General features: G+C 36.1%; 2 protein-coding genes and 1 pseudogene across 2 annotated transcripts; 1 reads left to right on the forward strand and 2 right to left on the reverse strand.

Moving 5' to 3' along the window:
- Positions 1-28987: 28987 nt before the first annotated feature.
- Positions 28988-37871, reverse strand: LOC142632687 (kinesin-like protein KIN-14C). Its single transcript, XM_075807053.1, has 21 exons — positions 37757-37871; positions 37508-37665; positions 37298-37408; positions 36622-36823; positions 36220-36347; positions 36016-36114; positions 35754-35831; positions 35575-35667; positions 35354-35383; positions 34795-35136; positions 34636-34717; positions 34458-34553; positions 34193-34372; positions 33889-33995; positions 33623-33801; positions 33314-33478; positions 32971-33224; positions 32661-32824; positions 30187-30674; positions 29204-29313; positions 28988-29120 (listed from the first exon to the last, which is right to left on the reverse strand). Exons 1-21 carry the CDS (start codon positions 37869-37871, stop codon positions 29080-29082), a joined length of 3222 nt encoding a protein of 1073 aa, XP_075663168.1. The 3' UTR covers positions 28988-29079.
- Positions 37872-46804: 8933 nt separating this feature from the next.
- LOC142631867 (LOB domain-containing protein 40-like) lies at positions 46805-48575 on the forward strand. Its single transcript, XM_075806192.1, has 2 exons — positions 46805-47176; positions 47798-48575. Exons 1-2 carry the CDS (start codon positions 46987-46989, stop codon positions 48370-48372), a joined length of 765 nt encoding a protein of 254 aa, XP_075662307.1. The 5' UTR covers positions 46805-46986; the 3' UTR covers positions 48373-48575.
- Positions 48576-53899: 5324 nt separating this feature from the next.
- LOC142632689 (zinc finger BED domain-containing protein RICESLEEPER 2-like) lies at positions 53900-57179 on the reverse strand (annotated as a pseudogene).
- Positions 57180-60948: the final 3769 nt, after the last annotated feature.

The following is a 60948-nucleotide window of genomic DNA, read 5'->3' on the forward strand; positions in this document are numbered from 1 at the left end:
AATAAGCTACTAGAAAAAAGACACTTAATTTTCCTTCAATTCAAAAGTGTTAGGAGCATTAGCATCTGAGATTGTAAAAATCCCAAAATGCTTTTTTTAGCACCTTAAACACCTAAAACCTTAGAGCCTTGGCATCAGGTGTGCCAAATGCTAAGTTATTAGCATTTGGCACACCAAATACCCTAATCCATACTTCATGAGGTATGCAAAATGCTAAAAAAAATAGCATGGTGCTACATTACCCTTTTACTATTTTAGAAGGAACTGTAACACCATGCTTTTTTTTTTTACTTAGTTTTTTTTTTTTTTTTAATATTATATTTACTCTCTTCTCTCCTCATCAGCCACTCTTCCTTGACTCTCTCTCTCTCTCTCTCTCTCCTTTGCCTCTATCTCTCTCATAGTCACAACTATCCCTCTCTCACTCTCAGCCTCTCGCCATGCCGCCGATGCCTTTAGAACCCGCCACACTATTGACGCTGCCCACCTTACTCTTTGGATTTTGAGTTTATTTTGGTTGTTTTTTTGTGTGTGGTGATTTTGAGTTAGGTTTTTGGTGGTTTTGGGTTGATCTGATTTTGGGCCTTTTGGGTTGATGATGGTTGTTTGATTTTGTGTTATTTTTACAATGGCTAGTGGTGGTTGGGTGAATTTTGGGTGATTTTAGTTGCTATTGGTGGTGGTGGGTTTGCATTTTTGCGGTAGTGGTGGGTTGTGAGGGTGGTGGTGGCTAAGTTTTGTATTTTTTTTTTTTTAATATCAATGGATTGTTCTTAAAGGATATTTTAGGTGGCGTTTGGTATGTGGGGGAATCTACATTACTTCTTGCATCTAGATTTCTAGGAATGTGATGCCTTGCAATCTGGATGCCTAGGAATGTAACTATTCCTATGTTTGATTTAATTGGGAATCTAATAAGATTCCTAAGAATGTGAGATTATAATGTTTGATTTATCCCTAGAAATCTTAACTGAATTATTTATTTTTCTCATTCTATCCTTAGATTTGTAAATCCAATATAAGTTTAAAAAAAAAAAAAAGATAATAATATTCCTTTAAATAAATAATGAAAACAAAATATAAACTATAAGTTATGAAAAATTCATTAAAACTACCATCTAAAAGAAGAAAAGATGAATATATCAACAGAGTTGTCTATTCTATTTATGTTGTTTTGGTGGGAAGACATAAAGATAAATGAAAAGATATTGATGATTTATTTTATATTTTATGTCAATTGCTTAAATGATAAGAAAAAAAAGTTAAATTTTTTAATTTATAAAAAATACAATTTTTTTTAAGCTTGGGAATTTGAATACTCACTTGTTTTAAAGAGAATCCACATTCCTACTGAAAGGGGGTTAAAGGGGGAATCCAAATTCCCCTGACATCTGATTCTCTAGTGTGATTTGCAACAAAATATGAGAATCTTTAAATATTCTTGGGAATTCTAAAACATTACCCTGTACCATGCCATATTAATGTGCTGTAATGAAAAAATAGAAGGTGTGATGTAAGATGTATTGTAAAATAGTGTGTTAAAATAATAAAGTAGTTGTTTGATATGTTAAAATGGTGTATTTTTAAAATAGTTGTTGCTGGTGTGCTTACAGCATCTATGACTTTATACCTAAATGTAAAGTTGTAATTTACAACTATTTTGTGTTGGCTTTATTTCCGTGCCAAATTTGATTGTAATTTTGTTCATTTTATGTGGGATTTATTTGTAAGGGTTGTGTATGAGAGAGAGTGTGTGAAGACTTAAGGCATCTATTGAAGACAAAATGAGTTTTCGCGGGTAGCTCGCTACTAGCCATCTCGTGAAGTGATGCATGTGCCCAACACATTACTGGAATGCGAAGAGTCAGGATAGGATGGAGACAGCTGGTTTTTGCGAGTGTCTTGCGAATAAGGCCTTCCCGCGAGATTCCCGCGAAATAGTCTGTTTTGCTATTTTGTCTTATTTGCTCCACTACATCCTCATACACACTATATATGTCATCATTACCCACATATTGAGTAGAGAGCTTTTCAGAGAGAAAACCCTAGCCACAAACCCTTGAGAGTGTGACATTGTCATACCCACAATTCTCTACACTATCCATTGTGGTTTTCCTTTACTCCTACCTCTCTATTTCCAAATCCTTGAGAGATTGATAGCCAAAACACTTACCACACCCATACTGAGTGTCTAGTGAGTTTTTGGTGCTGCTAGGAAGCATTGGAAGAAGCCAAGCATTGAAAGAAGCCAAGCTTTGGCAGATGCAATCGGGCGCATTGTGGGATCCGGAAAGCTAGACAAGACACGATTCCGAGAAGTCTTGTTAGAGTAGGAGCTTGGAGGGCTTAGGTGCATTGCGTAGATTAGGCTTGGAGGGTCTTTTGCTATTCGTGTATCCTAATTTATTGTCTAGTGGATCAATTTACTGCTTGGAAGGCGGCGGAGAGGTTTTTCGCCGAGTTCTTCGGTTTCCTTTTCAATAACACATCAGCGTGTTATCTTGTGTTTGCATCTCTCTTCTCTACTCTTTTAGCTTTCATTTTACTGCTATGATTTGTTGAATATGGCTTAGAGTAGTTGTATTGCTTGTTCGCTCGTATTTACTATATTCCGCATTTAGTTTAAGTTAGAGTAAAATCAACCAAGCCGTAATTTTTAATTTGGGGTCTAAACAGCTCTTGTATTTTTAACACAAATCCGAGCATTCACTAAACAATTTAGAAGTCAACTACACTGAGCTTTTATTAGTAGAAGTTCACTGTAATATTTTTTACTCCTTTTTTTTATTCTTTTTTCTTCTCTTGCCTCTCTCTTTCTCTTTCTGTCTCTTACACTCTCTCTCATCCTTCTCTATATCCCGTCCTTTTGACTTCTCTCGGTCATACTTCTCTCTCTTAGACCTTAAAGTCAATGCCTTCAAGGTGGAGATAGATGTGGGCTTTTCGTGGGTTAAGAGTTTTGTGGATCATGTTGGAGATTGGCATTTGGTGGGATGCTAGGTTTTGTGGGTTGTTTGGCAGTGATGATGGTGGGTTGCTGGTTTTGAGAGAAGTGGTGGTGGTGGTGGGTCATTGTGGGCGCAAAGGGAGTATGCCTCAGCCTTGGAGTGGACTATATCGAAGGGTGGAAGATGGAGTTGGGCTACTCATTTACATACATAGGTCTGCATATAAGATTATGGATCTGGAGTTTGGGTATGGTTTGGGAACATGTTAGGCACCCAAGATCGCACAGCTTGTGGGTTGGCCTCCATTATGTGTTATTAGGCTATATTTAAATAAAGAAGTTATTAAAAGAGCTTTAATGTTTAACCTAAACATACATCATGCACTTAAATGAAATAACACACACAACATGTTAAAGATCACATCACAATATAAAAGGAAACATATAAAGCACAATCAAACAAATATATTAAAAAAAGGAAAAGATAACAAATAAACAAACACAAAAGGAAAAATATCACAAATAAACCAAACATGACAAAAAGACTTAAACAAACATGGAAAACAACTAAACACAAGTAACTAATCTAAACAGAGTCAAACAAAATCAAAGAACAAGTGAAAAATTAATAAAACAATATTTTTGTCAAATATGAGTTCAGGGTGCATACGCATGGTCAAAACCAAACGCATGCATATTCAATGATGTGTACGCATCTTTTAGCATAGAAACGATAAATCACATTTTTATAGATTTAATCAAACTAAGATATAGCATGTGAGATCAAATAAGCATGTTAGAAGCCCTAAACACTAAACTAACATGAAGCAAATAAAACAAACATTAATATAAACAAATAAACATGAAACAAAATCAAATAAGTATATTAAACTAACATAAAATAAATAAACATGTTAAACTTTACATAAAACCAAAATAACAAAACAAGAACAACAAAAACAGATTATAAACAATCTAAAATCAAATTAAAACATATCAAACATAATTAAAATCAACAAGCAAATAAAATATAATAACTAGAGAAATTATATTAAGAACTCATGTGAATCATATTAAGCATTAGAGGAGTTCATGGGAAGAACACTCACCTTGCTTAAGATTATGAGTTTGGAGTTTGTTTAACCGACTCCTATGCCTACAACACAAAGATTAGATTGATAGAACAAAGGATTGAAGAACACAATAGTTTTTAGGAATCACAACTCAAGAACAAAAGGTTTTGAGAAATCAAATTAGAACATTAGTTTCTACCTTAGAACTAACTAAAGAGAGGTTTCAAATGTTTAAAAAATGTGCTCAGGTCTGTGTGGGAGTCTAGAAAAGATGAACTAGGGTTTTATAGAAGATGGGGGCAAAAAATAGACTCTCTTTTGTTAGGGTTTTGATTGGAGACATAAGGTGAGTATTTATAAGTTAAAATTAGGATTTTCGGGTTTTTTAGAGGTCTTTGGACATTCCCAAGGGTCTAGGAGCCAGCCCACATCAAAATATGATATTTTGAGCCCGTAAAAATGAAGTTTTTTAAAACCCAAAAATCAAGTGTGTGTACACATCTTTTGTGTGTGTGCTCGCACACTTGATTCATGCGTACACATACCCAAATTCTTGATAACTCTAATGACTAGACTTCAAATGGTCATACATCACTCAATATAAATCTAAATTAGGAAATATTTGTGTTCAAATTAAAGTCCAGGATTTCTACTTTCCAATGAAACAAACCTCACTCAAAAATTATTTGTGGATCAAAATTTATGGTTAAAACAATGAGCAAAGGTCATTGTTCAGTATCGATTTTAAAGCGATTTGAAAATTATTGAGTTGTGATTACTTTCAAATTATTGTGAACTCTTTAATTACCTTTAGTTGACATATGTCAAGCTTATCATTGGGTCCAGGGACCAAAATTTATTAACCAGATACAAAATGAGGTGTCTATAGTCGTTTTGTTGGGTGGTGGATTGCTTTATCTGGTGGCAATTGTGGCTAGTGGTTTTTGTGGTTGGTGGTGGCGATGGAGATCAGTGGTTATGGTGGTGTGTGAGGGAGACTAAGAGAGGGGTAGACTGGAAGAGAGGAAGAGAGAGAAGATAGACATGGGTGAGAAGGAAGAAAGATGAGTTGTTTATATTATTTTAATGTGTTGTATGTTAAAATGGGAGATGAGATGTAGGGTGTATTGTTAAATACTTAAATGGAGTGTTAAAATATATAAAGTAACTTTTTGGGTTGTGAAATAAAATTTCTTTTAGAAGCCTGAATGTGAATGCTCAAATACGTGAGTCCTCTTCAAAATTTGAAAACTATCTTCTTTATTTACAAAGAGAAACTTTTTCCACCCAAAAAAAAAAAAAAATTTATTTTTACTTTTCTCTTACTTGTGTAAATTATCATCTCCCTCACAAGAAGTAAAATATTTCTGAAAACTGGAGTTCTATTTATTTATTTTTGGGAGGGAGGGGGTGGGGGGCTCAAGAATTTGAGTTTGATTGTATCAGAATAGAAAACTAACTAAACCTCAAACTAAATGAGGTGCAATAGATATGTGAAGAAATAAGTCAAAGTAGTTGAATTGATTTTGATGAGATCCATCACAATCTCTTAACAAATCAAGCCCCCAACATTTTGGATGATCTCAATTAATTGCATTACTCATCATTCTTTTTCATTTCTTATCAACTAAATATTTACCTAGTAGGATTGGTTTAGAATCAAAGATTGGAATTCTGTAGAGAGACAAAGTTTTCTCAATGAATTTTTATTTAAGAATAGACTTGCATATATTTATGTGGTTGATCATGAATGATTTAAGTACACACGTAAGGCACCCCTCTCAGAGTTAGTTTAATTGCTGACCATGGTGCCTTCATAACCCAAGAGGCCTTCTAACCCTTTGCTTGGATATTTATCTCACTATTAATGAAATATTTCATTCATTCTTGAACCAGAGATTGAAACCTTAACCTCGGAAAAGGACAATGGACTAGACAAAGACGATAGCTAGGTGGTATCTTACTATTATCTTCCTTGACATGAGTTATCATGTCAACTTGATCTTGGACAGGGATTAGGGCCAGAAGTAGTTCTATGATTTGATATTTTATGAAGACTTGGTGTAAATCTTTTGCTTCACACCCTCCACTAAGGATATATCACATCATCATATTACTAAAATATAAATACATCTGACCACACAAGATAATATTTCAATAAATATCATATTTCAAGTTTTAAATAAATGGTTGATGTGTTGTTATTAGATATGGTAGGATGCCTTGAGTTTTGTTAGAATTTATACTTGTATAATTTTGTTGGCAAACACGTGAACACAAACTTGTATAGATAGAGTTCGTAGAGTTTATAAGATTGATTAGATAATACCCAAGAAGTTGGTATTTAGTGTGCAAGAACTAGAATGAAGCTGATTCAAGGATTAGGATTTTTAACAACTTCTACCTATCGAAACTTAAGTTCGATCACTCGAAAGTTGTATGTCAGAATCATTTCTTCATCCCATCAGTAGTATAGGTTTCAGACTTACTTCACTAAGTATTTAAGAGAAACTCTAGGGCACATTTTTTGGGGACTTTGTAGTAGCTCAATTTGAGATCTAAAGGTTTGTACCTACTGCTCTTTCAAATTTCCTACTGATGATCACTCACACACTCATTAAATCGGTGGATTCAAGTTGCTATTTTCCATTTATCACATGTACTGGACTCAAATCTTCGATGGGACATTGAAGTATGTAGGCTAGAGGTTCACATTGTAGTAGTTCACTATCAAAATGTTTGTGAGATTTAGAGCTCATTTTAGTAATTGTAGTTAGGTTTACTATGAATAGGGTTATTCCATTTGTAAATCTGTATCTTAAAGTGAAACTATTCACCTCAAGATTGATAAGGTCAAGTCACTCTAGGCTTTTCCTTTGGAATGATTTGTTTTATTAGGTTTCCTAGGTAGTTCACTATCAGAACATCTGTGGGATTTGGAGCTCAGTTCAGTAATTGTTAGGCCTGTCCATGGGTCAGGCCGGTTTGAGTTTGGGCTTGAACCGAACTCAACCCGTTTGAGTCGGGTGGTTGGATCTTAGACCCGAATTTAACCGAATAGTTGGGTCGGACTCGGTGCTTCAGGCCACCGGATGGGCGGGTCGGAGTTGTTGGTTAGGCGGGTTTGGGCCATTAATGGGCCCAGTTTTTGGACTTCTATGAAAAAAAATTTGGTTCAATTTTTTAAGCCCTTTTAGCCCAAATTAAGGAGTTTGGCAGTTTTAAAAATTATTTGGGTGTCATATTTTTTGAACTTTCCATATAAAACAGATTGGGCCTCCCTTTTCCTCTCTTTTCTTGTTTTTTTATTTTTTAAAATGGGCCTTCAAGTAAACTTAAATTAAGCTACTTCACTTATAAATATATTGGGCCTTCAGAACATAAACTTTCTGGAAAAAATACCTCACCACAGGTCACAAAATAAGCCAATTTTTACCACCTGTTAAGCATTAAATATCTTGGACAAAATAACCCACCACAACACACAAAATAAACCTATTTTTACAACATCTGTTAAGCATCCACACATTGACCACAAAAACTAAACACATCAATATATATTGTAAAACCTGGACAAAGAGCACAACACAAGTAACACAGATAATCCTATTTTCACCAAATCCTAACTTCACCACTTGTGACTTGTTAAACAGCCACATTGACTACCCAAAAATTAACACAACAAATAACCTGGACAAAATAGCAAATCAATACACAAAACATGTGTATTTCCAACAACCACATAACAAGTAGTATTTCCAACAACAAATAAGCCAACCATAGCAAGCATAAGCTACAGATTTATATTGCAATACTTCCATCTATATATATATAAATGGATATATAATAGGTAAGTCATATAGGCTGAGAAGGAAATTAGATTACTGCAAGTTGATAAGGCAGTAAATCATAAGAAGGCAGTAACCTTGCTGGCTATACAATGTTCCTAGCAATATAATTAGAAAATCAATTTACAAAAAAGCTTCCAAAATGTTCCCAAAAGGCTGCGTCAATTACAAAATAAATAATTCCGCCTACAAAAGACAAAAAAATATTTAACAAATAATACATTACTACCAAATACAAGACCAAATATAAAGGGCAGCAAATTTATAACGATAAGAGGCGAAAGGCAGTAACATACCAAGTCAGTTATCAATCTTCAACACTAATTAAGGGTCGTTTGCCTGAGCTAGAACCCAATTTGGAGTTGGTACTTACTGATGCACTTGATGATGATTGTTGATTTAAAACTAGAAAAGAAAAGGAAATAAATACAACATATTAAAAATTTTTTGAACATGAGACTTTCAATAATAATTAATAGACTACAAGTTCCAAAATTTAAACATATTACCTAAATCATGAAATTCCTCCTCCAATGCCTCAACCTCATCCCTTGATTGGCGATGAGAAATTGGTACTGTGGCTTGAAGCCAATTTTGTGCATATAGAGAGAACTTTGAAATGGATCAACAATGTGGCATCTGGTGCTAAATGCTGACTTAGATGCAATAGTCGAAACTGGTACAACTAGCATATCCTTAGCGACTTTGGACAACATTGGGTACCTACCAAAATTGTCCTTCCACCACCCCAATACCTCAAAATTCACATCCCTTTTACCATCACAATTTTTAGCCAAATACTTTTCAACCTCATTACTACAACCTACAAATTGCTCAGCTTCTAAGAAAAGCTCATATCAAGAGTGAACCATCACATATGGATCACTGGCATCACCTACCATTTGTGTCCTCTCACTCCCATTTGGTTCTTGCACATTTGGGGGATTAACAGAACAGTAAAATGTATACAACTTCATCAAAAGATTTTTCACTTTATCAACCATCACTTTCCCCACTTCATTCCCATAAATTTCTAAAAAAGAAAACTTCAAAAATCTCAAATTTTTTTCATGGATCAAGAACCACAACCACATACAAAAGATGATTAATTTTATCACCTTCCCCCCAATACTTCTCAAATTTAGTTTGCATGTTTGTGGCAGTGTTTTTCAAGAGGGTGTTTTGGGATTTAACTAAATGAGAAATATTCTCCTGAATAACAAAGATCTCATCAAAAAAGGCATTTGAGGTAACATACAAAGAGCCGAAGAACTTCTTTGTTGCATTGTAAAAAAACCTCAAGAAAGTCACAAATGGCCTACAATTTTGGAAATCACTCATACAAGGAGATCCCAAACCTCCACTATCTTCCTTGCTCCTAAAGTATGATGAATAACCATCATCTTCAAAGTCCATCCTAAGGAATACTTTCTCGAATTTTTCAGTAGTTTCTAACATAAGGCAAGTTGAGTTCCACCTAGTAGGTACATCTAGACAAAGAAGACTCTTGGACTCCAAACCTAACATTTCCATAAATTTCCTAAAAGTTTGATTTCTATTGGGCGAGAACTTCACATACCTCACAGCATCACGCACCCTAACAATAGATGCATCAATTTCTTTCAAACCCTCCCCAACAATGAGATTTAGGATATGGGCACAACACCTCATATGCATGAACTCATCTTCTAAAACTGTCCCATTCCAATCTTTTGTTACCATTTGCAAAAATTTAATTATGGTTAAATTGGAGCTAGCATTATATGCATCAATTTCTTTCAAACCAGTACTAGTCTTACTCACTACACTAGGTGGAATTGGGGGCAACTCACCATCGGTAGTTTCAGCTTGGGTTGCAGCAGCAACCTCTTGGGTGGCAGTGGCAGTAGCACCACCAGCTTGGGTGGCAGTAGAATTATCAACTTGTATAACAGTAGAATCATCAGCTTGTATAGAAATAGAGAGAGCATTAGTAGAGGAATCCATGATCTAAAAAAATCAAATATAGAAATTAGCAAACTAGAACAACAATTAATAATAATAATCAAACAAACCAAAAAGGAAAATATTTGATGCTTGAATCCAGATAACAGTATTCTACATAAAACATAAAACTCTAACATAAAACATAAAACAATATTCTACATAAAACAAAACAAAACCCAGGTTGGTGCTCAAAATGACGCTTGAAATTTTAATAAATAAAAAAAGCAAAATAAATAATAAAAGCAGAAACATTGGTGCTCAAATTTATTAAACAAAGACAGCAAAACAACAACTACCACCACCACAACAACATAAGTTATTCATCAACTCTAACAAAAAAAGAACAAAATCCCAACTTTTAACACAAAACACAAAGGGAAACAAAAATCATACCTTAAAGAAACCAGGGGTGTTGAAGTTTTGAATTTGAAGATTGAAAACCCCACTTGAACAACTTTCAATTCCTGAGTAAAATTAAAATAGGAACAGAATTAATCAAACAAATAAACAAAGAACAAAAAAAGTAAAATGGTTAGGGTTTCAATTTTTTTTTTTTTGTTAGTGTTTCAAATTATAAAACTTGGGAGTTTATTTGATTTTTAACAGTATAAATTTTACTAAATAATAAAAGCAGAAACAAAAACTCTAAGTCTCTAACAAAAAAAGAACAAAATCCCAACTTTGAACATAAAAAACAAAGGGAAACAAAAATCAGACCTTAAAAAACCATGGGTGTTAATTTCAAGTTTGAAGACTGAAAACCCCACATGTGCAACTTTCAATTCCTGAATAAAATTTATATAGGAACAAAATTAATCAAACAAATGAACAAAGAACAAAGAATAAAGAACAAAAGTAAATGGTTAACGTTTCAACTATTTCTAGTTAGGGTTTCAAATTATAAAACTTTGGGGTTATTTGATTTTAACAGTAGATTTTCATAACATATATAATAACGAGAGACTAAAAAAAGAGAGATGAGAAAAGGAGAACACATACCCTAGGTTCAACCCATATGATCGACGGCAGGGAGAGGAGTGGCTGCTGGTGGTGGCGGCGGCGGCGACTAGGTGTGAAGAACTTGTAATGAGAAGCTAGGGTTTGGAACTTGGAGTAGAGAGAGGCAAAGTGAGAACTAAGAGTTTGAGAGTGTGGTCTGTTTATTGGTGAGAAGACCGAAGATCAAAGCTTTTAAAGAGTGAAGATTGAAGACCAATGAAGAGTGATGAAGATTTACGATTTCGTATGAAATTGGTGAAGACTGCAGAGATTACTTTTGTTGAAGAGATTTGAGGAATTGGTGAAGAGATTTGAGGTTTTGAGGATTTAAGAGAGAGAGAGAGAGAGAGAGAACGTCTGAGTTTGTCTGAGAGTGAGAGATATGAGATTGAGATAGAGAAAGGTCTAAGCTGAGGCCATGGATTTGGTGATTAGGTGAAGACTGAAGAGAGATTGAGGCCGTTGATCAACTTGATTCGGTGAAGAGTGATAGACTTGAAGCTGTTGGGATATGAGATTAAGATTGAGAGTCATTGAGATATCTAATCAAATATTTTACCTCTAATTGTGACTGTTGGATTGTGATATTAGTTTAATTTTAATCGTTGATTTGTAATTGCTAGGGCTGTAAAGTTTAAGTGATATGATATCTCTGTGCTGTGCTAGTGCTATAGAGTTTAACCCATTAACCGTTGATTTGAAACCTGAATTGATTTAAACGGCTGGATTTGAAATTGGGAACTTGTGCCCAAAAATGGTTGATCAAGTTTCCTCTCCACTACATGCTACCCATTAACCAAAGCTCATGATGTGACTTATATGATGTGATTGCTTGAGGCTGAGTGGGGACTGGTGGTTTATGAGTTTTTTTTACCAAGTATTCGGTTGGGTAGATTTATTTGGATTTTTTATTGTGTAACCCAAAACCTAAACCGAATAATTGGTTCCTCTTAAACAGCATTCGTGACCAACCCATACATGCACTCGGATTCACCTGTGGACCTTTGGGTCGGGTGGGTATGGTTGGGCGGGTCTGATATCATGGGTCACTGGACAGCCCTAGTAATTGTAGTTAGGTTTACTACAAATAGGGGTTATTCTAATTGTAAATTTGTATCTTATAGTGAAACTGTTCACCCTGGGATTGATAAGGTTAAATCACTCTAGGATTTTCCTTTCGAATGATTAGGTTTCCTAGGTTATTATATCTTGTCTCAATTATATTTTTGCACTTGCATGATATTGATGATTATATGTTTAATTTTAATCCTCCATAACTAATCTAATAATCAACTTGGATATAAATTGGTAAAATACAGTGTTTTGTCAGGGATCTAAAACTAACAAGTTTTAAGTAAAAAGCCGATGTGACAATTTTTATTAGATGATGTGAAACACCCCATCCTTGCCAAATTCGGACTCGGAAAAAAATTAGGATAAGAGAAAAATATGGATTTCCATTAGTGGAACTGAATTTCAAACCTATATTGAAAGAAATAGAATGTTTGAATTGTAAATTAATGGAGGCAGAATGGTTGGTGGGGATGAGTTAATGTCGACAACCCTTGCTGGCTTATAACAACTTGGAGTATAGAAGATATCCCTTACGAAAAAGGAAAAAAAAAATTTGGTTGAAATAGTGAGTATTAGCAAAATGTTTGCATTGGATTATGAAGCTCATGGAAGGTCGAATTGGGTTTGTTTTGTGCTGAATTGGGTAGGTTGGTTGATTTAGTACAATATAGTTTGTTGTTATAAGGGAAATTGATGGTTTTTTATTATTATTTATTTTATAGAAATTTTACTCTAACCTGATCTAAACATATATATATATATATATATATATATATGTATATATATGTGTGTGTGTGTGTGTGTGTGTGTGTGTGTGTGTGTAAAGCACCATTCTGAAAACTTGAACCCCAGCCTTTATCCTTTACACCTCACAAGCACTTATATTTGTAGAGTGACCACTGTAATAAGGGTGTACGGTGATAAATTAATGGTTAGCTGGATCTGCTAATTTTGTGAGTTCAGGATAATGTACATTAATTGTGATTAAATCAACATTAAATGCAGATTTGAGAATTTGGGTGCATGTGTATTCGGACTCTTTGCACAGTACACCCACCATGGGCTCATGGACTTGTAAGTTGTAAGCAACCCATAATGAAAATAACTTGGCCTGGGTTAGCATCATTACATTCCTTCACATTGTATTACCCTGTTTTAGAGTTGGGCCAAATCAATTGGTCGGGGGCATTGATTATCTTACAAAGGAGGATTTGGTGGATTTGCTGAGCATGTTCCTGACTATACAATGGAAACACTAAATTGAATTACCATAATGTTTCTCCAAACCCAAGAGGATTTTTTACTTGCCTGACATAAGTTTTCTGGAAAGAATGAGGTTGGGTTTTTGTGCAATTCTCCATAATTACTAGGCCTAGCCTGTTTCACAGTAGTTTTTAAGTATTGTTATTTAAAATGATGTGAAACCTGTAATTTAAAAAGTATTGTGAAAATATGTGTTTAAAGTACTTATAATGCAAAAAATGTGTTTGGTACCATATTTCAAATAACATATTTTAAAATGTAAAAAAAAAAAAAAATTGTGTGTTTAGTATGTGTATGTATTTTTTTTTTAAATAGTAATTTTATGACAATTACAATTATTAATATTTTTTAGAGGAGTGCACGTGAGAAAGAAGGGAGGAAAAGAGAGAAAAAGATGAGGTGTGCACGAGAGAGAGAGAGAGAGAGAGAGAGAGAGAGAGAGAGAGAGAGAGAGAGAGAGAGAGAGAGAGAGAGAGAGTTGTAGTTATGTTAGGTTTTATCAAGTGGATCCCATATTTTTCTAAATATTTACAAAAGTGTCATTGAGTAATATTAATTGAAAACTGAAAACTGGTAGGAAGAGTTCTCTAAATTTAGTATTTAAACACCCTAAAATGAGAAATGTAATTCAAACACTCCTAAATGGAATCTCTTACCAAATGTGTTTTTTTTTTTTTGGGTCCATAGTTTTCAGTATTTAAATACTAAAAACTTTTGTTTAGACTACATTACCAAAATAGCTCATAGAGCATTCGCATCAAGGGTTTTAAAATTTTTAGCATTTATTAGTGATAGGGTATGATAAAATGCAACTCCAGCGTCGTCCATGAAGGTCGTCCAGGACAAGACCATGAAAGCAAATGTTGTAAGAACCTCGTCTTGGGAGATTGTCCTTGAAAGGAAGATGCTTGGACGAGGTTCTCATGGCCATGTTTTACAATACGTCATCTCGTCCAAGGAAGCCATCAACCTCATCCTAGATAAGGTCATCCACAAAGGAACGACCTCCCTTAGAAACGAGATACGCTCGGCAAGAGGACCTCTAGACGAGGATAACTGGACGACCCTTGAAACTTAGAAAAAATTCCTGAGTATGTACAACAACTCCGTATCACGCGCATAACTTCCAATGACCGTTACGTGAGAAAAATGTTACTCCTAAGCAATAATAGAGGTTATCCCTGAACCCTCACACCTCCTCAAATCCAGGGGAGGTTACAAGTCTAATAACTGCTCTTAGAACACTCTATAAACACTCATTCAGACCAGAAAAAGGTACGTTTTTACATTTTCCAAAAAGTTAGAACTCCGAAATTATAGAGAGAAAACTAACTTTGCCATCGGAGGGTTTTTGGCTGGCAACCCTGGTCACCTTTGATTGCTTTCCTTTCTTTTCAAACCACCAAGGCAACAAGTAGTCCTTTCAAGTCCAAAGCATCCAGCCTATTGATTTTCTTCGCATCATCAGTTGGCGCCGTCTGTGGGAAAAGTGTTTTCTTTTTGTTCGATTGATTGTTTTCAACGATTAGCCTTTTCTAGACAAAAGGCTGAATGGTTCAAACAAGATCAAGGGCTACCAGCCTAGGCCACCAGGAGAGTAGGGATGCTTCCAGTAATCCCCTCCGCGATCGTCAGTCAACGCCTGTCATGCAACCGCCTTCTGTTCAACACATACAATCTATGGCTGCCGCTATGGCGGAATTGACCCGTCAGAATCAAGAGTTGAACAGGAAAATCAATCTAAGGTGGCAGTGCTATGATGGGCACATGAAAGGATGAGCCCAGAGTCAGGAAGGTGGAGGAGAAAATGTTGAGTCGAAAAATCAGACAAGGGGTACTGCTTCAAGAAGAGTGCCACACTTGGAGAGGGAGATGGACCAGATGAGAAAAGCCATGGATGAAATGAAGGAGAATATGAGGCGGGCGAACCCCATGGATGATTTTAGTTCACTGAACGGACTCCCCTTTCACGGCTTCCATCAACAGTCACCCTTACCCCTGAAATTCAAAATGCCTTCCTTGGATTCGTAAGATGGAAATCGTGACCTATGTGATCATATCGCTACCTTCAAGATGACCATGCACCTCCAAGGGGTCCCAGACAAGATTATATGTAGAGCTTTTCCTACCACACTTAAGGGACCAGCGCGGGTGTGGTTTAGCAAAATACCCCCAAATTATGTAAGTTCATTTGAGGAGTTGAGTAAGTTGTTCGTCAACAATTTTATTGGGGGAAACGCCACAAGCGTTCCTCTTCTAGTTTGCTAACTATAGAACAAGGGGAAAATGAGAGTTTGCGGTCCTTCATTACCTAGTTCAATAGAGAAGCCTTGACGGTGGATGAAATGGACGACAAGTTGTTATTGGCTGCCTTTTACAATGGGGTCAACTCTGAGTTGTTCATTCATAAGCTCTATGAACAGGAACCTCAGACTATGGCCGAACTCGCCCACTTGGCCCAAAATTTCATGAATGCTGAGGATGCTATCATAGCCAAGAAGAGAAAGAGAGTAAAACGCTCGGAAGCAGGTCACCAACGTTATCCAGATCAGGGTCCTCGTCCAAAGAAGGCTCAGGCAGAAGAGAAAAAAGAAAGGGATGGTAAGAAGACGAGTTCCTCAGCGAGAAATCAGCAATACACACCACTGAATATGCCACTAGAGTAGGTGCTTATATAGAGCAAGGATGATTCGTCCTTGAAGTGGCTGGAGAAAATGAAAGGAGGTCCTAACAAGCGCAATAGGAGCAAGTATTGCCGCTTTCATAGGGACCATGAGCACGACACAAACGAGTGTTTTGATCTGAAGTAGCAGATAGAGAATCTTATCAGGCAAGGGAAGTTAAGGAATTTCCTTGGTCGAGATCAAAGAGATGAGAAGCTGAAAGCTAAGGTGGAAGAGTCATCACGACCCCCACTTGGAGAAATCAGGGTTATTATAGGAGGAACCTCGGCCGTTCAGTCGTCCAAGTCGAAGAAAACATACCTGAAGGTGGTGCAAAACGTCCAGTTGTCTGGACGACCTCCAAGGATGAGGGAAGCATACGAGTAAGTCATTACGTTCACGGACGAGGCTGCTGGGCGAGTTCACCACCCACACGATGACGCTATAGTCATTACCCTACTCATTGCTAACTATATGACCCGGTGGGTGTTGGTAGACAATGGCAGTTCGGCGGACATTCTGTATTACCTCGCCTTCCAGCAAATAAGGCTAGGACGAGATCAACTCCGACTAGCGAATTCCCCATTGGTGGGATTTGGAGGAATGAAGGTACAGCCTGTGGGCATCATCACATTACCAGTGGTGGTTGGAGCATATCCCCAGCAGATAACCAAAGAGGTAAACTTCCTTGTTGTTGATTGTGCATCATCATATAATGCTATTATTGGAAGGCCAACTTTGAATAGTTGGAAGGCGGTAACCTCTACCTATCATTTGTCTGTCAAATTTCCAACCGAGCATGGGGTGGGCCAAGTACAAGGAGATCAGTTAGCCGCCAGAAAGTGCTACCTAGCCATGTTGGCAATGGATGAGCACGTACAGACAATGAGCATAGATGAGAGAAGAATTGTAGCCGAACCCACTGAGGTGTTAGAAAATGTCCATTTGGACGAGAGCAAACCCGAGAAGTTCACTAGAATTGGAGCGAACATGGAAGAAGAGGCAAAGCATACTCTGGTCTAGTTTTTGAAGGAAAACCTTGATGTCTTTGCATGGAGTCATGGAGACATGCTGGGTATTGATCCGAGTGTCATTACTCACCATCTGAATGTGTGTCCCTACTCCAAACCAGTGCGTCAGAAGAAGAGGGTTTTTTCTTCTGAACGAGACAATGCCATCAAAGAAGAAGTCCAGAAGTTGATTACTGCAAAGTTCATCCGAGAAGTTTATTATTCGGATTGGTTGGCAAACGTAGTCATGGTAAAGAAGGCCAACGACAAGTGGCGAATGTGCGTGGACTTTACTGACTTAAACAAGGCTTGCCCTAAGGACAATTATCCATTGCCACGCATCGACCAGTTGGTGGACTCGACGGAAGGTCACAGGTTGTTGAGCTTCATGGACGCCTTCTCAGGTTATAACCAGATAAAGATGGACGAGGCAGATCAAGAAAAGACCCCATTCATTACTAGCCAAGGGTTATTTTGCTACAAGGTAATGCCCTTCGGTTTATAGAACGCAGGGGCGACTTACCAAAGACTGGTTAATCACATGTTCTGACTTCAAATCGGGTGAAATGTGGAGGTTTATGTGGATCATATGTTGGTAAAGAGCCTGAACGAGGGAAAGCATCTAGACGATCTTTAAGAAACCTTCGACACACTTCGACGGTATAACATGAAATTAAATCTAAGCAAGTGTGCTTTCGGAGTTTCGTCGGAGAAGTTTTTGGGGTTTATGGTTTTACACAGAGGAATTGAAGCAAATCCAGACAAAATCCAGGCGATACTAACTATGGAACCGCCGAAGAACATCAAAGAAGTCCAGTCTCTTACCGGACAAGTTGCCGCCCTTAACAGGTTTGTTTCAAAAGCTACTGACAAGTGTTTTCTATTCTTTAAAGTCCCCAGGAAGGAATTTGAGTGGACGGACGAGTGTCAGAGGGCCTTTCAAGAACTGAAGACTTACCTCATGACAGCGCCATTATTAAGTCCATCTGTATCTGGAGAGGAACTATATTTGTATTTGGCAGTGTCCCCGTACGCTGTGAGCTCGGCATTGGTTAGAGAAGAAGGACGAGTTCAGAAATCGGTGTATTACACAAGCCGCACATTACGAGGGGCGGAATGACGATATCCGATGATGGAAAAGCTAGCCTTTGCCTTGATCACGGCTTCCAGGAAGCTGAGGCATTATTTCCAAGCGCATGTTATTAATGTCCTAATGGATCATCACTTAAAGAAAACAATGAACAAGTTGGAAGCTGCAGGGCGACTGATTCAATGGGCAGCGGAACTTAGTGAGTTTGATGTCAGATACCAGCCAAGGAGCACGGTAAAGGCACAGGCATTAAGGCACTGGCATTGGCAAATTTCATTGCAGAGTTCACCCCCAGCCAGGACAAGCTTGAAAGGTGGGTTATCAATGTAGACAGGTCATCCACACTATATGCAGGAGGGATTGGAGTCATACTAAAATCCCCGGAGGGTGACAAATTGGAGTACGCAGCCCGTTTGTAGTACCAAACCACCAACAACGAAGCTGAGTATGAAACTCTACTTAAAGGGCTAGAATTGGCTAAGTCCCTAGGGGTGGAATCAATAATAGTCAAAGGGGATTCTCAGCTCGTCATCAACCAAGTGAATGGACTGTGTAATACTAAGGAAGATAGGATGAAGAAATATCTTAGCAAAGTGAGACGGCTTGTCCAAAAATTTACGGAAGTGAGTTTTGTTCAACTCCAGGGACGAAAATATGGAAGCAGATGCCTTGGCGAAAGCAGCTTCGGGAGGAGAAGTTATGGACGCGTACGACAGAATCCAGTACATGCCAAGCATAGACCGCCTAGGTATACAGCTAATAGAAGGGGAAGAAAATTGGATGAGTCCAATAATAATTTATCTTAAAGATAGAAGGCTTCTAGAAGACAAGGACGAAACTTGAAAACTAAGGGTTAGAGCAGCCAAGTACGTCTTCATAAACGAAGTCCTTTACAAGCGAGGCTTTTCTCAACCTTACCTAAGGTGCTTGGCTCCGAACGAGCCAAACTATTTTTTGAGGGAAGTTCATGAAGGAGTATGTGGAAATCACTCAGGAGCAAGATCGCTTGTCAATAAGGTCGTCCGTGCAGGCTACTACTGGCCTACAATACAGGTAGATGCTAAGGCCTATGTCAAGGTGTATGACCAGTGTCATCGCTATAGCAACATCCCTAGACAACCATCGGAGTACTAGACCCCAATGATGGCCCCATGGCCCTTTGCACAGTGGGAATTGGATATCCTAGGTTCTTTCCCCACGGGAACCAGACAAATGAAGTTTTTGGTAGTAGGGATTGATTACTTTACCAAGTGGGTGGAGGCCGAACCTCTTGTAAAAATCATTCAGCAAAATGTCAAGAATTTTGTTTGGAAGAATATTCTATGTAGGTTCGGAGTACCTAGGGTACTAGTATCAGATAATGGACGTCAGTTTGACAACGCACCCTTCAAGGACTTTTGCGAGCAGTTTGGAATCAAGAATCACTATTCCTCACCCTCCCACCCATGGGCGAATGGTCAAGCAGAAGTAGCGAACCGATCCTTACTGAAAATCATCAAGACTCGGCTCTAGGGGCAAAGGGGATATGGCTAGACGAGTTATCAGGTGTTTTTTGGGCCTACAGGACGACTGTGAGAACCCCGACAGGAGAAACCCCCTTCAAGCTAGCCTATGGAAGTGAAGCCGTTATACTGGTAGAAGTTCATATGGCTAACCATCGAGTGATGAAGTATCAGGAGAAAGAAAATGAGGAACAACTTCGTCTTGACCTCGATCTCATTGATGAGGTAAGGATGGATGCGGAATAAAGGACAGCAAGATACAAGAATCTTATGGCTAGGCAGAATGATGTCATGGTAAAACCCAGGCGTTTCAACGTCGGGGACCTCGTTCTTAAAAGGGTGTCCTTGGTAACCAGGAACCCAGCTCATGGAAAATTGAGACCCAATTGGGAAGGACCCTACAGGGTAATCATCTGCAAAAGGCAGGGGTCGTACTACCTGGAAGCTCTGGATAGACAAAAGTTAGAGCACCCCTAGAATATGGAGCACCTGAAGAGGTACTATCAGTGATGAGCTTGGACGAGATTCACCGAAGGACAAGCTTATAGATATGGACGAGGATCACATCTATGGTTTACTAATATTTACTGTTGTGTTTCTATTACTATTATGGTGTGTATTAAGAATAAAAAGTGCATTAGTTCTTAAACTTTTGCACCGTTTATAGACAAGTTTGTGAAAGACGAGGTTATGTATTTCCTTAAGTATTTTCTTAAGGCACTAGCTTCTAAGCGTGTGCCATACTTGTGAACAATGTTCATATAATAATATGGTTTGGATTTTTAATGTATCTAATGCATAAGTCTAATTTCCATAATAGTACCCACAAGGGGGGCAAAACCCTAAGACGAATGAAAATCTCTGGACGCAGGGATGTAACGTTCATAAGCTTTCCTCAAGACGAGGATAAAGTAAAGAAAAAATAAGCCAAGGCATAAAAGGCCATACATTGAAGTACTGGTCCATGGACGAGCATCAGACCAAAACGCTCAGGTGCTCTAGGACGAGTCAAACACTAAAAGCGTCTTGACAAAAGGCAAATGCCAAGTCAAGCCTATGGACGAGGCAAAGGTCTGACAAGACCATCATTGATATCTTGAATCATCCATAAGCAAACAGATTGTCCACAAAAAAAAAAAAAACGTGTGGACAAACCTCGAGCATCGTCCATAGAAAAAGCACATGGACGAACCTTTAACATCATTCGTAAGAAAAGCATATGGACGGCCCTCTAATACTTATAAGTATGCAAATCTCAATAATAGCAGTGATAGAGGGTGAACTCATCCATGCAATAACAATAATGGTAGAAAATAAACATTCATTAAAGTTTAAAAAGAGTAGACAACCACCGTCCAAAAACCCTTACAAAGTAAGCCTTAAAAGGCAATTGTTAATATGCTCATCCAAAGTACAATGGACGAGAGAATTGTTTTCAAATACATTTTAATAAAGGTCCTAAAAACAATGGCCCAAATCAAAAGGAAACAAACAAATAAACACTTAAATAAAAAATCTCGTCTTCAAATGGAGGAGGCGTTAGCATTGGGTTCGTCCTGAGGTGGCTTCGTAGTGGCGTCATCTTCAAAATTGACATCCTCTGAGCTCATTTGGAGGAGGGAGCTAGCAGAGCCACCGAGTTGAAGTTTGACAAGGCTAAAATCTACCTCGGGAAAGCGTTCAATAGCTTCCATACGGAAGTTTTCGAAGCCAGCAGCATAGTTCCTGTCCAACAGGTCAGTAAACTAGCTGGAAGCTTTGAATTCCTCCTCAGCTACCTTTTTGGCGTCCTTAAGAAGGGTACTGAGCTCGTCATTTCTCTTTTGCAAATGATCCAGACGAGTGTCCTTCTCGACGATGTCAGCCCTCAGCTCCTCGACAAGATTTTTTAGCTCCTTAACCTTGTCTGTAGCTTTGCCCGCTACCTCAGCCCAGTTTCTACACTCGTCCTTAACCTGTCGTAGCTTCATCTCAAGCTTGGCCCTCTCTTTGTCTATTTTTGTGGCCTATCTGGACGCGGCTATGAACTTTAACATGACCTACACAAACGATTAAAAGTCCAATTAAAAAATAATAATAATAATGGCCACAGTAAAATGACAGGACGAGGTAAAACATAGAATTATATACCTTGAAGAGATCATGGACAACAGAGTGCTCAAATTCCTTCAAGGACATATCATAGCAAGCGACCACATCCTCCTCCGTCACAAATTTTTCAAACCTTTCCAAGGCCAAGTCCTCATTCTCAATTATATTCATGGGAACCTTAGGACGAGGCTGAGATGGGGTAGGAGTGACGACCTTTGAAGGGGTGACGCCAACAGACTCAGGCATTTCCACGTCAAGGATTTGGACGGGAGGAGCATGGGAGACAGGGGGGTAGCGCTTGGCTTAACAATCCCGGGCTTAAACGACCTATGCTTTGCCTTCTTGTGCCCTCGACGACTTGGAAGATCTTCCAAATTTAGATCCTTGGGTAACCTTTTCCTTTTATCCCTAGTGGAAAGACGAGGCTGGGGTTCCTCGAGGGAAGGACGAGGCAGAGACTCCTCGAGGGCAGGACGAGGCTGAGGCTAAACCTCTGACCCTACAACCTCGTCCACTATCTCCTTCCCTTTGTTCTCCTTCATTGTAGCCAATCCTGAGGAGAAATTTATTAGAATCATTTCTAAAGATGACAAAAGGGATCACTCAAAGTAAAATCTTACGTTTACGGACTGTGCGCTCGTGGGCTGTAGCTTCAAGAGAAGGCTCAGGACCAAGCCCCCAAGTAGCGAGGCGTTGAAGAGTAACCAAGGAGTGGAAATCCCTTTCAGGGTGAAGACGAGCCTTTTGCACGCATCCAAGGTAAAACCTATTCAAGGATGGCCGTCTTGCGCCTACAAGGAAGAATTAGAGTTAGACGGTTATAAAATAACATGCAACAAAGAACAATGCATAGTGATAAACATACCTTCAGGACGAAGGTTCCCTAACTCTCCAGTATAAGGGGCAAATGGATCCCTGCCAACCTCAACAGGGTGTCCTTCCTAGAAACCCGAGACGAAAAAAAATTCCATCTTCCAGTTCCTATCTCACGTAACCAAAGACTTTATAATTATACAATTTCTCCCTCTGGCTGTAAATTGATAAAAACCACGGGATTGACTAATCTCAGAGGGTTTGTAACATTAAAGGAACTCGTCCACAGTGAGAGGACGATCCCCTTCAAACATCTATCTCCACAAAATTTGCATAGAGACGATTAATCTCCACGCATTGGGGTTAAATTGACATAACCCTAAACCTAACCTAGTGAGTAGTTCCCTAGCAAAAGAGTTAAGAGGCAACCTAAGACCTCTTAAAAGATAGACCTCACAAATTCCTACACCAAAACGAGGTTGGCAGCACCATTCCTCTCGGACGACCAACCTAGGATTCAACTCCTCTGGAATCTGGTACCAACTCCTAAGAGACTCTAACTTCCTGTCATCCGTCTTAGAAGGGACTCCCACAACACAACTATAAATGGTTTCTACCTCGTCCTAAGGGACAGATGGGGGAGCACTCGACGGACCAGCCCCAGACCCAAACGATGCCCTCGTTTTAAGTTGTTCTTGAAGGACTTCCAGAGTAACCCTAGGAACTCCGGAAGTATACTCCTTGTCTGTGGTATTTCCCCCACTACTACTATTACTACTAAAACCACTGTAGCTAGAAGGGTTATGATACTTTTCTATCTCTTTTTCAACACTATTACTAGACGAAGAAACGGGAATTTCAGACATCTTGAAAACTTAAGGAAAACCTAAAGACGAGTGTAAAGAAGATACGTGGTTCTAGACGGTGGAAAACTAGGGACGCTGGAAAACTTCTAGATGATGCGCTAAGACGAGGATGTCGAAGAAGAACATTTGAGAAAATGCAGAGGGTACGAGAGGAATTCCACTATTTATAGGCGTTAAAAAATGGTGTCTCGAATTGCGTGACCAACCAGAGCATGCCATGTGGCACTTCCCTCGAAAAATTAAATCGACATGACAAATTGCCAACGAAACTGCAACACGTGGCATACTTGACAGATAATAAAAGACACGCGTCCAAACGATGACATCAATTAATGTATGTCCTAGACGACCCATAGACAATCGGGCAACTGATAGGGTATGATAAAATGCAACTCCAGTGTCGTCCATGAAGATCGTCCAGGACAAGACCAGAAAAGCGAATGTTGTAAGAACCTCGTCTTGGGAGATTGTCCTTGAAGGGAAGATGCTTGGACGAGGTTCTCATGGCCATGTTTTACAAAACGTCATCTCGTCCAAGGAAGCCATCAACCTCGTCCTGGATAAGGTTATCCACAAAGGAACGACCTCCCTTAGAAACGAGATACACTCGGCAAGAGGACCTCTAGACAGGGATAACTGGATGACCCTTGACACTTAGAAAAAATTCCTGAGTGTGTACAACAACTCCATATCACGCACATAACTTGCAGTGACTGTTATGTGAGAAAAATGTTACTCCTAAGCTGTTATAGAGGTTATCCCTGAACCCTCACACCTCCTCAAATCCAGGGGAGGTTACAAGTCTAATAACTGCTCTTAGGACACTATATAAACTCTCATTTAGACCAGAAAAAGGTATGTTTTTTGGAGGGTTCTTGGGCGGAAACCCCGGACACCTTTGATTGCTTTCCTTTCTTTTTTAGACCACCAAGGCAACAAGTAGTCATTTCAAGTCCGAAACATCCAGCCTACTGATTTTCTTTGCATCATCAATTAGCATCTAAAAAACTAATTTTATAGCATTTAACACATCATTTTACAGTACACCTAATATCAAAACTTCTATTTTTTTTACCACTTCATTTAAATAGTCTTTCATTATTATTTTTAATTCATTTTTTATTCTTCCTCTCTCTCTCCCTTTGTCTCAACTTAACTGTTCTAACTTCTAAGCACCGCTAGCCACCACAACACAAACAACCACCACAAAACCCATCACCTAACCACCCACCAAAAACCCACCATTGCCTCCACCAGTAGGGATGGCAATTTCTGCCCGACCCACAGGTACCCGGCCCAGCCCGATAAAAAATAGGGTTGGGTTTGGGTTTTTTTTTTTTAAAAAACCTGAAGTGGGTTCGAGTTTTTTCCAAAACCCGACCTAAACCTAGATCCAACTCGACCTGGTTATATATAGTTACTAAAATACCCTCATATATATATATAGAGAGAGAGAGAGAGAGAGAGTTAAAACCCCTAAAATTTTCTATTCCTCATTTCATTTCAACTCACACCTCACACTCAGGCCGCCTCTCATCTCTTCAGCTCACAATCTCACTTATTCTCAATCTCACCGCCAGCCCAATTGCCCAACCTCTCACTGCCGCCCTAGCTCTCGCCGCCGTCCCAAGTTGTCTTAGCTCTCTCACTCACTGTCTCACACGACCGCCTCTCTCTCTTCATCTCTCAACTCTCTCACTCACACGGCCACAAGCCCATAAGCAATCAAGCACAGGCACAGCTCTCTACTCTCTCAACTCCGTTTTGTGCTCGCTATCGCTGATCTTGCACTATTGCACAACCCTTCGACCCTCTCATCTTCCTCACCCATGGCCACAAGCATGACACGGCCTCGCTCCACCTCAGTCTCCATTTTTTTTTTATTTTTTCTGGGTTCAGTTCGTCTCAATCATGTGAGTTTGTGTTTGTGTTTATGATTTTTCTGCTTGTGTTTGTGTTTGTGATTTTGAAAGGGAAAATCATAGATCTGAAATTTGTGTTGTGTTTCTGATTTTGAAAGGGAAAATCATAGATTTGAAATCTATGTTTATGATTTCTGTGTTTATGTTTGTGATTGTGTTTGGATTTGTGTTTGTGATTTGGGCCGAAAAATCATAAACCAAAATTTGTGTTTCTGATTTTGGGTTGGGATGGGCATGATGGGACGGGGCCAGTAGGGGCTCGACGGGGCGGGTTTGGGGTGGAAACAAAACCCATTTATTAAACGAGCTGGGTTCGGGTTATAGTAGCGGGCCTATGAGTTGAGTTCTAATATAAAAAAACCCGCCCCGAACACGACCCGTTGCCATTCCTGTCCACCAACCACATCCATCCACCACCATAAACCACAGTAGAAGAAAAAAAAAAATCCACCATCGCCCCCGCTGGCTAGATACATCCACAACCACAAACAATAGCAAAAAGGAAAAAAAAAAATCAGAACCATTAACAACCATCTAACCCAAGACCCACGGCCCCATCAAAGCACCCAAATCAAACCATTAGACCCACGAATATTGGACCCACGACCCACTACCCAACCACCCAAATCGAACCAACAAACCGTTGCACTGTGACTTAGGAACCAATTAGGCCACCAAAACCCATTAAAAACTAGATTGGAACCCATGGAAAAGGAGGAGAGAGATTGAGTCCACGAGAGAGAGGGAGAGTAAGAAAGAGGATAGAGAATGAGAGGGAAAGTCTGAGCTAGAGAAAGATTAGAGAGAATGAGAGTGAGAGGGGGAGAGCTTAGTGAGACCGAGCGCAGAGAATGAGAATTAAAAAATCAATAAAAAATGATAACATCTTGTTAGAGTGAGCTCACTATAGCAAGATGCCAAATTTTTTAGCATATTGCATCTTTGATGGATTAGATTTTTATGGTTTCATATGCTAAAAATAGCATTTTAGCATTTATACCACCCTTAATGTGAATGCTCTTATTCATTTTGCTTGAAATCCTACACCCCCAAGGCCACCTTCTTTGTTTTTTGTTTGACACAAAGTATTCCACTTAATCAATTGCTTCTTTTTTAAATATCTTTTCTAAGAGCCAAAACCTCTGTTTTCGAAAAGTAAATTGGGATAAAAGTAATTGAAAAGTACCTAGAAATAAAAGCATAGTTCAAAAGTAAATTACGCTTCACAACAACAACAACAACAACAACAACAATAATAATAATAATAATTATTATTATTATTATTTAAGTTTGACTATAAATTAGTTTATTAAATTCAATATTCAGGTTTCAAAGTAGGGGTAAATTATGGGGAAACCCTTCTCCCCTAATGCATATTTGAAGATAGAAAGATGTTCAAGTTTCAAGGGTTATTGTCTAATCATCTATCACAAATGTTGAAATTTTAGATTTTGAACGTTTGGCACTGTTGTTTAAATATTAGTTTTCAGTGTTTAAACAACAATAACACTTCTGATACGTATTTCTTTAACACTTAAATCGTATTTCCAAAACACTGAAAAGTGAAAAATAATACTTAAATACTATTACCAAACGGCCAGAAGTTCAAAGATTATAGCTAAAGAAGTAGAGCCACATAGTCCCCAATTAAGAAAATTATTTTTAGGCATTAAAGTTGTCAAAACAAAAATTTAGAATAAGATGAAAAATGAGTTTTTGCATGATCACTTAATTGTGTACAAGGACATTGGCTCGGGGAGAAGCCTTGGTTCCCTTCACCTCCCCCGTATACTACTTGCAAGCCTTGATCCAGGGCCGGCCCTAGGCCTAGGTCACTTAGGCCCACCGCCTAGGGGCCCCTACTAGAGGAAGGCCCTTAATTTTGGGGCAAAAATTGATATATTTAAAATAAAAAAATTGGAGATATAGAAAAAAAAAATTAGTTTTATAATTTTCCTTTACTTTTAAGAAGTCCTAAAGAATTGAGTAATTCTAGAGATAATACAACTTTAAATACATGAGTCTTACAAATAGAGTAATGCTATAGTTACAAATTATTTTACAACATTTTTATAAACTGTTGTTGTGGCTAACTTCTTACTGGTTCTTATCTGGGTCCACCAGTAACATCACTTTTTTATTTATCTATAATCATTTCATACATCATTAGTTTGTAAAATTTTTTGTAAAAGAATTTGTATCTCTAGCATTTTCCCTTACAAATATATGTGTCACTAATCGCAAGAAATAATTCAGATAGAAAAATGTTAGAAATATTATTAATTTTACTTGAAAACTTTACAAATTGATGTGACAATTAATATAATATGTAAACATCAATAACCTATTAAATGCATTTTTAAATTATATTTTGTGATTAATGATACATCTTTGTAAGTCTCTTGTTGTAAAATTTATAATATCTCTAACATCATTCATTCAAATACTTGTTTACTATCTTCTTAAAGTGTCACTAATCACATTAGTTTCTACATCGTTTGAAAGTTTTTTTTAGTAAAATTTGTTATAGCTTTAGCATTTTTCCCAAAAAAAGCATATTACAAAATAAAATGAATAGATTTTTGTTATAAAAAAAATTATTATATTAAAGAAGTTAAATATTATTTAAGTGATAACAAAAAAGGTCCCATTTGGCTTCCAAAAAAAAAAAAAGTCTCATTTAAATATATTGCCTTAGACCTCTAAATTTGTTGGGCCGCCCTGCCTTATCTCTATGCTCTTTTAGTATCTAGTATCTCGTTTGTTAGTTGTTGTCATTCCTCGACTAGCTATTAGGAATTCTCGTCCTATATTGTTTCCTAAATAATTGTGTAACTAACCAATAGTTCCCTTTCGTAAAGGAAGGGTGCTTCCCCCCTATGTCATAAGATCGTAACTAATCGATAGACAAACCTGAGGTAGGTAGCTAATTATATGAAGTTTTCAATCTGATCACCTCTTGTAGGGCTGCCTCTTGAGTTGCTAAGGTCAGTAATATAGTCATAGATTCAGGTCTTTCTCTTCCTTAAAGGTGTTACTTTTTTCCAAGACAAAGAGTGAATGCCAAGAAATTTAGAGCAAAATCAATTATAAATAATTTTGTGTAGACCAAAACTTTATTAGGTTAAACCTATTTTATAAAAGAAAAGATTTGTTTAGTCATAAAAATATTATTTTGATATATATATATATATATATATATATATATATATATATATATATATATTATACTATATTTGAAACAATAACATATGTTCAATTTGGTTAAAAAACATACATGATACATATAAATAATACTTTTTTACTTGATTGTTATGTTTAACTTGGACCCTTGGAAAAAATCCTAGGTTTCATGCTACCACGAAAATTCTAGGAGTTTGCAACACTAAGGTAAACATGCACATCTACATACTCCAACTTAGTTAAAGATGTGTATAACCTATGTTGTGTATCCAAGAGTTAGGTCATATTGGATATACACCACTGTCAGTTTTTTTAAGACCTTCTCATCTCTTCCCGTGTGTGTATTAAATACTCAGTATTCTAAAAAAAAAACATACTACAACTCAACAATAAATACACACACATACTCCAAGAGGTGAATGATGTAAGTTTGATGTCAAGAGAAAATATGATCGGTATAAATACAAACTTTGCTACTTTTCAATATACAAGATTGCCCATCATGTGAACCAGATATGTTGTAATGAAAAATGACTAGGAGAGGCAAGCCTTCGAACAATTCTAATTACAAAACTTACGTGGCAATGCAAAATTATTGAACAAAATGTACAAAATTATGAGGATAATTTTTACATCTTTTTTTTTTTTTTTTTTTTTTTTTTTTTTTTTCTGTAAGTAATGTATGCCTTCTAGTTTACACCCATCGTTTGATAATAGGAGGCTTGAGTGCAGAAATGTTGCCAATTTTTTTAAAATCTGAAAGGCGCATTTGTGGAGAATGTTAGTAACCCTGCAAGAAAAATGACTATTAGACTATGAGCTTGTCAACTTAGAATAATAGCAATTAGTGTGAAAAGCATTAACTTCACGTACTTGGTGACGCCTTTGGAGAGGGCTTTGATTTTGAAGCTGCAGGTGATGCAGTTCGCCCTGGTTTCAATGGGGCTCGAGAAACTTTAGGCGGTAATTTTTGTAATTTAGGCCTGCAAAAAGTAGAAATGGGATTAACAAAAGGAGAGAATATTTACACTGATTATTATACTGTTGGAACTAAGACTTAGTTGAGTACTATAACTAGCCTATGTATGCCAGAATGTATAAATTATCACCAAAAAAAAAACATTATAAATGAAATGTTTGTACAATGAACAGCAGAATGTAATTTCATTGACAATGTGGTCTTTATAATAAACATTGGTACTTTTATTAGCCTACTTTACAAAATTTAATTAAATTTTGTTGATGAAGTGGACAAGAGAATGCAGGCAGTCGCTTAATGATGCTTTAAAAAAAAAAAAATCCTAAACAAGGTTGACTTAATGATTCATGATGGACAAGGATGAAGTAATGATTCATGATTTGGCAAAAGCATATATGAAATGTTTGTACAATGAACAGCTAAAAAACTAATGAACAGAAAAGTTAGAATTTGTTGTTGATAAATGATAATTACACATATACTTAGTGAAACCATGACCTCGTCCTCCACCTTACTCTAACAGCTAGAACATATTGACAATTAATAAAGAGCAAAAATGAATTAATATCTAAATTCTATGCCATATTGTGCAAACTCTATGTCAGATGATATGATTCTTTTAAGCATCAAAATGCTTATTAACACATTTGATTTCAGTCCAAAGTTATTAATTTTAGTTTAAACAAACAAAACTACCTTCTTATAGTAAATTTTAAATTTTACAAGAGAACAAAATGATATTCAATAATTATTTTTTTCGGTATCATATTTTTTAGGGGGATGGAAGTGTATTTTTACCAAAGTTTTTTTTTTTTTTTTAATATCTGAAAATTTTAAATTCAACACCCAAAGCTGTGAAAAGAAAAGTAATACTTACTTCTCCGGAATGTCTGACCGTTTTGTGGTTTCAGGTGTAAAAGTACTTTCAACAGATCCATCAGTATCTGTTCCCATAGAAAGACCACCATCAGATATGTCACTTGATCTCTCATCATAATCTGCATCTCCAAGTCCTATGATCTCAATGTCTCCGGCAACCTTTGATTGCCTGACAAGTTCATTCTGGTATTTAAAGTCATCCATTGAATTCTGGGAATCATCTTCAGATTGCTTATCACTTAGTTCTGAATAAATGTCTGGATCAGAAGCTGATTTCACAGCAAGTCCTTTCCCACCCGATGGCTTTTGGCTTCGCAGAGTAGTCCCACCTGCGGTTTCTCTTCTTGGAGAGGAAGATGCATATCCCATAGCTGTCCCACGCTTTTCACCATAGGAACCAGGATGCACATTTTTTAAACCTTTAAGCAATTGCAACTGCTCAATCTCCTCATCTTTTTTAGCAATAGTGCTTTTGAGAGAAGCCACCTGAATTGTCAACAGAAACTTATTAGGTGATGACCACAAAGTATGATCTTCAAAAAAAATATACAACCACCAAGAAGAAACTTTTGGAGTCGGCTATGGATAATGCATATGGGAGTCTTCTTACAACACCTGAACACAAGCACATCAATGATGCATATTGGCTAAAAGTCTTGTAGAGTGTTGTTGAGGTAGGCCACAATACCATGCACTCTAAATAGGAATGACTTACAATGAAAGAAATCAAAGTTATAAATTGCAAAATCTCCCAAAATTTTGAAGTCATCTATAGATAATGCATATGAAGTCTTTTTACAAGACCTGAACACATGCACATAAACGATGCATGTTGACCAAAGTAAAGTCTCGTTGAGGTAGCCCTCAATACCATGCCCCCACCCCTTCCCCAAAAAAACCAAGTCATTGATTCTCTGCTCCTTCAGTCCATTTTGATTTTGGAATAGGTTCTTTCAGTTATATTCCTTCTCATATAGTAGAAGCTGCTAGAATGAGATTTGTGGAAATGTAATTCCCATCATAATCTTCTTGTAATTTAAATTTTATTTAACTAAACTTTAGAAATGCTAAAGAAAAAACATTTATTCACCACACTGCATGACCATTTATTCAAACTTGAACTTCTATAATTTTGAATAAGCCTATGATATATCTAGGGAAAGATATTATATGAATATTATTGATAAATATATATATATATATGTATATATGTATGTATGTATGTGTGTATAATCGCACTTCATATGTTTCCAAAAAGAAAGAATAATTTTTCATAATAAAAATCATTGGACAAAGTTTAACTACAAAACTAGTTCTAGCTTTAGGCTACAGCCTTACTTAATATCTTTTTATTCAAGGTAAATTTTGAAAAATTTACCATTGGATTACATTTTCTTCTTATATCCTTCATGCTTGCAAAATTTCTAGAAAATTAAAGATCAATAGTTATGTCATCAATAAATTTTTTAAATTGCAATTTTTTGTAGTTTAAAATTATGCATAAAATATAAACTTATAGATCATATAGTCAATAATATTTTATTAACACAAAATTTGACATGTGTATTAAGAGCGTAAAGAATATGCAATTCAACTGTTAAATTTTCAAAATATGTAGTAATATTTATTTTATTGAGTAAGATTAATTTTGTAGCTAAATTTTGTCCAAAATAATTTTCAACATCTAAATGTTATTTAGTATGACAGACCAACACATTATCAACATTTGATGTATATCTAATAAAAAAAATATATTTTATCCAATTCACTATTCAAACTTGAGAACAAATACTTAACAATAAGGGACTAATACTTTACTGCCAAAACTTCAGTCAAATTTTATCACTAATAATTGAGAAGACATTGGTTTGTCCTCAATTGATATTTAAACAGATTCAAGGAAAGCACAATTAGCTATTTTGTATGGGATTCGTTCTCCTATGCAAATTTGCTGCTATAGCAATCACAAAACTGCATAAGATAATTTGAATGTCATGTTCCCCAAATTCTAAAACTAAGTTTCACAAGAGCAAGTTATTATACTTTCTTTAGGACTCTAATAAAAATTTTAATGATAACTACCAACTTTTGTTATTTTGAATGTACATATGCATGTAAATTGACAACACTATGTTCACCAAATATTCAAAACTCAAACCAACTTGATAAATGCAACAGTGCCTTACTTGAACATTTTCCTCAATTTAAAAGATTCAATTTTTACTCTAATTTAATTTATTTTCATTTCTTCTTTGGTGATCCCTATTAGCAACATACCATGATAAATTATCAATTGTCTTATTTTTTTATTTTTTATTTTTGTGGTTTGATTGTCTTAAAAATTTAAAATGTTAAGAAATGATGAATTTAATTATTTGACAAAAAGGGAATGTGCTTATAACTCCAATGGTCATATAACTTCTAATCAAGTTCCTCCAAAGGAGACAGACAAATAAATAAATTTATAAGCACCTGTTCCATTAATTCCCTGACATCCCTACCCTCTTTGTTGCTCCGTGCAGCACCTAACTCAACTCCGGAAACCCTCTCAGCAAACTTCAAAGTGCTTAGACTTTCAGAGAATGAATTCACATCAGGATTAAGTTGCACAAACATAAGGGTTTTTGCTTGACCACCTGAGATATTAAATCAATACATGTTTCAGATGAACTCTAACATAGGTACTAATGCAAGCTATGAAGACAAATTTAGCAACTTATAGAATCTATCAAGGAATTGAAGGCCGCTTGTGACTTAAAGAAGATAACTAACAAAGAGATACCCAGAGAGCTTTGTAGGACTTGAGTAAGCTTGCTATTTCGGTAAGGTACATGAGTGCTCTTTTGAGCAAGAGCAAAAATGACATCTCCAAGAGCGGATAGTGATTTGTTTATATGTTGTGCTTCCTTGAGTCTATCTCCAGTTACCTCAGAACGATCTACCCTTTCACTTCCTGCAAGATCTACCAAATGAAGATTACCAAGCAAAGCAGCACCAGTCTTCAAATCCTTCCCACGAACATTAATAGTGACAACACTGTACACATACATCTAACTGAATATTACAACAAAATTGAAAAATAATGATTGAGAGATACATATGTTTAATAGATGAGATCTTTTAACCTGTGAGACCGGCTACTTCTTTCATTCAGGGCAGTGGCACCGACAGCTCTGTTCCTAAGTCCCACTTCCATTATTTCCATTACATCAGAGGATGAATTTACAGGTTGCATGCTAGCATCGGGTACAGCTAACCCATTGGGTTGCAATTGAGTCAAAATCCCAAGTGTGCGCAAATCAAGGAAACAAATGATGGACATACTAAAATCATGAATACTATGTGTCTTCATTTAAGTTATAAAAGGATGTATATGCATAGAAAGCATAGATGTAACGAAAACAAGTAGATATGAAGGACGAATAAAAGGATATTTCTTTTGAGAACTATCACTTGATAGTAAATCGCGTACTTGTTCATTATATATCTCAATCATTTGAACCCCCATTTCATATGCAAGGGCACTTCTTCTACTTTGAGAGATATCAAAAAGGTCATTTAGCGCTCGATAATTGACCCCCCAATGCTCTTTAGTTGCTCCATTCGGGCCAGTCTGTTTAGAAAGACCTTTGTTTCATTAGGATTGTTGGAACTAGCACTAAGTGCATTGTGAAAAGTATAATACACCAAGAGTTCATACCATTGTGAAAGTTTTTCCTGAACCAGTTTGACCATAAGCAAATATACATACGTTAAAGCCATCAAGTACCGAACGTATGAAAGGTTGGACGTCAGAAAATACCTCCTCTGCCATCAATTAAAAAAGAAAATGAGTTGTGCTATGCAATGCTCACCATAAAACAAAAATGCATACATAAACTAGTTATTTAAGAATTAACATCCTAATAACATCAAATTAATCAGTCAGCCAATCAGGCAATGCTTATATATAACATAGTGTAAAAAAAAAGGTGTATCTAATGTATATAGAGAGTGATAATAACCTTGAGTGGCAGCCAGACCAAAGACCTTATTAAACTTAAACAATCGACGGCTGTCTTTCCCTGGCTTTGAGGGATTTGCTATAACCAACTCTCCATCTTCACCAATATAATCTACGATCGTCTGTTTTTCTCTTTGTTCTGGAAGAAAAGGCCTTATCCGACAATACACTCTAATATTTCCTGTTCAAAAAAATTTAGATCGAATTTAATAATTTTTACTTGCATACAATGTAATATGCAATATGGCCAAAATAAGTAGTGTCACCTTTTAATTCCTGAATCTCATTAAACATCTTCCTGTTTTCAGCGAGAACTGAATTATAGTTTTCGGACGCATCTGCTAATACTTTGAGCTTTACTCCTAAGCAAGGCAAAGTTAAATTATGAGAAACTACCATCACAAACAGCATAAAAATACTTGAATTTCAAATAACAATCCCTACCTAGGTGATTAAAATCCTCGGAATAGCTCTTTTGTGCTTTCATAATTTCTTGTTTAATGGATGTAAAAGCAAACCTCAATTCCTGTATGTTTCATAAAGTTAGAAGTTAAACATCACTCCATTCAAAGCTAAAAGAATATTCTCACTTAAAAAGCATACCTGTAGTGCACCAAACTGAAATTCCATATTGCTTTGGTAGATTTGCTCTTTCTGGTTCCATCTCTGATATTTTGATTCAGAGTATGACTCAAGCTTTTTCACCTTATTTTTAGAATCTTCTAAAAGGTTCTCAAGTTCTTTTAATCTCTCCTCAAGAGTTGTTTTAGCATCCTTAGCTTGTGTGTCCATTTGCGAGCAGTGCAATTCATATGCCTTTTTGGCTATTTCAAGTTCTTGCTTCAATGTTGAAATTTCAAGATTGTTGTTCTCCTTCTCTTTCATCATTTTAGCCAAATCTTCCTCCTCAAATTTCTTCTTTTCTTCCATTTTGGTCCTCTCTGTCTACAAAACATCCATAATAGAATTATTGTAAAAAATATGCATACAACTTAAGATCATTGTCAAATTTCAACATCTTTTCACAAGTAACACATATGTATTGCATGCTCTAACTAGTTTTAAGCGTTATGAAAAATTAGATTATTCTACATTAGACGATACAAGCAGTTCAAGTTAAAAATAAAAAAGAATTACATGCTTTATTTTCTCTAAACTGTACCTTTATATGCTGAAGCTGGTTCATAACAATCTGCAATGAAAAAAAATCTAATTTAGAAAAGAAAATTATTTGTATGAACAATAACAACAAAGCCTTAGTTCCAAAACTTTGGGGTCAGCTATATAGTACAATAGATTTATTAGGGTTGGTCACACAATAAAAAGTGACTCGCATATACATCAGTTAAAGTCCAACTTGCTGACTTATATTATTCACCATACCTGGCTCTCTTCACTAGTCCCTGATGCAAGGGTTTCAAGTACTCTGATCCTAGACTGGTATTTCTCTTCACGAGTCTTAAAAAGATTATTTTGCTGTAGGCACAAAAACATAAAGAAATTAACAAGGTGATAGAAAAAAAACTGTAAGATGTTAAAAAAATAACCACAAGTCATATTACAGTTCTTAAGTGTTCTGCTTGGGTTGATATGCGTCGCTCAATCTCCTGCACAACTTTCCTCAAAAGGCATGCCACACGCTGAGCAATGAAAATAGTGTCAGAACACAGTTCTAGAATTATATTATGCATGCACATATGAAAATACGTGCTAATGGACATACATACATATATATACGTGTGTGTATGTATGTATGTATGTATGTATGTATGTATAGACATGCATTAATCATATTCAAACACATATTTCCTCCAGTGGACGTACATAAGGTATTTCACCATTCTTTTTTTCAACGCTTTCATCCAGAATTCCATTCACAACGCTTAAAAGTGATTGTGTTGGGGCATTCTGCAACAAGAGATGCTGAAACACATTAAAAAGACATTAATTTAAAGGACCAAGAAAAGGAATTTTAAAACTGACCAAATATCAAGGTAATTTGAGAAGGAAAGGATCTCAAGAATTTACATCTAGACTGTTTGATTTCATCATCTCTGAAATTTTTGCAGCAGGAAGGTCTGCATATCGCCCTGGTTTGACTTGAAACACTTCATGGAACTTATGTCCTACACTATGTACTGTTGCAGCAAATGGCTCTGTTTGATACCGAAAATCATGAACATCAACTACTTGAATAAACAAAACAGAATGATAAAAAGGACACCAATATTATGGGTAATATTTAAGCATAGGGAAACTTGCACTCAGTGTTCACACAACATTAAATCAGCTTGAGATTTATTCATGTTCAATATTTTGTAAGCGTGCAAGCAAAAAGAGGATTAGTTGTGAAATCTTGAAACTTATGTACACATAGTTACACACACACAAGGGGAGGGGGGAAGAGAGATAGAGAGAGAACAATTTTACCTGACATGATAGGACTACGCAAAGTACGTTGAAGTTTAGACTCAGAGACAGCCTTAAATCTATCTTCTCCAGTCAAAGGAGAAAATTGTCCACGTGGAGATAAATTTCCACGAGGGCTTCCAGATTTAGATTTTGTACTGATAATTGGCTTATATTGTGCTCTAAGCGTTAAAAGGCAATCAATAACAGTCTTCATAGAGCCCTGCATAATATAACTCAAAAATGAGAGAGAGAGAGAGAGAGAGAGAGAGAGAGTAGGGTAATTCTTACCTACTCCGGAGCAATGCTCCCTCCTCTCACATGAGGGGTGGGCCCCACATGTGGGTTCCATCATGGGGCCTACCCCTTATGTGAGAGGAGAGAGCATTGCTCCCAGAACACTTAAGTTTTTTTCAGAAAACTAAGTACGATGTCTGAGCAAAAACTAACAAGTAGATGGAAACTATAACATTTGTATGAATGATTTCCTTTTTTTTTTATATAGATATACATGTAAAAATCAATACATGACAACAAAGATAGAATGTTTGCATTACACACTCACACATGCGCAACATATTTACTTAGAGCACAAATTTTATGACTTGCTAAAATTTCATAACCTAATACCGTGATATATGTACATCACTATATCACAAGGCAAGCATGTTTCTGTATGCATTTACTAGTTAAATACCTTCTCTAAGTCTGCCTCCTTGAAGCTGGGAATCCCCAAGCTTCCCATTACTGCCAGAAATCTTTTAATTTTTTGTGTGTGCAAAGCTGTTGACTGATTGCAATCACCTACCTGCAATGGAAAATGAATGTTAGAATTAGAAATCTAACAATCAATTTCCAATTTGTAGTATGACTAGGTCAAAGAAAAATTTAGAAAGTTTTCAACAACCTCATTCACAGAACCAATTCTCAGCATATTCAAGATCCGACACAAAATAGTACCATCAATCAAGCACATTCTCAAGTCTTCATCTGAAGCATTTAGTGGTAAGTTTACATCAGGTAGAGTATTATTCAGCCATTCCAATAATATTGCTCGCTGCTTAGCTGGAAAAAAGAAATAGAAGCGAAAAAAAAAATTAGTTTATAAATAAAGATGAGCAAATAAGTGAAGAGGGAAAAAATCATCTTTCTTTACCTTCACCCTCGTCATTATTATTTACTATTTTTTCAGAAATATCCCCATTATCAGCTACATTTGAGCTGCTAAATCCTTCATTTTCTTTTGTAGACTGATCCAGTGTGGATTTCATGGTGAGATGCTTAAGCAGGGCATCTAGAGTCGGAGCTCAATTATGAAAACAGGGAAAATTTGATTTTCCACTGCTTCACTAAAGAAGTCCTGAAATACGAAAAGATGGTAAATTTCTATTCCCCGCTCAAACCAACTTATCAAACCCCCCCCCCCCCCCCCCCCAAAAAAAAAAAAGTAAAAGAAAAACGAATCATGTTGTTGACAGTCTGAATCATACCAAGAAGATGCAATAGGCTACATAATGAAACGATATGCTACCAGTAACTTGGCTAGTGATATCTTTTACTCAAACAAATAAATAGAAAGTTTTTTTAGTTAACTCAAACTCATAAAATTTATAGTCAGAACATTAATAACTAAACTTTCCCACTTTCTTGTATCAGTTGCTTCCTGAAGCTCTCTGCAGAATTCAGTCTATGGATTTCCCTTAATTTCACCAACTTCTTTTGTTACAACTTTCAAACACATAAAACCTTTTTTTGAACATTTTGCTTTACCAACACTGGTTTCTGAATATAGTTAAGTCATACACTAAGTACTTGTTGAGATATAGCACAAGTAATAAGTTTATTGAGATTTTTGGTTTCTCCACTATCCATTCAAAAAAGACCAGCACAGAAACATGTGCACGTACACACATTTTAGCATTTGTATGTTGTCATTTATAGCGAAAATTAACTCACCTCTGCTGCATATGGCAGAAACTTTTTCACAGAACTTTGAATAATTGCAGTAAAAGTCTGAGACTGACCATGAAGGGAAACTGCAAAGCAAAGTATGCCCTATCAATTTGCTAAGACTTAACAAGCTGTAAACGAACTTTACAAGCTTCAGGGGAAAGAGATTAAAAAAAAAATAAAAACTGTTACAATTGCGCTCGAATCACAACTGAGGATGTTTAAGGTTTCATAAAAAAAAAAGTCCTAACCAAAGCACAAAACTCCCGTTTTGCGGGTTCTGGGAGAGGTGATTGGATGCTCAAGGTTTCATATGGAGCAAAAATTCAAATTGCAACAAATATTTTGACGTTACAATCATTTTTATGTCTGCGTTTGTAAAGGGAAAATGAAGGAGGAACCAATTCCAAAGAGAAAAAACTACAACCAGATTAAATCCAAAAAAAAAAAAAAAATCAAAAGCTTGGAATTGGACAATAAAACAGACGTTTGAAATGCCAAGAGACTATATCCCACAATTTTGAAAATACAACGAATCCAATTCAAGATTTACACAACAAATCAACATCCTCCATCCCCTCATAGCATGAATATGTCACAACCCCGCATGCATGGACACGAACTAGAGCTTAAACATCAAACCCAGATACCAAACAATGATCCCAAGGATGTACAGTAAAACAACAAGGTAATATAATGTTAATGAAAAAAATTAAAATCTAAATGGCACACATAAATTCATGTAAACAATTAACATCCAAAAAATGTAATGAAAAAAAAATGCAAACAAAAACCAACCTGAGGAAACGCCAAGGTGCGAGCTATGAGCTATGCACGTTGATAAATGTTGAGGGTAAATTAAGGTTATTCACGTAGGCATAAAGAGAGACAGCTTTTGTTTCCTATTTAATTTTAGTGAGTTTTTATGGCTCTGTCTTGTTCTGTATTCGTTGTACCGTTGGCATTGTAATGAAAAATGTGAGGTCCGTGAAAATGGGAGCACAACACTCTCTACGTCTCGATCATATAGTTTGGGAACTTTGCCATGTGTCTCAAACCCCGAGAGTGACGCTCTGTCTCCTCTTCTGTGATACCTTTGGTGGTCAGTGAAATGTGGAAATTGCTCTGCTATCTATGGTCCATATATTAGCTGGGGACAACAAATCTAGGCACTGTGGGAGTTTAAGCTTGCTTGGTTTCTTTCTTCTTCTTTGTTAGGACAAAATTCATGTTGGAGTCTTAGCTCACGAGTATTGGTGCTTAGAACATTCACAACGGTTTATCTAAATTAATTGTGAAGTGTAATGCCTTAACAATTTCACATAAAATTTTATGTAGTAAATTGTTAGAAGTTTTAACTAGAACTCACTACTAAAATTACTTTTTTTTTTTCATCGATAACTGCGATAACACCCTATAATTTAGAATTTATTGTTTTTCAGAACTCTCACATCATTTTATTTATTCTATACTTTCCATTAATTAAAATATTATTTCTTCCACTTTTCAAACGCACATTTTTCTTTATTTTAGTTACCAAGACACAAAAAAATAATTAATATGGATTTGGGGAACTTGGACTCATTAACTGGAGCCGAACCTTAACCTGATGGAAAATGCCCAACTCGAACCCAATAATTTTTTACGTGAAGTAAAAATGAATTGACCCATACTCAACTTTTTTTCCTTGGTTTAGGTCGAGTCAACCCTTTTGACCTTTAAACATTTTTTTTTTAATTAGATAATATAAGATAGAAATTAAATCACTCCAAATGTTAAACTATGTAAAAGTAACATGACAACAGCCTTCGGAAGGTAATGACTACATTGAATCAAATAACAATCACTAGAAAGTCTTCTATCTAGTTTGACTACATAGTAATAGGATTTCAAAGAAATTGAGCCGTAATGCATTCTCTTGCTAAAAGGGCAAATCTCTTTGCCTAATTTACTTTTTTAGAATCGAAGATGTGCAACTAGAAATTTTTTATGTTGTTTACGCCAATTTGGCTTCTTTGATTTAATGAAATTGGTGTATTTCTTCTCCAAAAAAAAAAAAAAAAACACCCTTTCATGTGATAAAAGGCTCAAAGTATTAGTTTAAACCCTAAATTTATGTAATAAAACCATGAAATCCTTGGCATTGTTAGGCTTATCTACTACAAATGAACCAACATCTCTTTCACCTAATTTTCATGGTGATAATATCATTAGTGAACTTTGAATTGTACAAAGTTAAAAATCTATGTATTTTTAATTGTTATTATTATTTGGCATTTAGTTATTTCTTTTTGTTGCATGTCAAAAAAAAAAAAAAAAAAGTGGATGACCTATAACTTGACTAACACAACCCATTCACAACCCACTTTTTACCTGAACTCGATTAACCGTGACCCATTTGTTGGGCCTATGTGTAGCGAAGGCAATGAGAGGATTTTTTTTGGGTGAGAGGATATTTTGGGGTTCATTCCCTAAATTGATCTTTTAACCTATTTTAGGGAGACTAATATGAATGCTCTTGTAATTTAAATCGCAACTTTCAAAATTGGGATCCCAAACAGGATGGTTGAGAGGATATCGTGGATTGGATCACAAGGCCATATCTTAATATAAATCCTTTGTTTCACCAATCATAACTTGTTATCTATTTGTTTGACTTTCCTTAAAAAATAACTGAAGTTTAAAATGGAAAAAAAAAAAATTTAAACATATGACATCCCATGATTGGTGGAGTATAAAGTGGAACACAAAAAATTGTATAAATTTTCTCAAAAAAAATGGTAAAGATGATTTGTATTAATCATATTGAGAATGATAAAATTCTGCTTTTCTTAAAAAGGTGAAAATCATCCATTAATTATAAAAAGTAAATGTGACACAAACTAATTAGAAATTGGAAAAATAGGAGCCTTATAACTTAATTGACGCTTCTTGGTGTTTGTAATAGAGACATCCAACATTCAAATACTTCATCTCTCAGCTATCAAATTATCAAAGAGAGAGAGAGAGAGAGAGAGAGAGAGAGAGAACACCAACTAAAAATAATTGGCAATAAATTGATGGGGTTATTACACTCCTCTCCCTTGAAGTTTGGAGGAATGACACTCCATCCCAAACTTGAAGGGAAAAAACATTCCCCTCCTTTAAGGTTTGAAGAAATTAACACCCCCCCCCCCCCCAACTAATTTGTTTAATCACGGTTAGTAAGAAAATAATTGATAAGCTTAGGAAAAAATACAAAATTTATCAAATACCAAAACATTTGTAATGACAAATCTCTTCATAACTTGTTGAGAAAAGAAAAAAGAAAAATTCACACTAATATTTTAAAATACACTTTATTTAAAATTTTAAAAAATGAATTTTAATTATGAAATAGGATAATTTTGAAAACCTGTCCTTAAGCAAATGTAGCAGGTTAGTACGCAACATTTTTATTTTTGTTTTTATTTTTTTTTCGATAGAATTTTATCAAAAAGAGAAAGACAAATACAAGTAAAGAAACTAGTTTTGGTGTATAAAAAACCAGCATTGGGGGAACAACAACAACAGATTGTGAGGTCCCCAAATAACGCCCCACATACAAAAAGGCAAGAAAAAAGAAAGAACCCCAACCCATTAATATACTCATATATACCAGAAAAATCATCACCTCTGTGCAGCCATAAGTCTTTGATACTCTTCCAACAGACCATAAGCACCTTCAATAATAAGCTTTGGATGAACTTGGACCAGTTCAAAATAGAACCTGTTCTTGGCATTCCAACATTTTTAATATTAATTTAATAAAGTTTGGTCAATTGGATGTTAAAAGGGGAAAACTGTTTTTTCTCTTCAAGTTTGGGGTAGAGTATCATTTCCCCAAATAATTACCTCTAAATTGATAAACTAGACAATTTTAGCTTATATACACTCCCTCTTAGTTAAATTTTATCAAGTTTTCATACATACTCCTGGTAAAGACATCATAATTCATAACAACAAAAAAGCTTGGAAAACAACTAAATAACTCTCCTTTTTCTATCCATAATAAAAATTAAACCCCTTATTGTTCTCACATTATCCTCTACTTCTCATCAAATTTAGACCAATTGTATAGTTAACTGCATTTGATTTAACCATCCATATTCATCATTTAAGTAGTAATCTTTAATATATAATTTAATTTATTGTAATAATTTGATTAACAAAATTGCTTTTGGTAAGCAACTTGTGGTGGTCGTGAGCTAGAGGTTGCGAGTTGGATCTCTCTTAGACTCCGTTTGGGAGTTCATAAGGGAAGGGAAGGGAATGGAATGGAATGAAATGATCATAAGGGAATAGAAAAGAATGGAATGTATTTAAGTAAGGGAAATGAATGGAATGGAATTAAGTAACATTGATTAGATGTTTTAAAATAAAGATATGGAAAGGAATGAAAATGAATGAAATGTAAGTAATCTTGTTTGGGAATAATATAAAGAGAATCGAATCAAATCGAATCGAATCATTTTATGACAATATTACTATTAGATTCCTATTTTAAAATAAATGGTTGAATATATAGGGGTATTTTGGGAGTTTTAGTAAAAAATTCATCAAATCTAATTTCATTCCCTCTCATTCCTCTCAATTTCGGGGGGAATGAAAATTTGAAGTTTTAAGGGAATAGAGAGGAATGAGTGTTCCCTCCTACCCATTCCATTCCCTCCCACTTAAACTTCCAAACAAGAGAATGGGCTTTCTGTTCCCTCCATTAAAACTCTCAAACAAGAGAATGGAAGAATATTCTAAAATTATTCTTTTCATTTCTTTCCATTCTATTCCATTCTCTCCTCCCAAACGAGGCAAATAGTTAGATGTATTCTCAAACACCCGAGTAAAAGCAATATTTTATATATAAGGCAAATGTTAATCCTCTAAGGGCATTGGTTTAGGAGCTATATTTAGAAACATTTTATTGGAAGAATGATAAAATAATAAATGTTGTTAACAATTTTTTAAATTTCTCATAAAAGTTGTATAAAACTTTCCTATTGTGGTTTATTAACAATTATCCTAATGACATCCGTTAATATGACCCTATATATAAATAAGGGACCAGTCTAACCTTTGGTCATACTATTCTATTATTTGTCAATGAAACATCTTGAAAATCTTATAAAATGATAGTATAATTGATGGAGTCTAAGATTTTCAATTTACAGCACCTATTTTAAGTCTATTGCATTTGCATCAACCATCCAGGCGGTATAATGAACTTGAGTTCACAAGAGTTTAGCATTGCAATTTGCAAACTTGAGATTGGAGCAGATCGTGGTGCAAGAACTTAAGGATATATTCACACGTTCTTTCCATGTCATTCATAGATGTAATAATGTTGCTCAATTGTAATAAGTTCTATTCATAACCTCAAATCTAACTTTAAAAAAAAAAATCAAAATAAGTTCATCTAAAAAAGCTAATTTAAGAATTGGTAAAATACAATTAACACCTCAGAGGTTGAGTTAATGTTAACCATGTCTAAAACTTTTCAAAATTGATCAACTTAGCCCTTAAACCCAACTTAGATCTTAAACCGTTATTCATTTTTCTCATCTCTCCCATGGTGATTAGGGACTAAGTTGGTCAGTTTTGAACCTAATTGTTATTTGCACAAATCTTAGTGGGTTTTAATTGTAATTTATCCTTTAAGAAAAGTTTTCTTAGGCATAAGCTAATAATGAGTAATATTATATTCACAAAATTTTCACAACAAAATATATTTGATAATATGTTACCAATTCTAACTTGGGCCTTATGAACAAATAAATTTGTATCGTCCAAAGCAATCATTGGATGACCAAAGCACCATAAACACGCATTTAATGCATAAGCCATTATCAATGGATGCACGCGTATACATGACCATTGGCAAGATAATTAAATCACCTCACTAAGCCATCAGGAGCATTACCAAAGCCATTAAAGGCCTCCAACGGCTAGAAAGACATAGATTTATAGTTTCAACTTATGACGTCCGCTCTTGATGCTTGGTATAGGTGAAAATTGAACATCATATCTCTTATTCAGCTATTAAAAATTTTAGGGAGTGTTTGGCAAACTAATTTAAACACATTTTCACCTATTTTGAACAACATTACACATGTTTCCATCAACATATATATCAAAAACATCTCAACAATATAACTTAAATTTCTCTCTCAAACACCTCTTAGTTAACTAGAACCATATATAATTGTCTTGTTTTGTTTACTTTATTGACTTTATTGTGTAATGGATTAACAAAAGAAAAAAAAAGAAAAAAGATAAAGGAACATGATTTGGTCACGGTAGAATAGTACTTAACATAAAAAAACACCCAAAGAATCCTTAGAAGTCAAGGAAACGTTGGCTCCACGGTTGTTGGATAAGCATGTGAGATCAAAAACCAGAGGCCAAGTCCTACGGGCGCCCATAGTACTAACTACTTTACCATCAAAACCACATCCTTCAGCTTCCACAAAACCGGGAGTGAGACAACACAGGGGCTGCGCTATTTGTGGCCACGTCGGCATAACCTTATTCCACGCCCTTCTTACAACGAGAGCGCGTGTTCGCTCCTCTTTCGCCTTTGCGGGGTCGTGAATGGCGCGTGTTGAATAGTGCGCGTAGGGGTTTTTACTCGGGAATATCAAAGGGAGTTGTGCCCACTGCCCACTAATGTGGCGATTCGTCAGCACTTTGACTAAGGTACGTTGTAACACGTGTTGCTTGCATGCTCCGGTGTTGTGTATTTGGACCGATTTGCATGGTTGTTTCCTCTTTATCAACGTCTTACATTAGCTGTACCTTACAATTTGAATTGACCACATTAACTCCTCTCCTATAAAGCCAATTTGCAAAAAGACAATGTTTCAATTCTTCAAATTTTGTATTATTTAATTTTTTTTGCTAGTCTAATTTTAGGACTTGGCTTGAGTCTGCCGTCTCGTTGCACTTATGAGTAGATTTAAAATATATATATATATATATATATGATAAAAAGAAACATGATAAAAAAAATCTAAAATTTAAGGGTTTTATTTAAAATTTACAGCATAAATAACTTGAAAATAGATATAAATACAAAAGTAAATATGGATATAGATATAAATATGTACCTAGCATTTATTTTTGAATATCTATTGTCATCCTAACGGACTTAGTGTAACTAGAAACTAGATCCAAATCTTACCTATTTATTATTATTTTTCTTTCTAATAAATGAGAAAGGGAAGATAATATGGATGGGATTTAATAGAATTTGAGAGTTGAAAGAGAATTATCCATACTTTTGAGTTTAAAAAAAAAAAAGTTTTTAAAATGAGGTAAGTACCACCATGCACCTTGGGTGGGATGCTCATTTAGAATAAAATTTTTATTTTCTATAAAAATAAATGTGATAAGTTTTCAATCACCATCTCCAGCTGTGCTTTTTTTTTTTTTTTTTGTTAGGCTAAAAAATTGGTAAATGAGATGCTTTCAATATAAAATAATGCTCTCTTGGTCACTCTAACTTTTTTTCCCCCTCAATCATTGTCTCTCTATTGGCATTTCTGTTCAATACTTCAATGGCTAGGATGTCCCAACTCCATTAAATAACTCTCTAAAATACGATCTTTTAATTTTTTTTTTTTTTTTTTTGATAGACTCCAAAAATAAGATCTAGATCCTTTACTTGATAAGCATGTAATATAAAAAGATTTCTTCTTTCTTCCAGAACAAGTTTTGCACATTGTTTACAAATTTTGAGCGAAAATAGAAGTAACTTTTCAAAGTCCCTGAATTATGAATTTTTTTTATATAAAATTTTTCTTATACGTGCATGCCAACTTGGAAACTATCAATTCAACAGAAACTTCTACAACTGTTGTCAAATAATAATCAATCCTTATCCATAAATAATATTCCAAGCTGGACATAATTCGTCCTTTAAAATTTACTCCAATTGACATATATATATATATATATATATATATATATATATATATATATATATATTACGAAATATATAAATTAAAATTGAAAAATCAATTAAGGTAGTCTAAGTCTTACTCTCTAATCATTAAAAATATTTTTTTGCAATGGCAACGAGTCAATGAGAAAATCCCAAAGCCGGAGCCAAGATACTTTTCACACTTAGAGCGTATCATTATCTAATCCTAGGACTAAAAGCAGTGAAAGTTTTGATTTTAAAAAACAAAAAACCAGGGTTTGCCTAAAATACCATTTTCTTGGAAAAACAACTGCGGCCCCCATTACAAACCCACGTCCTCTCTTCCACACTCCTCACTTACAAAAAGCCTTCCCACACAGATCCCACACCCAATACTCCTATATTTTCTCACCCCGTTTTCTTGCTTCACAAAACAAAGCTCACCACTATTTTCTCACCCCATTTTCTTGCTTCACAAACAAAGCCCATCATTTCCAATCATGCGTTTGAGTTGTAACGGTTGTCGAATCCTTCGCAAAGGCTGTAGCGATAGCTGCACCATTAGACCCTGCCTTCAATGGATCAAAACCCCTGAATCCCAAGCCAACGCCACTTTTTTCTTAGCCAAGTTCTATGGTCGAGCCGGCCTCATCAATCTCATCAATGCCGGCCCCGAACATCTTCGTCCAGGTTTGTATTTAATCTTCTTAATCTCACCTTTTCCATTCATCCAAATTCATTTTTACTTGGCCAAAACAATTTTTGTAATAAATTTCACAACAGATGCGGTTGATCAAAGTTAACTTTTTGTTGAAAAATGTACTGAATAGTGAAGATTTAAGATAAAAGTAAAAACCGAAAACCTGAGTTTATAAACTTAAGCCATACAAGCATGCTTGGTAATATTGTTTAACAACAATTTTCGTTATACGTAAAGTATTTTCATAATACTAGGCTCGTTTGGTAACATTTTCTAGTAAATTTGTTTATATTTTTTAAAAATATTTATATGTTGGGAGTGAAAAAAATTGATAAAAATATATGTAATATTATTTAAAAACTGAAAATCGTTGCTCAAAATTCCAAGTCAAACGGCGCTTTAAACAAAGTTAACTAACAGGTCCAAAGTGGTGGACATAACAGATATTCGCGTAACCCTAATAACCATATATAATAGGGTTGTGTTGCAGTCTAACCGTTAACAGTTACGAAATTTATTGAGAAAAAAGTTAGTTTATAATATTATTGTTTTGCATTTGGTTGTTGAAATGTAACGTTTCTTATTTCTTTGTATATTTGTGATGGTTACAGCAATATTCAAGTCTTTGCTATATGAAGCTTGTGGGAGAATAGTCAACCCGATTTACGGTTCAACCGGGTTGCTATGGTCCGGGAGCTGGCAGCTCTGCCAAGCCGCCGTCGAAGCCGTTCTTAAAGGCTTGCCCATCACGCAAGTCTCTTCGGAGTCGGCTTTCAAGGCCTGCGATATACGCCACGTGTCCAAGGAGGAGATACAGAGACCGTCCGATCAGCTTCACAAGGTTAAATCTCGGAGGAGCCGGTTCAAGAAAAGCTCGGCTGCCTCGAAGCTTAAGCCGAAAGTGGAGTCTGTGAGTGACGAATTAGCTGGTGACACGTGGAACGTGAAGAAGATGAGTCATGAAGATGAGTTGGGGACGAGTGAGAATCCGAGTTGCGGTGGAGGAGCTGAGGCTGAGACTGAGACTGACTGTGTTTCGGCTGAGACTGTAGAGGCTTCGCTGGCTAAGTCTGATGAACGAGCCGATGGTAGTGACGTGGAGTTGGATTTGGATCTCAGTTTGAGCCTTGGGAATTGGGATGGGGTCACGTGTAAGGTGGACGTGGATCTTGTTGCACACGCTTGATTAGGAAATATGGTGCAACTCAGTCCATGTATAAAAAAGGGAGTTTGGTAGCATAGTTGAAGGTTTTCTTTTTTTGGTAATTTTTGTTTCTTGGGACTTCGTGGCTGAAATTGTATATTACTGGCTAGAGATGTTTCTAGACAAGAGATGTTACCGAAAATTATAATACAAATGGGAGTATGTGTTCTTTATTTATACTATTATATAAGGGGCTTTTTTATTTGAATTTCTTATTTTTTAGTTCAAAAATATCTCTACACCCCTATATTTTAGTAAAGACAAAACTAAATGATAATATGACAAAAATGCAATTTTAACTTTGACTAAAACGTTACCTAAAAAATAGAACTACTCTCTGTTAATTTTCAAATTACTTTATCTATTTATAAATTAAATTCACAAAATAAAAATTATATATAAAATAAAAGAATAGAGTTTTTTTTTTTTGCTAAATAAAACATTCCTCTGTTAATTTTCAAATTAATTTATCTACTTATAAATTAGATTCATAAAATAAAAATTATATATATAATAAAAATACAGAATTTTTTTTTTTTTTTTGCTAAAGAAAAACCCTCATTGCACGCGCAAAACGCGTGTGATGAGGCCAGTGTTATTAACATATATACCAAACAAATTTAAAATCAATCAGACACTATTTATTATTTCATTCATAAAATAATATTTGATGTATAATTTTAAAAGATGTGTTACGTTCATAACATTTTCATAATATTTTTATAACAAATCCTAGTGGGCAAGTTGTTACATGTTTTAAATTTAAATCCACCACTGAAATTACTTTCTTACCTACTGGTAACAGCAAGTAACAACCTGCCACATGAAATTTATTGTGAAAATATTATGGACATAGTATTTCTCTAATTGAGAGGTTCTATAATAAAAAATTAACATTTAAATAATGACTTAGTTATTAATATTTGATTGTCTTGAAATTTTACAGGAATGACGAGTATCTATACTATTTATAACATGTTACCATTTTTTACCTAGATTTTCCTTAAGGTGAAAAATATCTCATTCAGAAGCCAATTATTTTTTCTATACATGTTTTAGGAAAAAAGGTCAATAAAGTCACAAAATTCCTTATAAAATTCTCTTTCTTAAACTAGACTTTTAAATGGTTTTAAAATACATTTACACCCAATGTTTAAGGAGGGATAAAAGTTAGAGACAACTTGATAAAAATACATCTCTAACTCTAATTAAAACTTTGTATACAAAATAGGACTGCTCTTTTACTAACTCGTGTCTACAAAATAATAAAAACAACTCTACTTATCAAAAAATAAATTAAAAAATAATTGATGACATTCTACTTTTCTCAAATTCAAATGCATGTTTCAATTCCTACTATTTCACTCTCACTATTTCACGTTTAAGTGCCATAAAACTCTTTCAAACAACCCATATGTTCCATTTGACTTCAAATAACTATTAGCTGAAAAAATCACTCATCCTCATCTAAATTCACTTTGAAAGCTACAAAAAAAATACAAATTTCCTTTTAACTTCTTTAGAAATGATTATTTGTGGAGAGTATCAAGCCCAAAATTTCAATATTTAGTGAATAGAGGATAATGATGCTTTAACAAGAGAGAAATCAAAATGCCAATAACTAAAATGTTGAAAAATGCATTAAGACAACATAAGTTTGAAACTCCAACCCACAGTCAAAGAGAAGAGTAAATTGAGAAATGTTGTGAAGAAGAGAATGAAGGTTCTCATGTAACCATATTTTCACCCCCAAATTTCAAAAATGTGAGAATGTATCTTAGTTTAATGGGCTTTTGTCGTAAAGTTTAATAACAAAAGTGTAGAAAAATGTATAAAAACAATAGGTCTGAAATTTTGTCTCATAGTCAACAAGAAGAGGAAATTAAGAGAGGTCGTAAGGAAGAGAGGGAAGGTTCTCTTGTATCCATATTTCCACCCGTTGACTTTAGAATTGCGAGAATATTAGCTAGTTGAATGGGTTTTTGCTCTAAAGTTTCAACCCTAAAGGTAAAACCTGTTTGGCTTTGTTTTAAGCTGAATGGAGAGTTTATAGCAGCCTTTAGGTGTCCTTAATGGCTGGTTTTTAGGCTAAAAGATGAGGCTATGGACCTCAAAGGTGCTAATTTGATGCTTAGTTCATATTTGCTTTAGTTGGGGAAAAGTGTTAGCTTGCTTTATATACAATTTGGGAAAGATTTGACTAAACCCTTATTGGTTTCTCATTTTTAGTTATTTTAGACTCTTGGGAGACTCACCTAAGTAAGGGATAGTAGATGGAGTTGGCTAATGAGAATCAACTATGTTTTAAAGGCAAATTGGGTTAGGGCAAAAACTTTGGGCTATAGTTAGTTAGAGCATTAAAGAATTTCTGTAGTGAAAATTTCGGGTACACAATCTCTTCCATAAGCTCGAGGTGTTACCTGTGTCCTTTGCTCACTTGGTAGCACGCATTAACTGGGTTTATGTAAAAGATCCAAAAGAAACTGACTTGTATCTTCCAAACCAAACTTCCTTAATTTTCTCAACATATCACATGAACTTGGGCCATGCTTAAAAGAATAAAATATAGTACAATATATCAATTGGGCTTGTAAAAATGTGTCATAAAAATGAGTATCAATAAAGGTTAACCAACTCAAACTTATCCACTAATAAACGTTTACAATAATTTACTATAACTACAACAAGAAGGCATTCAAAAAAAAAAAAAAAAGGATGCTCTCCCTCAAAGGAAGATTAGGCTTCCATGGTTGGTTCTAAAGAGCATTAGTATTGGTGGTGCTAAAAGGTTATATTGTTATTTTTACTATCACATACAAAAAATATGGCTACATTGGTGGAGCCAAAGCCAAATAATTTGGCTCCACAGCTACAGTGCACAACTACTTTTGGCTGTGCACTGTAGTTTAAAGGTAAAATAAATAAATAAATAAAATAATAGTATTTTATGCTGTTTCAGAATATTTTAATATATTTTTCTTATTTTTTGCTCTTCGTTTTTCGCCCCTCTCTCTCTCTCCTATCTCATTTTGACATTTTCTATGCTCTTTTCTTTTCTCAACATTTTAACCCAAGCAGCGCCCTTTGCTCTCTAAAACTTTCATGGCCGAGCTTCCTTGACTTTTACTCAGACCATCATCACCACCATCGGGCGGTGGTCTGATCTTAAGCCGACTCGATCTAAGGACAAATTTCTTCTCTTAAGCCTCAATCTAACAACAAACCCTCTTCTCTCAAGCCTTTGGGTTTTTTTTTTGAATCTTTGATTTAGATCTTAAGAAAAATAAAAAGAAGGAAGAACATTGAGTTTTAGGTATTTTTCTTAAACCCACCTGTGGTTTGGTTAGAAATCACTTTACCTACCCGTGGTTTAAAAAGTGTCACTTTACTCACTTGAGATATGTTCCGTTTGTTTTCCGTAACTCACCTCTGTTAAAATTAGGGGTAAATAGGGTATTTTTGCTCAAATTTTATGTCTCTTTCCTCCCAAAACAAAAAATAGCACAAAAATACAAGAGAAACAAGATCAAAAGGGAGGGTTTTGAAAGAAGGTAGCGATCAGAGAGAGCTCTGATATAGGAGAGAGAATCGCTTGGTTCGTACACAACGGCTCTCTGCCACTGCATTTGTCCGATCTGTCTCACAGTCCCGTTTCTGAGGTTCGTGATCTTCTTCTCTTGTAGATTCTTTTGCTTCTTTTTGAAAAATTTTGTTAATAAATGCTGCGTTTTGTAGAAAATGGATCGGTCTGGAACTGGAATTCATCAGAGACAAACGCCGTCGATTTCTCAGAGACTTAGGCTCATGGATCACCACCACGGCGTCGATGCTCTCAAAACCCATATCCAACCCAACGTCATGCTCCTCCTCAAAACCCAGACCGAATCCAACATCGTGGTTCTCCTCAAAACCCATATCCAACCAACACAGCCAATTCGTGCTCCTTCACGTCATTGTTCTTTGTGGGGACCTGTCTGTGAAGGGAGAGGTGAAAACAGAGGGGGTCTTTAGAATATAAGGTCCAAATATAGGAGTTTTGAATACAGAGAGAGGTGAAAACAGAGGGGATCTTTAGAATATATGGTCCATATATAGGAGTTTGGAATACAAGGAGAGGTGAAATGAGATGTTTTGAATATAGGGTCCAAAAATAAATTTTCACAAAACCCTCCCTTTTGATCTTGTTTCTCTTACATTTTTGTACTATTTTTTGTTTTGGGAAGAGAGAGACATAAAATTTGAACAAAAATACCTATTTACCCCTGATCTTAACAGAGGTAGGTTACGGAAAACAAACGGAACATACCTCAGATGATAAAGTTAGGCCTGTCCACGGGTCGGGCCGGTTCGAGTTTGGGCCTGAACCGAACCCGACCCGTTTGAATCGGGTGGCAAGATATTAGACCCGCATTCGACCGAAAAGTCGGGTCAGACTCAGTGTTTCAGGCTGCGGGTTGGGCGGGTCGGAGTTGTCAGTTAGGCAGGTTTGGGCCATTAATGGGCCCAGATTTTTTTAGTTCAAATTTTTTTGCTCTTTTAGCCCAAATTAAGGAGTTTGTCAGTTTAAAAAATTATTTGGGTGTCATACTTTCTCAACAAACATTTAATACAGATTGGGCCTCTGTTTTCCTTTTTTTTTTTAAATGGGCCTTCAACCAAACTTAAATTAAGCTACTTCACTTATAATAAATATATTGGGCCTTCAGAACAAAAACTTGCTAGAAAAAATACCTCACCACAACACAAAATAAACCTATTTTTACATTTGTTAAGCATGCATACAATGACCACGAAAACTAAACGCATCATATATTGTAAAACCTGGTACCCGGACAAAGAGCACAACACCAGTAACACAAAATCCTATTTTCACCACATGTGACTTGTTAAACAGCCAGTCAGCCACATTGACAAACAAAAAATTAACACAACAAATAACCTGAACAAAATAGCAAAACAATACACAAAACATGTGTATTTCCAACAACCACACAACAAGTAGAATTTCCAACAACAAATAAGCCAACCATAGCAAGCATAATCTACAGATTTATATTGTAAATACACACATCTAGGCTGAGAAGCAAATAGATTACTGCAGGGCAATAAATCATAAGAAGGCAGTAACCAAGCTGGCTATAAAATGTTCCCAGCATTATAATTAATTACAACTATAAAATACCACAGGTATTTCCAAAAAAAATAGCTTTCCCCAAGCATTAAATGACAAATACTCAAGCTTATAACTAATAGAAAAGAAAACCTATATGATTCCTAGGATTTCTTTTCTATAAGTATTAAGACTAGTATTGTTAGAAAAGCAATTTACAAAAAAGCTTCCAAAATGTTCCCAAAAGGCTGCCTCCTTTACAAAATAATTGATTCGACCTACAAAAGACAAGAAAATATTTAACAAGTTATACATTACTACCAAATAGAAGACCAAATATAAAGAGCAGCAAGTTTATAACAGTAAGAGGCCAAAGGCAGTAACATACCAAGTCAGTTATCAATCTTCAACACTAATTAAGGGTCGTTTGCCTGAGCTAGAACCCAAGTTGGAGCTGGTGCTTGCTGATGCACTTGATGAAGATTGTTGATTTAAAACTAAAAAAGAAAAGGAAACAAATACAACATATTAAATTTTGTTTGAACATGAGACATTCAATAATAATTAATAGACTAAGTTCCAGAATTTAAACATATTACCTAAATCATGAAATTCCTCCTCCAATGCCTCAACCTCATCCATTGATTGGCGATGAGAAATTGGTATTGTGGCTTGAAGCCAATTTTGTGCACATACAAGGTTTTGAACCATGAGAGGAGAGAGAGAACTTCGAAAAGGATCAACAATGTAGCCTTCGATGCTAAATGCTGACTTAGATGCAATAGTCGAAACTGGTACAGCCAGCACATCTTTCGCTACTTTGGACAACATTGGGTACCTGCTACAATTGTCCTTCCACCACCCTAGTACTTCAAAATCCACATCCCTTCTACCATCACAATTTTCAGCCAAATACTTTTCAACCTCATTACTACAACCTACAGATTGCTCAGCTTCTAAGAAAAGCTCATATCGAGAGTGAACCATCACATATGGATCACTAGCATCACCTACCATTTGAGTCCTCTCACTTCCACTTGGTTCTTGCACATTTGGGGAATTAACAGAGCAGTAAAAAGTATACAACTTCATTAAAAGATCTTTCACCTTATCAACCATCACTTTCCCCACTTCATTCCCATAAATTTCAGAAAAAGAAAATTTCAAAAACCTCAATTTTTTTCGTGGATCAAGAATCACAGCCACATACAAAAGAGGATTAATTTTATCACCTTTCCCCCAATACTTCTCAAATTTAGTTTGCATATTTGTGGCTGTGTTTTTCAAGAAGGTGTTTTGGGATTTAACTAACTGAGAAATACTCTCCTGAATAACAAAGATCTCGTCAAAAAAAGCATTTGAGGTAACATACAAAGAGCCAGAGAACTTCTTTGTTGCATTGTAAAAAAGCCTCAAGAAAGTCACAAATGTCCTACAATTTTGGAAATCACTCATACAAGGAGATCCTAAACCACCACTATCTTCCTTGCTCCTAAAGTATGATGAATAACCATCATCTTCAAAGTCCATCCTAAGGAATACTTTCTCAAATTTTTGAGTAGTTTCTAACATAAGGTAAGTTGAGTTCCATCTAGTAGGTACATCTAGACAAAGAAGACTCTTGGACTCCATACCTAACCTCTCCATAAAATTCCTAAAAGTCTGATTTCTATTGGGTGAGGACTTAACATATCTCACAGCTTCCCGCACCCTAGCAACAGACGCATCAATTTCTTTTAAACCCTTACCAACAATGAGATTTAGGATGTGGGCACAACACCTCATGTGCATGAACTCATTTTCTAAAACTGTCCCATTCCAATCTTTTGTTACCCTTTGCAACAATTTAATAGTGGTTAAATTGGAGCTAGCATTATCCACTGTCAAAGTGAATATGCCATCAATACCCCACTCACGCAAAGACATCTCAATTTTTCTACCTATAGTCTCCCCCTTATGATCTTCAACTTCACAAAAATTTAAAATTCTCTTATGTAACTTCCAAGCAATATCAATAAAGTGACATGTAAGACACATATAATTCAAATTTTGTATAGAAGTCCATGTGTCCGTAGTAAGACACACCCTACAACCCTTCAAGGATTTTCTTACTTCTCTCTCTCACAATTATAAATCCCAATTACATCTCTAGCCACAGTTTGACGAGATGGAATATCCTTTAGACGGAGCTTAGGTTGTAAGGTAGTTACATATTTCTTAAACCCATACCCCTCAACACACCTAAAAGGCAACTCATCAATTATAATCATTTCAGCTAATGCCTTTCTAGAAGCCTCAACAGAAAAAGTTGTTGACACAAGTTTGAACCCTTCATCTCCATCATTTTTGGGTTCAAAAGCTAAGGTTTTCTGCCCTTTATCTTCTCTATTAGGGTTCTTGGGACAGATTGTCACATAAGCTAACAAATTACTAGTACCATAACTCTTACTATCAGCATGATATGATTTTTTACAATAATTACATACATCCATAGTAACACCCTCATCTACCTTTACTTTTTCAAAATGATTCCAAGTTAAAGACTTTTTCCTACCATTACCAGTCTTACTCACTATTCTAGGTGGAATTGGGGGCAACTCACCATCAGTAGCTTCAGCTTGGGTTGCAGCAGCAACCTCTTGGGTGGCAGTGGCAGTAGCACCATCAGCTTGGGTAGCGGTAGAACCATCAAGTTGGGTAGCGGTAGAACCGTCAGCTTGTGTAGAATCAAAGGGAGCATTAGTGGAGGAATCCATGACCTAAAAAAATCAAATATAGAAGTTAGCAAACAAGAACAACAAAGTAAGATATTCATCAACTCTAACAAAAAAAGAACAAAATCCCAACATTTAACACAAAACACTATGGGAAAAAAAATCATACCTTAACAAAACTAGGGGTGTTGGAGTTTTGAATTTGAAGACTGAAAACCCCACTTGGCCAACTTTCAATTTCTGAGTAAAATTAAAATAGGAACAGAATTAATCAAACAAATAAACAAAGAAAAAAAAAAGTAAAAAAGTTTAGGATTTCAATTTTTTTTTAGTTAGTGTTTCAAATTATAAAGCTTATTTGATTTTTAACAGGATATATTTTACTATATAATAAAAGTGAAAACATTGAACACATCCACAGTAGCTTAAGTTACATGCATCAACTCTAAGTCTCTTAACAAAAAAAGAACAAAATCCCAACTTTGAACACAAAAAACAAAGGGAAATAGAAATCATACCATAAAAAACCGTGGGTGTTAATATCAAGTTTGAAGGCTGAAAACCCCACTTGTTCAACTTTCAATTCCTGAATAAAATTTAAATAGGAACAAATTAATCAAACAAATGAACAAAAAACAAAAAACAAAAGTAAATGGTTAAGGTTTCAACTATTTCTAGTTAGGGTTTCAAATTAAAAAACTTTGGGGTTATTTAATTTTAACAGTAGATTTTCATAACATATATAATCAATGAGAGACTGAAAAAAAGAGAGATGAGAAAGGGAGAGCACATACCCTGGGTTCAACCCATATGATTGGCGGCTGAGAGAGGAGTGGCTGGTGGTGGTGGCGGCGGCGGCGGCGGCAGCTAGTTGTGAAGAACTTGTAGTGAGAAGTTAGGGTTTGGACCTTGGAGTAAAAAGAGGCAAAGTGAGAACTGAGAGTTTGAGAGTTTGGTCTGTTCATTGGTAAGAAGACTGAAAATAGGTTGCTTTTAAAGAGTGAAGATTGAAGACTGATGAAGCGATGAAGATTTGAGGTTTCGTGTGAAATCGGTGAAGAGATTTGAGGTTTCGTGAAGAGATTTGAAGTTTTGAGGATTTGAGACTGAGATAGAGAGGCAGAGAGAGAGAACGCCTGAGAGAATGAGAGGGCGAGATATGAGATTGAGATTAGAGAGAGTGAGGTCTGAGACTTGAGCTGACTGCTGAGGCTGTGGACTTGGTGAGTGATTAGGTGAAGACTGAAGAGTGAAGAGAGATTGTGGCCGTTGATGTTAATCTACTTATCAACTTGATTCGGTGAAGAAGAGTGAGAGAGAGCGAGAGATTCCGTGTGAGCGTGTGACTGTGTGCCTGAAGCCGTTGGGACTTGGGACTTGTTGGAATATGAGGTTATATATTTTATCTCTAATTTTGAGCGTTGATCACTTGATTGTAATATTAGTTTAATTTTAACTGTTGATTTCTAATTGCTAGGGCTGTAGAGTTTAAGTAAGTGATACGATGTGTTAGGGCTGTAGAGATTAATCCTTACCGTTGATTTCAAACTGAATTAATTTAAATGGCTGGATTTGCAATTAGGAATTTGTGCCCACTACACTACACGTTACCCACTACACCTTTTGGCTTTTGCTCAGGTTGATCAGGTTTTGCTCCTACACGTTACCCACTAACCAAAGCTGATGATGTGACTTGACTTATGTGATCACGTGAGTGCTTGACTGCTTGAGGCTGAGTGGAGTGACTTATTTTACCAAATATTCGGTTGGGTCGGGTTATTCGGATTTTTTATTGTGTAACCCGAAACCCGAACCGATTATTCGGTTCCTCTTTAAACGACAACCATGACCGACTCGTACTTGCACTCAGATTCGCCTGTGGACCTTCGGGTCGGGCGAGTATGGTCGGGCGGGTCGGATGTCACGGGTCACTGGACAGCCCTAGGTAAAGTGACACTTTATAAACCACGGGTAGGCAAAATGAATCCAGGCCAAACCACATGTGGGTTTAGTGTAATTACCCTTTTTCTTAATCTTTGATTTGGTTCTTAAGAAAGAAAAATGAAGAAAGAGCAAGAACTCAGGTGGTGGTGGGTTGTGTGAAGTGGTGGTTGACTAGTGGTGGTGGTGGTGGTTGTGATGTTGTTTATTGTAGTAGATATGTTATTTTATTGTAGTAGATATATTATCTTATTGTGTTTTTTATGTTATTTTATTGTGTTAAAAGTTAAAATAAAACCACTAATGTTTGGTGTTTTGTAAAGTAAGAAGGTAAAATAGATAAAGTAAAATAGCTTTTGGTGAAGTCAAATAGCTAAAATTATGGCTCCACCAATATAGATGCTCTAATGCATTTTGATAGGATTTTTTTTGTGCTATTATTTTTTTTTGAAGACACTTCTTTAAGCCTATGAACTTTATTTGTGTTTTGACGTCTTTTATTTTATTATATGAAGGGACATAAAATGTAGGACTATGCATTACTCACCCAACAATTTGCAAAATTTAATTTTTCGATTTAATTTTAGCGTATTAAGCGTAGCTGGTTCAAGAATTACATGTTGACGCATGCATGTGGCTCGAGTTTGAGGATTACTTTTGGAAGACTTTAGGTTGCTGTAGAATTCTCATCTTATATCCAGGGGCGGCTTGATGAATTTGGGCATTGAAGGTGAAAATTAGTTATCTTGTTTCGTATATAAAATTACCATTAATTAACATAAACTACGTAGAATTTAAAATAATAAAAAAAATTTATAAACACAAAAAATTTTGACAAAACTTTTTACATTTGCTGATGTGGTAGATTGATAGTAGTAAGTAAAAGAGTGATGTTAGTGGTGAATCTAGTTGAAAACTAGTAAAAGTATGCTAACTCGACTAAAGTAAAAGATGTTGTGAATTTTTTTGTGAATTGGTTTCTTTCTTTTCTTTTTTCTTTTAGAAGTGCTACTGTGGGGAGTAAAAAGACCTTGATGAGAATGTGGGCCGTTGGGTCATGCTAAGGAAGGTCTACCTGCTCTTGGGTTTAGGACTTCTTAGTACTACGGGTCGGCCTATACGCCGAGGGTCCGAGGATCCAGCCGAGGATGATTTTTCCCTTCGGACTGACACCGAAGAACCCGGGACTTCATGGTAAAGGTTAGGGAAGGACACGGACAAAACCAATGGTTAAAGGGGGTGAACCCCTGAACGTCCTAGAAGCACCGATGTTGGAAAAATGTCAAAGATAAAGGCTGCTACCTCCGCATTAAAGACCCTGCACCTACCACCCTGGCCGCATTAATGGGGAAGTGACACTTAAACAGTGGAAGGGAAACTTCTGGTTACTATTCTAAGGCACTAAGAAAATAAATATCTAGGCTAAGGGGGAGTTAGGGCAACACGTGTACAAAGTATTAAAAAGAGGAGTATTTAAGGAGGAACCTAAAAGAGAAAAGGGGAACGGACATTTTGTAACCTAAAAGGAAAAAGAAACAAAGAGAAAGATATAATATAAGAACAACTCTCGGCTTACATCCGAGGAAGCTGATTTACAATATTCCTTACTGTTTCCAAGTACCGCCAATCTTTAGTTTGTCATTTAATCCTCACACACTTCTAACCTGGGTTTCAAGCCCACACTCTACAAATTCATATTGTTTAAGGCTCATTGGGCCTGAACCCATAACTGTTCTTGGGGCCAGGTGCAATTGTGCCCGTACAATTGGCGCCGTCTGTGGGAATCTAGTCTAGAAGAGGTAGGGTTATTATGGCAGGCTTAGGCTCTCACCATGCAGAGTCACAGGGATCACAACCGGAAGACCATTTCGAACGTCTTGAACGTCGAAGGGATCGTGAAGGGAGTGTCCATACAGAATACCCTGGCGCTAGCCATACTCATGGCGGGGGTAGCACCACCCACGAGGAGGGATCTAAATCCATGCAGAGGGAAATCAATCGTTTGAAGAGGAAGTTACGTCGTGCTAAACGTAAGGTTTCCCCGTCCTCGTCTAGTTCTTCTTCGGAGAAGGATAGGGGAGTTGGCTACAGTTCAAGGTCGTGTTCCCCCACCAGCGCAACATCCTCCGGTGAGGAGGACAACCAGCCAACCCGCAGACGTAAGAAGCTTCGTTCTAGGGGCTTAGGCAACGATACCATGAGTAGGGCGTTGCACCAACTCTCTAAATCTCCGTTTTCACGGAGGGTTGAGAGGGGGAGGCTTCCCAAGAGGTTCACCCAGCCCACCTTTACCATCTATAATGGCCGGACTGATCCGGTGGAGCACGTGAGTCACTTCAACCAGAGGATGGCAGTGCACTCTCACAACGAGACTCTGATGTGTAAAGTCTTCCCCTCCAGCTTGGGACCTGTGGCTATGAGATGGTTTAACGGTCTCAAGTCGGGGTCTGTAGGCTCATTTGGGGAGCTAACTAGGGCATTCGCTTCGCGGTTCATTACGTGTAGCAGAGTCCCTCGGCCATTGGACTCCCTGCTATCCATGGCCATGAAGGAAGGGGAGACACTGAAAGCATACTCCGACCGATACTGGGAGATGTTTAACGAGATAGATGGCGACTTTGATGAGGTGGCACTTAATACCTTTAAGGTAGGTCTTCCTACTGACCACGACCTAAGAAAGTCTTTGACGAAAAAGCCCGTCCGTAGCGTACGCCGCCTTATGGATCGTATTGATGAGTACAAGAGGGTAGAAGAAGACCAACAGCAAGGAAAGGGAAAGGAAAAGGTTATCCC

Source organism: Castanea sativa, chromosome 4, assembly GCF_040712315.1.
Source record: "Castanea sativa cultivar Marrone di Chiusa Pesio chromosome 4, ASM4071231v1".
Classification (NCBI taxonomy): domain Eukaryota; kingdom Viridiplantae; phylum Streptophyta; class Magnoliopsida; order Fagales; family Fagaceae; genus Castanea; species Castanea sativa.

Bases quoted from the DNA above. Each gene is read 5' to 3' on its own strand.
- LOC142632687 (XM_075807053.1), bottom strand. From the start codon at position 37,871: ATGAAATCCACACTGGATCAGTCTACAAAAGAAAATGAAGGATTTAGC. The intron at 36,115-36,219 runs GTAAATTCTTGA...AATGTGTTTCAG, and splicing joins TGAAATCAAACAGTCTAGAT to CATCTCTTGTTGCAGAATGC. The intron at 29,121-29,203 runs GTACGTGAAGTT...TTTTTCTTGCAG, and splicing joins CTCTCCAAAGGCGTCACCAA to GGTTACTAACATTCTCCACA.
- LOC142631867 (XM_075806192.1), top strand. From the start codon at position 46,987: ATGCGTTTGAGTTGTAACGGTTGTCGAATCCTTCGCAAAGGCTGTAGC. The intron at 47,177-47,797 runs GTTTGTATTTAA...TGATGGTTACAG, and splicing joins CCCCGAACATCTTCGTCCAG to CAATATTCAAGTCTTTGCTA.